Below are 72,089 nucleotides of genomic sequence, written 5' to 3'. Positions count from 1 at the left end.
AACAGAGGAAGCTAATGATAATGATCATGAAACTTCGAACGAGGAAACTACTGAACCTCGCAGATCGACAAGGGAACGTGCCACTCCTGATTGGTATGATCCTTGTCTAAATGTCATGATTGTAGATAACAATGATGAGGACCCTGCGACGTATGAAGAAGCGATGATGAGCCCAGATTCCAACAAATGGCAAGAAGCCATGAAATCCGAAATGGGATCCATGTATGATAACAAAGTATGGACTTTGGTAGACTTACCTGATAGCCGAAAGGCTGTCGAGAATAAATGGATCTTCAAGAGAAAAACAGATGCTGATGGTAATATTACTGTCTATAAAGCTCGACTTGTCGCAAAGGGTTTCCGACAAATTCAAGGAGTTGACTACGATGAGACTTTCTCACCTGTAGCGAAGCTAAAATCTGTGAGGATTTTGTTAGCAATAGCTGCATTTTTCGATTATGAGATTTGGCAGATGGATGTCAAAACGGCGTTCCTTAATGGAGACATTGAGGAAGAGTTGTATATGGTACAACCCAAAGGTTTTGTCGATCCTAAAAATGCTGACAAAGTATGCAAACTTCAGCGTTCAATCTATGGACTGAAGCAAGCATCAAGAAGTTGGAACCGACGCTTTGATAAGGTGATCAAAGACTTCGGGTTTATACAGTGTCATGGAGAGGCCTGTATTTACAAGAAAGTGAGTGGGAGCTCTGTAGCATTCCTGATATTATATGTAGATGACATATTATTGATCGGGAATGATATAGAACTATTAAGCAGTGTTAAGGGATATTTGAATAATAGTTTTTCAATGAAAGACCTTGGTGAAGCATCATATATATTAGGCATCAAGATTTATAGAGATAGATCAAGACGCCTAATAGGGCTATCACAGAGTACATATCTGGACAAGATTCTAAAGAAGTTTAGAATGGACGAAAGTAAGAAAGGGTTCTTACCTATGTTACCAGGCAAGGTATTGAGTAAAACTCAAGGACCGGCTACGGCAGAAGAAAGAGAAAGGATGAGTAACATCCCCTATGCCTCGGCAGTAGGATCTATCATGTATGCCATGCTATGTACAAGACCGGATATAGCACATGCTGTTAGTTTGACTAGCAGATATCAAAGTGATCCAGGAATGGAACACTGGACAGCGGTCAAGAATATCCTGAAGTACTTGAAAAGAACTAAGGATATGTTTCTTTGTTATGGAGGTGACCAAGAGCTCGTTGTAACAAGTTACACCGATGCAAGTTGGAACACTGATCCTGATGACTCTAAGTCACAATCTGGGTACGTGTTTATATTGAATGGTGCTGCAGTAAGCTGGGCAAGCTCGAAGCAGTGCACGGTGGCGAAGTCTTCAACAGAATCAGAGTACATAGCGGCTTCAGAGGCTTCATCAGAAGCGGTATGGATGAAGAGGTTCATTGTAGAGCTCGGTGTGGTTCCTAGTGCATTGGACCCATTAATCATTTACTGTGATAACATGGGTGCCATCGCCAATGCACAAGAGCCAAGGTCACACAAGAGGCTGAAGCATATCAAGCTGCGTTACCACTCGATTCGCGAGTACATCGAAGATGGAGAAGTAAAGATTTGCAAAGTACACACTGATCTGAATGTAGCAGATCCGTTGACTAAAGCTCTCCCTAGGGCAAAGCATGACCAACACCAGAATGCCATGGGTGTTAGGTATATTACAATGTAATCTAGATTATTGACTCTAGTGCAAGTGGGAGACTGAAGGAGATATGCCCTAGAGGCAATAATAAAGTGGTTATTATTTATATCTTTATGTTTATGATAAATGTTTATATATCATGCTAGAATTGTATTAACCGAAACATTAGTACATGTGTGATATGTAGACAAACAAGAAGTCCCTAGTATGCCTCTTAAACTAGCTTGTTGATTAATGGATGATTAGTTTCATAATCATGAACATTGGATGTTATTAATAACAAGGTTATGTCATTGTGTGAATGATGTAATGGACACACCCAATTAAGCGTAGCATAAGATCTCGTCATTAAGTTATTTGCTATAAGCTTTCGATACATAGTTACCTAGTCCTTATGACCATGAGATCATGTAAATCACTTATACCGGAAAGGTACTTTGATTACACCAAACACCACTGCGTAAATGGGTGGCTATAAAGGTGGGATTAAGTATCCGGAAAGTATGAGTTGAGGCATATGGATCAACAGTGGGATTTGTCCATCCCGATGACGGATAGATATACTCTGGGCCCTCTCGGTGGAATGTCGTCTAATGTCTTGCAAGCATATGAATGAGTTCATAAGAGACCACATACCACGGTACGAGTAAAGAGTACTTGTCAGGAGACGAGGTTGAACAAGGTATAGAGTGATACCGAAGATCAAACCTCGGACAAGTAAAATATCGCGAGACAAAGGGAATTGGTAATGTATGTGAATGGTTCATTCGATCACTAAAGTCATCGTTGAATATGTGGGAGCCATTATGGATCTCCAGATCCCGCTACTGGTTATTGGTCGGAGTGAGTACTCAATCATGTCCACATAGTTCTCGAACCGTAGGGTGACACACTTAAAGTTGGATGTTGAAATGGTAGTACTTGAATTATGGAATGGAGTTCGAATATTTGTTCGGAGTCCCGGATGAGATCCCGGACATCACGAGGAGTTCCGGAATGGTCCGGAGAATAAGATTCATATATAGGATGTCATTTTATGTGAAATAAAATGTCGCGGAAGGTTCTATGGAAGGTTCTAGAAGGTTCTAGAAAAGTCCGGAAGAAACCACCAAGGAAGGTGGAGTCCACAAGGGACTCCACCTCCATGGCCGGCCAGCCCTAGTGGGGGTGGAGTCCCAAGTGGACTCCACCATAGGGGGCCGGCCACCCCCCACATGGGAGGTGGGAATCCCACCTTTGGGTGGGAGTCCTAGTTGGGCTAGGTTTCCCCCCTCCTATGGAAGGTTTTGGTTTCGGGTCTTATTCGAAGACTTGGACACCAACACTTGGGATCCACCTATATAATGAGGGGCCAAGGGAGGGGGCCGGCCACCCCAAGACCATAAGCTGGCCGCCCCCCTTGAGTGGCCGGCCACCCCCTCCCAAACCCTAGCTTTGCTCCTCCACTCCATATTGCCCGCGTAGCTTAGCGAAGCTCCGCCGGACTTCTACACCGCCACCGACACCACGCCGTCGTGCTGTCGGATTCAAGAGGAGCTACTACTTCCGCTGCCCGCTGGAACGGGGAGGTGGACGTCGTCTTCATCAACAACCGAACGTGTGACCGAGTACGGAGGTGCTGCCCGTTCGTGGCGCCGGAACCGATCGTGATCAAGATCTTCTACGCGCTTTTGCAAGCGGCAAGTGATCGTCTACCGCAGCAACAAGAGCCTCCTCTTGTAGGCTTTGGAATCTCTTCAAGGGTGAGACTCGATACCCCCTCGTTGCTACCGTCTTCTAGATTGCATCTTGGCTTGGATTGCGTGTTCGCGGTAGGAAAATTTTTGTTTTCTATGCAACGTTATCCTACACTTGGGTCCAGCTGGCTCCTCCTTCTGGCTTCCTTCGTCATCTTGAAAAATAGGATTTTTGGTATAATTTCCTTCCACAGTTGATCTTCCGAAATATTGCGTTCTGACGGTGCTTTTTCCAGCAGAATCCTGGCTCCGGTGCTTGATCCTCCAATAATGATGAAACATGCAAAATAGATGAAATACCATAAGTATTGTATCCAAATATGAAATATATCAATGAATAACAGCAAATTATGATATAAAATAGTGATGCAAATTGGACGTATCAAGCACGAATCTCATCTCGAGCATGTCACGTAGCCATAGTAGAAAACCAAGAAGTTGTAAACCCTCATTGAGCCTTGCAATGAAAAAGGAGGCCGATTCTAGCAATCAGCCAAAATTATCCTCAACATGCACTTTGTCTGTGTTCAGCATTGATCTAGCAGGCAATGGAAAGCTAGGGTATGGGTTTACATCAGCGGATGAGCTGGAAGAAGTCGACATTGGTCCTGACGGAGCCAGTGTTCAAGTACAGTGCCTTGGCTAACTACAGAGCCGATATCTGCAGTCACCTGACAGATTCGGCTCGGGGGGCACCTAATCGGATGAACATGTGCGATGAACATGTGCGATACATGGGCGGTGGAATATTGGGGGCCGATAGAAAAATCGGCCAGTAAAAAAAACATGTACATGCAAGTCACAGCCGATGCACAGACATCGACTTGAGAAAATATGCGAAGACAACAGTGTACAAGTCAAAGCCGAGGCATAGCCATCGACTCTAGAGGTACAAGTTCAGCAAAACATTTATCAGTTTACACAGAGAGGCTCTACTGAAGAAACGCGTTGAGGGCGTGAAGGGCGTCGGCACGGATACGATCCACCTCGGCGATCTCAGCCTCGTCATCCTCGTCTTTGCCCGTCACCAGTTGACTGCTCAGGGCACGAATTTCAGCCAGATCGGTCTTCAGATCGGCTGTGAGGCCTTTTGCTTCCTCTTGAGAGCGGGCAATGAGGGTTTCCTTGTCTTGAATAAGCTGCTTGGTCACCCTGACCCTCTCTTCAAGGTTCTCCAGTTCCTTACGCAGGGCCTCGAGTTCGGCACTATTGGCAGAAGTGTCAGTTTTGGCGTCTAAAGCAGCATTTTTCTCGTTGAGCCGTTGACACTTGTCTGCAATATCGGCTCTCAGCGGAAGCTGGGCGTGACGAAGGGTAATTTTTTGGCGAGCCGACTGCACCCTTGACCTGAAGACCGACAGAGTCACAACTGGCCAAAGCTTCACCTGCAGTGTCACCGGGAGATGGGGTTGGATGTCTTCGAGGATGCCCTTGACTGCCTCGGGGTTTTCAACCAGGGTCTCAACTGAGGAGGAGAGCAAAGCCTTGAGACGCTGGAGTGGACCATGGACCGTGCTAGGACTTGGCTCTTCACCTGCCTGGGAAGTAGCTGGTTCGATGGATTCAGGATCGAACGCCAGCAAGCTTGAAAGATCACAACCCTGATAGACGAACAAGAGCAGTATTAGTATACAACAAAGGAAAGGGTAGAGCCAAGGGAGTGGAGTGTACCTCTCCCAAAGGAGGAGGAGCAGCCGATGTTGTGATTATCGGCTTTTCCGTGGACTTGGCTAGGTTAGCCACTTGGTCAGACACGCTCGTCGAGGTGGCTAGGTCTAGCGTGGCGGATGGCATCGGTACCTCTTCAACGTCCCCGCTAGAAGTCTCATTAGTCTGCAAAAGAAATGGTGAGCCGATCCAAGTAGCAATGGGACGGCATGAAATATGAACTGGAGAAGTAATTACATTTGAAACCTCCTGGCTGGGCGAGGAAACTCGTGGGTCTTTGCGAGCCCTTTTGACGCATCGACGCTTCACGCGTGACCCTGTTTTGATCGGAGCTTGAGGAGCAACAGGCTCGGGAGTCGACCTTTTCCTAGAAGCTGACGCTGGCGAGTCCGTCTGACTCTGTGTGGTGGATCTCCCGGAGTTGCCCGGGTTCGAGTCCCTTTGGCTGGACTGTGCCTCCCCGCTGGAGTTCTCTTCTGTGGAAGTCTGTAAAAAGAAGTACAAGCATGTTGCAAAAGACTGGGAGGACAGATAAATTTAGTCAAGGCACGAGTCAGCTTACATGCAAGCTTTCTTGGACAGGAGCTTTGCGCTTCAGGGTCTTTCTGGCAGCTACTTTCCTCACAGCCTTCCTCGCCTGGGTTGAGGCTCGGGGGGCAACTGGCCCCGAGGATGCTTTACTCTTGGGAGCCGATTTCGGTGAAATCGGCTGGCTCTGCATTATGACCTTCTTCAGGGGTGGCGAGCTCTGGCAGAAGAGAACCACCGGGGCTGGTGGAAGGAATTTGAAGGGGGAGCCATCGGCTTGCGCGGGCTCTGGGCCATCTTGTTGCTGCCAAGAGATAGAGCCAGGTTTCAGACAATCATCACGAGCCATTGCAAGAAATTTATATGTAATGGTACCTGGTGTGCAGGAACGTCATATTCGGCATCAAGTTGCTTCAGCAACGGTCCTAGAGCTCTTCTGAAGGCGTTGGTCTTCCACATGGACCACCAAGTCTCGAAACCATCGGTAGTGGTGGTGAAACAGAGGTTGTGAGGAATTGGAATGGCCAGAGCGTCAAAGAAGGTATAGCACCTTTCGCCAGTAAGGATGTCAGGCAGTTCAGCTCTGCTTGCCGTCAGGTGGTGGAGAAAGAAGTGTGGGGGCGCTTGCCCGAGACCAAGCTGTCGGGCTACTACCACCGGTTGGTAAGACTCATAACCGGGCTTGATGATCCTGTTAGAAGATAGGGTATCATGACGAAGGATACTGCGACGGTTCTGCTCTGCCACGACATGACCCTTCGAAGGAAAAATAGAGTGGTTTTGAAATTATCATTGCCAAAACCAGGGGGCATGTGTTATCACCAGATTTTGGCCAAATCAGGAGATGGGCCGTAATTGAGATGGGCTTGAAGGATGTACACGTGGAGCGTCTCTGAAGCGGCCTTGCACGAAGATTTTGGGCTGGATTGCCCGTGTATCTGTAAATTATTAGATCGTGTCGATTAGAATTAAAAGATAGAGTTTAGCTCGTACACGTTTAAGTGTACTTCCGACTTAGAAAGTCCCTTGGACTATAAATATGTACCTAGGGTTATTGAGAAAGGAGGACAATCACGTTCACAACAAACACAAACCAGACGCATCGCCACCCCTTATTTCGAGGGTTTCTTCCGGGTAAGCATCATGCTGCCTAGATCGCATCTTGCGATCTAGGCAGTATACGTTTATTCGTCACCTTGTGTTACTCGTGCTGAAGCGTTGTTGATGGCGAGTAACACTATTTATCGTAGATGTTTTGGGGCTTGCATTGATGCTTTTCTTATACATATCTGCTTAGCAATGCCGTCCCTCGATATCTAGCTGCCCTTACACCTATTTAGGTGTAAGGGCAGCACCTTGCTTGTTCGTTACTTAGCAGATCCGATCCGTTATAGTTGTTCCTTGTTCTTCAAGGATTAGTTTAATATCTGCATGATTAGGCCTTATGCTGGGGTTGGACAATCCGGTAGTGCGTGAGGTGTTGTTTTACCGTTTCTACAAGGGATGTTCCGGGAATTGACTTTACGTTGGTTTTTAGGCCTCTTTTAGGAATAGTTTCCATCACCTTCCGTATCTGCTAGGCCCAACTACGCGTAGGATGTTCCGATTATGCGGTGAAAACCCTAAACTGTCGTAGATCGGTTTAGCTTTGTTTTGATCAAGCAGGATCCCCAGGTCATCGTAAATCCAACGCGGACTATGGGCGATCGGCTCTTTGAGCCGATCCACAGGGCAACCTAAGAGCCGATCGGGCTCGTATTTAATGTTTACGTGTCTACCATGCAGGAGACTAATCGAAGCAATCCAACACCTTCCTGATCAGGTATAGGTCAGGTGGCACGCCCTTGCAACCGCCAGGACGTGTGCTGGGACTTTGTGGGACGACGCGAGGCACCAGGGCCCACTTAGCAGTCTTGGGAGTCTCCCGGCTCTTCGTGTTGCTTAACCACTGCTCGCCGGTGGGTTTTGGCAGGCAACACTTGTGGAGTGTTGTCTTACGCGGCAACTGGTCTGGATCTCTTCAATGGACCATGACTTTGCTTTGGAGCGTTCTTGGGGGAACCTCTTTGCTCCTCAATGGTGCGGCGCTCTTCGATCCGGGGCGAGAGGGAAGGGGGCCCTCTTCGGAGCCAGAGAGCGCGAACTAGTCGGATATGTTCATCTCAAAACGATGATGGTGCCTCCTATGGTCCCTCCTCCCCTGTTGTGAACATTCGGGAAGACGATGGCCTCGGCGTCTCAAGCAGAGCTTTTTTTTTCTTATCTTATGTTTGCTTGTTTCTCTGAGTCTTGTAAGCTGTGTAATGCACTCTATATCTGCCGGAAATAGCCTTATTAATTTAAGACATGGCTACGTTCTTATGTTTAAAAACCCACACCTCAAATATGTATCATGGTAAAAAGAAAAAAATGGAGAGTCTTGTCCAATTTCCTCAATCTCCAAAATGAAACGAAATGGATTTAAATTTGATCATGCATGACCAAGCAAACACTTAACTACAGATCATCATCTACAGCAAAAAGAAAACATAAGCAAAGAACACGTTTCTGCATCATCCACTGCTTTATGTGCTCCATGAGCCCCCCTATGCTTTTTTTTTGTTCTCTTTGTTGTTCCAGAGCTCAGAAACGACCTAGATGCAACTCTCATTGTACTTGTTGATCTTTGCCGAGCTGGTTCTTCGTGTCCATCGATGATTGTTATCATTTCTTTGATGATTGCAGTTTGATTTAGCGTATCCAAGTGTTCCATGGCATCCATTCTTTTCATCTGTAGTAGCTAAATCTTCAGTACTTTTCTTCAGATCGACATCCTCTCCCTTTCATGAGTTTCACCACCATTTGTATCATGCATTAGGGGCTATAGGTTCAGCATCACCATCATGCACGTGTTGCCTTAAACAGCTGAAGGTCGATTTTTCTGCATGTGGTCGAGCAGTTGAGCTAACAGAATATGAGAGAGTACTCGTCTCTGTTTTGAGTAGTTGATGCATCATGCATGCGTGAGCTTATGAGTGGCCAAGCTAGTCCTCGGCACTTAATTTAGTGCAGAACCTGTAATATATATTCCCGTGAACAACAGATTTGCAGAGAAATGTAGACCAAGAAGAAATAGCTATAGGAAGCCCTTTATTTTCATGTTTAAATTTTGAGATATTGGAGTACACCAAGAAGAAATACCCTACAGGGGATGTTGATAATTCGCCGGGACTTTCATTGTGGTTTTAGCTCGGCCCGGCCGACGAGGCTGCCTGTGCCTCCGCTGGGTGCGCGTGGCCTCCTAGAAAGGCACAAGCCTCCCATTCCACCGTTGGGGCCAAGCCGCAACGGTAGGAGTCCTGGCGGAGCTCTCCGACCACCTCCTCACCGCCAAGGCCGAGTTCTCCGACCCCGCCGGCGCCCTCTCCGGCTGGCACTCCAGCCAGTCCCTCTGCACATGGCTGCACGTGAACTGCGCCAGTTACTCCACCACCGCCGTCGCCGGGCTCTACATCTACTACTCCATCGCTGGCGTTTTTCCGGCCTCGCTCTGCTTGCTGAGGTCCCTGCTGCGCCTCAACCTGTCTAGCCCCAGCCCACCTGCCTAACCGATCTCCCGGCGCTCTCGGACCTTGACCTCTCCGGGAACGACTTGTCCCCTTCTCCGGCGAGGTCCCGGCGGCCTACGGCGGCGGCTTTGGGTCGCGCGTCGAGCTCAAGCAGGTCCAGGACTCCCTCTCCGGCGAGTTCCCGGCGTTCTTGACCAGCCTCACCACCCTCAAGATGCTCCAACTCGCGTACAACCCTTTCAGGACCGTCGCCATTGCCGGAAAATCTCGGCGATCTCGCCAGCCTCCGTCAGCTATATCTCGGCAGTTGCAACCTGATCTGTTAAATTCCTTCTTCCATCTGAAACCTTGGGAATCTCGGCAACAACCTCCTCTCCGGCGAGATACCCACAGCAAGCGTTGGGAATTTGAGTTCTCCATTCCAAATGGAGGTCTACAGTAACCAGCTCTGCGGGAGGATACCTGAGGGGTTGGGGAGTCTCAAGAAGCTCCGTAATATTGATATCTCCATGAACCTGCTCACCGGCGGGCTACCGGAGGACAGGGGGAGCGTGCAGATGTTCCTTAACCAGATCGAAGGGCCGTTCCCGCCGGAGTTCGGGAAGAACTGTGCGCTGGAATTCTTGGACATGTCGAACAACCGAATGATCGGCCCGATTCAGGCGAGGATCTGGAATCTGACGCAGCTCGTGCTGGTGGGAACCAGTTCGAGGGCGCCATTCCGGCTGAGTTGGGACAATGCCGAGAAATGCCTTTCATGATCTAAGAAGGCCCCCGGCGAAGGGTTTATTTCTTGATTTTTTTCGATAAAAAACGCGGAGATACCAATTATATCCAGGATATGCCAATGTCATGCCCTGCTGGCATAAAGGATGCACACAGCGAAAAAAATATAGAAGAATTATAAAAAAAATCTGGCTATAGTGATCCACTGACACCACCAAAACAATATCCAAAGACTAGCTTTTCCATAAGTGATGCGGAAACAATGTATTAACGCTGTTGTCGCTCGATCATAGATCTTAGGTTTTCACCCGGAAGAAAGTTCTCGCTCTCAAAACAATGCCTTCAACAAGTACAAAGCACAACCAATTAATGACTGACCTTTGATTTTCACCCTGAAAGAGAAGACTCTAAACTTCTCCTGCGGAGTCGCCCCACTTACATGTTGTTGTTTCAAGTCATGAAACACCAAACCAATCCCACATCACCACCAAGACCCGACCACCATTATTAGTCCATAGATCTTGGCTTTTATGACATTCTCCGCCAGTACCATGGAACGAAAACGTGCTCCATGATATTAACACCCAGCAGAGCTTTGAAAGGCTCCCTCTGAAACCAAACGGTCAGATAAAACATGGGTGTGCACGACCGAACCCAACCGATCCAGCAATCGTCAGGCATAATTCACACAATGAATTTCGCTGGCAGGGCCTTCCGAAACACGACAATCGAACCAGGCTGATGAGAACATGCATCCGACAGATCTTCAACTTGGTGTGAGAAAAATCCGAGGACCGCCCCCATTATTCGCAAAACCAGCAGCCCCCTCGCCGCCAGTCAACGACCAACCAGAGCGGAAGACAAGAGAGGGCAGCCCAGCACGGACCGTCGGCATGGCGAACCAACACCAGGAACAACGCACACCTGACTAGGCCCAACCGGCCCAGATCGGATCGAGCAGACCTAGAACTCCACCGTGTGGTCGAGTAACCACCCAGCGGCGCACCACCCCCTCCTCACTGGTGGAGGCGCTCAAGCCCCGGCCAAGCCTGGCCGCGTCGCCCTTTGCCCTCCGCCGACGCCCACCATTCCCCATGAAACGCGGTCGAGAGACACCTCACCTGCCCACCGCCGGTTTGGCCGGATGGGCCCGCCATGACCGCCAGTTTCGGCGGCAACGGCGGCCAGGAGAACGGGACAACCTCCGGAGTCGCCCGGGAGGGAGGCGACTCGGGAGAGGAGGCTTTCCGTCGGTTTCAGAGAGAGACTCTCCAACCAACATTTTTATTGCTTGATTGAAGTTCTGTTTACTGAAGGTAGATTTCGAGTTCTGAATTCAGGACTGCATGCATCTTCCAGTTCTTAACGCGTTAATTTATAAGAGACTTCAAATTCAAATATTAACCAATGCACCGAAAGCATTTCCCGTATCCCAAAGAAACAAGTAAAACTGTCGCAGAAGTGGGAATTGCCACACAATAGGTGCAATTAGTTCAACTCACACAAGCATCCCAGGTCGAAATTCCTTTGAAGTTTGAAATACAAATTCAACACACGCGCAAGGAAGAAGATTTGTGAGACATGGGTAAACAATGCTGAAAATGGAATGTGTGCACGCACGAAATACATGCAATGAAAATGAAATGAGCTGCAAGATACAGTGGCATGCCTAGTGCAATTGCATTAACAGATGCAAGTTAATCTCTCTTCATTCCGGTTAGTATTATACTGGCCATTTGCGTGGTTTTTGGTCAGAATTTAGTCAAAATAAAAAGTGATTATACAACTTTAGAGTACAAGTAATATATAAAAGGTATGCAAAATACTTACAGAGCAATCTGCTAAACATATTATATATAACAGAATAGCCTACCAGTCGCGTGCCCTGTTTAGCTACCAGTCGCGGGCCCCGGCCCGCTAGTGGTACCTCGTTAGTGGTAAGGTCCTACTAGTCGCGTGCGCACCAGGCACGCTGCCAATAAGTTATTAGTCGTGTGCTCTCGTCTGGTCCGCTATGAGTATTATTATTTTTTACAGTTTAAAATAAAGCTGGGACCACGTGATTTTTCACAGAACACCTTAAAAATCAAAAGAAAGCAATCGAATCCATGGCATTGACGAGATCTAGGAGAGGAGCATGGCGTCAGTGGTTGCTGTCATCAAGGAGGAGGTGGTTGCCATCGGCGGGGGAGGAGGTGGTCGCCATCGTTGGGGGAGGAGGTGGTTGCCATTGCCGGAGAGGAGGTGGTCACCTTCGTCGGGGAGGAGGTGGTCGTTGTTGCCGGGGAGGAGGTGGTCATCGTCGTTGGGAGGAGATTGTCGCCGTTGCCAGAGAGGAGATCGTGAAGTGAAAGATGAGGAAGGAAAGAAGGTGGAGAGGGGAAGAGGAGGAGGGGGGAAGGTGGAGAAGTGGAAGATAATGAGGGTGGAGAAGTGGAAGAGAATAAGGGTGGAGGAGTGGAAGAGGAGGAAGGGAGATGTCGTTGCCTAATCGACGGTACCTCGGAGGAGGGATCCTCACGAGGGGGAGAAGAAGTAGGGGCCATAGGGCGGAGTGCACACGGGACGGTGGCACGCGATTTACCCAGCTTCGGAACACCTGCACGATGACAGGGCCTACTGCTGCTTGTCTGGAATTATCTGGGCGCTTTCGCGTTGTTACAATGAGTTGTGGTTGTGCCGCTAGGGCTCCCAGGATCCGGCTTATAAAGGCGCACAGATCTAGGGTATACATGGAGAGTCCTAGCCGGAATACAAGTTGCCTAACTACGGTACAATGTCTTGCCGTGTACGTCAAGGATCCGCCTTCCTCCAAGTACGTGCTGGATCCGGATACTTCATGGGCTGTCACGGATCCGGCCTCCTTCGTAGGTCGGTTGAGATCCGGCTTCCTGTTCCTGGGCTGGACTTCATCCTTCATGATCTACAGCAACTGGGCCGCCCGATGGGCCACATGCCTCACCACCAACTATGGGCCACCCGGGCTTGCCAGATCTAGACCATGCCGTTGATATACCCATAAAGTATACCCACAATAGTAGCCCCCGAAGTTCTCCGAGATTCATCATTCCTCTGACTTCATTCAACTCGGATCCGAAGAGAATCTTGAAGAGCTTCAAAACTTTTACTTGATTCCGGGTTCATTCACTCGAAAATCCTTCATCTTCAGATTGGGTATTGCAACGGAGATTCCGCTTTTCCCGCGTACAACCTCCTTATTTCCCGCGCTAAATTTTCGCAGATGCAAATCTTTAGCCGGAATTTTCGGGAGTGCATGGTTAAGTTACCTCCACGTCGTTTTACCGCATTTGACCTAAGACACGTGTCATCCATCCAACGGTGCGACCGTTCCGTTTCCACCATTGGATCCGAATCCCGAATCTCCGCGAGTGGCTTATAAATACCCCACGGCTCGGTAATTCTTCATTCTTTCACCGCATCTCACCACTTCATCTTCTTCCTCGCGCCGCGCCGCCCGACGGATCTCAACTCCGGCGAACCTTCCTCACGGGAGCTTCACGCGCCGCCGCCTCAAGCCTCTCCTCCAACCAAGATTGCTACGGTTGATCAAGAAATCAACTCCGCCGCCGATTCGTGGTCATCGGAGGCTCAAAACCGCCAGTTTGTCGACCTCTACTTCGCCAGATCTTCGCCGGACCGTCGCGCCATTGCCGGTACGTGCACCGGTCTTGTAGAAGAAGAAGTAGCTGTAGCGTAGATTTTCCGGTTACTTAGCTTAGCTCGCATGGGTGCAGCCGGAAGCATGCCTCATGGTTCTCCTCACTGCACTGGTAGTTCTCCGAGTAGCCCGGATCCCAGTGCCGTGGAACCAATTTGCCCAGATCCCATTGCGTATCTACCACCATATGTTTCCGACGTTAGGCTTGCTCAACCGTTCTCCGCCTCTTCCAGTACTTTGCTAGGCCGGATCCCAACAGCCCAAGAGCTCGAAGAGGAGCTACAAGGCCAAGCTAGAATGGCAGCCAAGGTACAAGAGGTGGAAAACAAGAAAGCTTCCAAGGCCCGGAGCCGTGAGGGGGTGCGGGGTCAATGGTGGCCCTGCGAGACAACTGATGCGGAGCTCCGGGAGCTTCAAAACGAAGGCATGATCTCCGAGCATTGGAGTTTCACGCGCGACTCCGACATTCCCAATCCCGACGCGGACGAACGCGTCATGACAAAGGCGTGGGTCGAGCGCGGATTATCACTCCCTTGCTCGGAGTTCTTCCTCTCCGTCCTCGACACGTACGGGCTCCAGCCCCACAACATCTGCCCCAACTCCTACCTCCTGCTCTCGAACTTCGCAACCCTCTGCGAAGGGCATCTCGGAATCCGACCCGACATCAAGCTATGGCAATTCTTTTTCCGAGTGAAGAAGGAGACGAAGGACAAGGCCATGCTGAACTGCGGGAGCATGACTTTTATGCTCCGACCTGGCCGTATGTATCCTCCTCACGACTCCCACGAATCCGTCCGGTACTGGAACGCCGGATGGTTTTATGTGAAGAACGCGTCAGTTCCGAACGTCCACGATGGACTCCCGCCCTTCAGCAACACGCCTCCGGAAGAATTGGCGAGCTGGAGCTTCATCCCCACGCTTGCCCAAACACCCATACTGGAGAAGGCCGCGCGGAGGATTTCCTGGTTAGTTCATGATGGACTGACCGGAGCCCAGCTCACCCTCAGCTAGTTTTCCCGGAGAATCCAGCCTCTGCGCTACAACGCACGCCTGATGTGTGCTTACACTGGGGCGGACGATCTCCTCCGAGTCACTCGCCACGATCTTCCGGCCGACTCCCTCAAGAGAAGGTTCAAGACGTTGGTGAAAATTCCTAGGGGCCAACAGGTCCCGGAACTGATCAAGGATATTAGCACACACGACAAATGTCCTCCGGTAAGCACTCAATCCCTTGCATTCCTTTATCCTTCCACAATTTTCCAAGTGTTTAACTTGTTCTGCTCACCCTTTTCGCAGCTTGACTCTTTGGCGGAAGAAAACCTTCGCACCATACTCCGAGTTCCCGTCAGCGGTGAATCGGTGGAAGAGGATCCGGAAGACCCTGAGGAGGAAGAAGAACGAGTGCCCCGAAAAGCTGCTCCTCGACCTTCAAAGCGTCCCCGCGCCAAAGTCTCTGGCTCCGACGCCGGAGGCAGCGGCGAGGCTTCCGCCAAGAAACCCAGGGCAACCAAACCACCTCCGCTTGACTCCAGGAAGGCGGAGCGCCAGCGCCTGAAGATGCTTTCTACAGCAGGGAAACCTTCACGTCCCAACATTCCGGGCGCAGCGTAAGCTTCCGAGTAACACGCGTTGTTTATCTTAGTAAGCTGTGTTATGTATATTTTCCTTTTACTTGCTCACAGGAATCCGAACCCTACCACCGCGCGGACCAATGTTCAGGAGCATATCACTAAGTATATGCAGAAGAAATCTCCCGCCGTTGGTCCTTCGACGCCAGTTCCGCCAAGCGCTCCACAAGCCCCCCTGCAGCCTTCTCCTCCTCCCGTGGACCAGTCTCCGACTCCTGCCGCACCCACTCCACCGGAAGTAATTCCGGTTAGCAGCGACAGAGTGAGCGGAGATGGTTCCGGCGGCAAGGGTCCCATCAACGACGAAACTGAAGGACGAAAACAGGGGGATGCAGAAGTTAATTCTTCTGGCAAAGCTGAAGCCACCACAGGCGATATGGTCGTTTTCCCCAAAAACTTTGGAGATCCGGCTGATCTTACTTCCACCCCGAAAGCTTATGCCACGAAGTTTTTTAACAAACTAATGGAGGCGGAGAAGTGGGAGCTGGAGCAAGATTTGCTCAATGCTATGCTGAACAATGCCTGGGGCAAACCGGACGTTGAGACGTCGGAGATCCAGGACGCCAAGAAAAACATTGGCGAATTCTTCGACAAGCTTGTTTGCAAGCAAAAGGTAACTCCCCAGTAGCCCCCAAGTATTTAGGCGGAAACTTTATCAGTTAGCGTCTGAATACTTTTAGAGAACTTAATCTGAAAGGAAAGTTTTAAATGTCGTGGTAGCCCCCAAACATGATGGCGGAAAAAATTTCCAGCGACAAAACCATGATGGCGGAACTCACTCCATTTCTGACTGTGTTTGCAGGAACAAAAAGCCCTGCATTACGAGTTGCACAAAAACATTGCGCTGCAGCGTCGTGTGACCATCAGCCAGGCGGAGAAAATCCAGCACTTTCAGGCGGAGAATGCGGCTCTGAAGAAACAACTTTCAGAAGCTCAAGGTTGGTTTCCGATCATCTGACGATTGTTGGTTATGTCCCGCACTTTCCGACTTTGACGCTTTATAAAACTATGAGCAGGTGCCTCCTCTTCTCTTGCTGCAGCTTCCTCCGAGTTAGAGACTCTACGTGCTGCACACAAGAATCTCGAAGCCAAACTCGCAGTGGCAGAACAGAAACTTTCTGAGAAGAACTCGGAGCTTATTCGGAAAACTGGTGAGTTTGAGCTGAAAAGACAAACTGACAGCGACATCATCCAGAAGCAGCAAAAGGAAATTGGAGGTCTTCGCAAGTATATGGAAACAGCAGAGAGCTGCTGGGACCTGCTCAACTCCGACGTCATGGGTACGTCCTCGAAACTTATACGACAACATATGTGCAACTTGTTGTATTTAACAAAATTTGCATCTTCCAGATCCACTCGGATATGACGAGGAACGTCGGAGCCAGTTCCCGCGCGATGACCTGCTTCAGCTGGCCGGAGAAGACTGCAAGGATCTCATCTCCGCCTCCAGGAAAATCTGCCACAACCTCAACATTAAGAAGAGCCGAGTCTGCGATGTGCGCAAGCTCATCAAGAGGATGGATTTGCTTCCGGAGCTGGTTGTGGACCTGCAATCCTCTTCAGCACGGGGTGCAGCTGCCATGTCCTTGGCTATGTGCTTAGCGCATAATCCGAGCTTAAACCTGGACCTGGTGACTTCTGGCGTTCCTCCGGAGTGCAATGTCAATGCGCTGCTTGACGCGGTTAGCGGCTATGATACACACATTGCTCGGAGGATCCGCCATGATGAATTTTATGAGAAGGTGGTTCTTCCTGCTGACGAACCTCTCGAAGCTGAGCATTTGGAGGATCGCGAAGCGGAAAACAGACCCGCCCAATCCGGAAGCCAGTATACATGGACAAGCTCGAAGGACCAAGGTGGCGCTGCTTCTCCGACTGCAGCTGGAGCGGAAGAGGATGAAGATGTCTCTTTGCCTGCCAAGGACGCAGAGAAATGAACTCCGACTGACGCAGAGGAAGCTGATGCCAACGTGGAAACTTCTCCGGTTAAGGAGAAGTAAAAACTTAGTCCTGCGGAAAAAACAATGCATCATTTTGGCCCCAGCGAGGGTTTGTAATATAACTTTAATTCTTAAGTATCTAGGGACGAAACAATTATGCGTGGGCGGAAAACTTATCCTGCTATCCGTTAGAATTATTTGCATGTTTCGTTTGTTAAAAGCAAGTGCTGGTTTGTTAATTTTCCGGCTTACTCATTTGACCTTCCACGAGCCGGAAAACCTTTGGCCGGAAACGCTCGCCTGCGGTGACGAAGCCCAATGGCGTCCGTCCATAACCGCGGAAACAAGCCCCCAGCCTAGGTGCCGGAAGTCGCTACCAGGAATCCACGAGTTCGCAACGAAAAAAAATTTCCACCAGAAAACTTTATGCTTACGTCCTAAAGGACGATTTTGAAAATCACAACTTTCATACACGCCTAGGCGGAAACATCCAGCTCTGCGGTTTTAGTCGGAAAACATACATGATCTAAAATGAACAAGTAAAGGAGGTAAAAGACTCAAAGAGTGAACCATAAGCTTTATTTCATTGATCATGTATAACTATTACAGAGTTTGTAACTCGGAAAAAATATGCTAAGTGTAGAAAGGACGTAGCTGTGCGATGTTCCAAGGGCGATCTGTCTCGTCGTAGATGTCATCCGGATCCTCACGCTTGCGTTTGCGGTGCCAATTAGCAGGTCTATCCTTCAGCTCGCGGAAATCAACAAGGTAGTACGACCCGTTATGAAGCACTTTGCTAACGACGAAAGGTCCTTCCCATGGAGATTGCAGCTTATGGTCTTTCACCTGTCGAAGGCGGAGGACCAGGTCTCCTGCCATGAAGGAGCAATTCCGAACTCGACGACTGTGATAACGTCGGAGCTTCTGCTGGTAGATGGCGGAGCGCTGGTCAGCTAGATTCCGAGCTTCCTCGATCAGGTCCACAGATAGCTGTCTGGCCTCGTCAGTTGTTTCTTCGTTGTAGGCGGAAACTCGCGGTGAATCGTGGATGATGTCGGAGGGGAGCACGGCTTCGGATCCGCATACCAGGAAAAATGGGGTAAACCCTGTCGATCTGTTAGGGGTAGTTCTTAAACTCCACAAAACAGCTTCCAACTCATCAGCCCAAGCTCCAGCTGCTCGTCGCAGCGGTTCTTCAAGGCGCGGTTTAATTCCTGACAATATTAGGCCATTAGCCCTTTCAACCTGACCGTTGGATTGTGGGTGAGCCACAGAGGCAAGGTCCAGCCGAATCCCTACTGTCTCACAATAATCCCTCAACTCTCCTTGAGCGAAGTTTGTGCCATTATCTGTGATTATGCTGTGTGGGATGCCGAATCTCATCACGAGGCTGCAGACAAATTTTAGTGCCGTAGCACCATCGGCTTTCCTCACTGGCTTTGCCTCGATCCACTTGCTGAATTTGTCAACAGCGACCAGAAGGTATTCAAAACTGCCAGGAGATGATCTTTTTAACTTACCAACCATATCGAGCCCCCAGACCGCAAATGACCAGGTGATAGGAATGGTCTTCAGCTCTTGGGCTGGAGCGTTTGGTTGAGTAGCGTAGTACTGACAACCTCGGCAGGTCTTGACTATTTTGTCAGCATCTTCTTTAGCTGTGAGCCAGTAAAAACCTAGCCGAAAAGCTTTTGCAACGAGTGACCTGGGGGCGGCATGATGCCCGCAGTCCCCTGCATGGATCTCTCTGAGGATTTCAATTCCATCTTGATTGGAGACGCATTTGAGAAATACCCCTGTTGCACCTCGTTTGTAGAGCTGTCCATCAACAATTGTGTAGGATCTTGCTCGTCTGACGATCTGTCGCGCAAAGACCTCGTCCTCTGGCAACTTCTGATCGATGAGGTAGTCCAGGAAAGGCTGTGTCCAAGCCGGAATGATAGCCATCACTTCCCTAGCCGGAGATACTGCCACTTCTGGGTTTTCCGGGTTAGCGCCCTTAACTGAGGGTATCCGTAGGTGCTCCAGGAAAATACCAGGCGGAATTTGCTTCCTACCGGATCCGAGCTTGGATAGCATGTCTGCCGCTGTGTTATCGTCTCTCCTGACGTACTTGACTTCGTATCCGAGGAAGCACTTGGCGATCTTGTCAACTTCGTCTCTGTAGGCCACCATGACAGAATTTCTGGCGCTCCAGGTTCCGGCTACTTGTTGTGCCACCAGGTCGGAATCTCCACAGCATATAATGTGCTTGATCCCGATTTCCTTAGCGATGCGCAGACCATGTAGTAGGGCCTCGTATTCCGCCATGTTGTTTGTAGCTTCGAAGTGGATCTGCAGAACATACTGCAGTTCTTCTCCGGTAGGGGACTTCAGGGTGACTCCGGCTCCTAATCCTTGATGCTGCTTGGATCCATCGAAGTGCATGACCCATGTTTTTGGTTCCGGCTCCAGACTTGCATCCGGAGCTTCTGTCTAATCTGCGACGAAATCTGCCAAGACTTGGGATTTAACCGCAGTCCTAGGCTTGTAAGCGATGTCGAAGGCGGATAATTCGATGCCCCATTTAGCCGTACGTCCTGTTGCGTCAGCGTTGTTGAGAATTGTTGACAGCGGAGCCTTGCTCACAACTGTTACTGGGTGCTCTTGGAAGTAATGTCTCAGCTTCCGGCTGCCTAGGAATACTCCATAAGCTAGCTTCTGAAAGTGAGGGTATCTTTGCTTTGACTCCGTCAGTACCTCGCTAATGTAATAGACAGGTCTTTGGACGTCATATTCATGACCTTCTTCCTTTCGCTCCACCACGATGACGAGGCTGATGACTTTGTTGGTAGCTGCCAGATAAAGGAGCATTGGCTCTGATTCTGCTGGGGCTGCCAAGATAGGTGGGGAGGTCAGTATTTCCTTCAACCCCCGAAGAGCTGCGTCGGCTGCGTCGTCCCAGACGAATTTGTCTGTTTTCTTCAGCAGCTTGTACAAAGGTAGCGCCTTCTCGCCAAGACGGCTAACAAACCTACTGATTGCTGCGACGCAACCAGTTAGTCGTTGCACATCTTTAAGACAAGTTGGCCGTTTGATACACAGGATTGCCTTGATTTTTTCCGGGTTAACCTCAATGCCTCTGTGAGAGACTATGAAGCCAAGGAGTTTTCCGGCTGGCACGCCAAAGACGCACTTCAGCGGGTTCAACATTATCTTGTACCTGCGGAGGTTGTCGAAGGTTTCTGTGAGGTCGCTGATCAAGTCGGATCCTTTCCGGGTCATGACCGCGATGTCGTCGACGTAAGCGTGCACGTTCCGGCCAATTTGGTCCTTCAGGCACCGCTGCATCGTACGTTGGTAGGTGGCACCTGCGTTTTTCAAACCAAAAGGCATAGTAACATAGCAGTAAGTACCAAACGGGGTGATGAATGAAGTCGCCTTTTGGTCGGATTCCTTCATCCGGATCTGATGATACCCGGAATACGCATCAAGAAAACACAGAAGTTCCGCCCCTACCGTCGAATCAATGACTTGGTCAATGCGCGGCAAGGGGAACGGATCCTTCGGGCAATGCTTGTTCAAGCCGGAGTAATCGATGCACATTCTTAGTATTTCAGTGTTCTTTTTGGGTACAAGGACGGGATTTGCGGCCCAATCGGTGTGGATAACTTCTATTACAAAACCTGCCTCTAGTAACTTAGCTAGTTCCATTCCTATGGCGCGGCGCTTCTTATCTCCAAAGCGTCGCATAGCTTGCTTCACCGGCTTAGCCCCCGGATTTATGTTGAGGTAGTGCTCGGCGAGTTCCCTAGGTACTCCGGACATGTCAGAAGGTTGCCATGCGAAGATATCCATGTTAGCGCGGAGGAACTCGACGAGCGCGTCTTCCTATTTGGGGTCCATGTTGGCTCTGACTGAAACCTGCTTGGAAGGGTCGCCTTTGATGAGGTCGTGCTTCTTGGTTTCTATCGCGGCCTTGAAGGAGGTTTTCTGTTCGGAGATCTGCTTCTTGGTGGTCTACATCTCAGTCGGATCCACCGCGGCTCTGTAGCCTTTCAGCTCCTCTCCAGATATCACAGACTCTGCGAAGGCGGCTTCGCCTAACTCGCACTCATGAGCCTTTTTGTAGTCTCCGGATACGGTGATCATACCCTTAGGACCCGGAATCTTGAGCTTGTTGTAGATGTAGCATGCTCTTGCGTGGAACTTGTGGTAGGTGGGCCTGCCGAAGATGACGTGGTAGGAGCTCTTGAAGGGCACAACTTCAAACGTGATCTTCTCTTCGCGGAAATTGTGAACATCGCCAAAAGCCACGGGAAGTGTGATGCTGCCGAGGGAATTCGCCTTCTTACCCGGAACCACGCCATGAAACTCAGTGTTGCTGTGTTTGAGCTGTTCCTTGGTGAGGTTCATCCGCTCTAGAGTCTCCAGGTACATGATGTTCAAGCTGGCTCCACCATCCATGAGGCACTGGGAGAAGTCATACCCATCTATGCGGGGACTTACAACCAAGGCGTAGCATTCTTTTGGCACAATGGCAGGGTGATCCTCCCTATCAAATGTGCACGGGATTTCCGACCACCTGACATACTGCGGCATAGCCGGAAATGTGGCGTTCAGGATCCGGGTAGCTGACTTGGCAGCGCGGACTGTTGGGGTTCCGAGAAAAGTGTGGTAAGCCCCCACGCTCTTTTTCTCGAACGGGTTGGATTTACCTGCGGATCCTACCTTGGGATCCGGCGAGTTATCATCCTCATCCATCGCCTCGGAACTATCTTCCTCTTTGTCCTTGTTCTTGCCCTTGCCTCCCTTGCCGCGTGGGCGGTGCTTCCGGGCTCGCTTGTATCCTGCCTCCGGGTCGTTCTTTAGATCATTGACCCACTTGCAGTTGCGGTTGGTGTGAGTGGACTTCCCTGTAACCGGATCCAGGTGGGCCAGGCAGGGCATGTCTCTGTACTCCTCGTAGGTTTGCGGGGCGCGGGATCCGCCAGCTGTGACCTCAGTGGCATGCTGCTGACCCCTGCCGGCTCCGCCTCCACGGCCGCGTCCTCTTCCGCCTCCTGAACCTCCGCGTTGAAACGCCATGGCGACCATCTCGGATCCGCCACTCTTCTGGTCATCAGGGTTCTTGCGCTTATGGCTGCTGCTGTTGCCGTTATCACGGTTCTTCTTTTGTTGATGTAGGGGGATTGCTGTAGCTGCGAGATCACCGCCTGCATCATCATCGGCGGCAGTATGATCACTGGCAATGGAGATCATTTCATCCAAAGTCAGCTTGTTTGAGTTAGCCAAACGAGTGAGCGTATGCCTCAGCAATCCTCCCCTCTGCAGTCCACCAATGAAGGCGTACATGGCGGTGGTGTGGTCGACGTTTTCGCACTCGTTCCTGCATGCCAACCATCGTGTGAGGTAGTTTCTTGAGGTTTCTCCCTTCTTCTGGATGCAGGCTTGCAGGTCGCTTGCCGTGGCAGGTCTTTTGTAGGTGCCTCTGAAGTGTTTCTCGAAAGCGGTCTTCAGGTCGAACCAGCAAAAGATGGAGTTCTTCTCGAGGTCACTGAGCCAGATCCGGGCTGGACCTACAAGGTACAACTGGAGCATGCGGCAGGCGATGTTAGGGGTTCCTCCGGCAAAGGTTACTGCATTATAGTAATCCTCAATCCAGGTATCCGGCCTTTCGGTGCCATCATAATGCTTCAGGTTTCCGGGTAGCTTGAGGTTCATCCTTGGCTTTGGTTCCTCTCGAATCATCCTGCCAAAGCACTTCGGACCAATGTAGTCGGTTCTGTATTCGTTGAGGTGTTCCCGCGCGTCGCGCGGGCCGTGGCGAGGGGATTGTGAGCGAGAGCGAGATCTCCGGCCGTCGCCTCCGCCTCCACCTCCGCCGCCACCGCTAGGTGGTGGTGAGGGAGACCTGCGAGGTGGTCGGTCCGATTTCTTGCTTCCGCCTTCCGATTCTCCTCGGCCTTCCCGGTGCTGGCTCCGGCTTCTGTGGCTGCCTTGGCCATGGCGCTGGCTGCCCTGGTCGTTCCGGCTCCGGCGAGGCTCCGGGTCGCGGCTCCGGCGAGGCTCTGGGTCGCGTTCCTCATTCCGACTCCTCCTGGGCTCGGGCTCACGATCGTTGTTCTGGTTCCGGCGAGGTTCCGGCGAGCGCTCCCTGTTTCTGTTTCTTGGCAGCACGTTGTCGCGGATAACAATCCCACCATGCCCTGGGGGCCTGGTGTTTCCGGCGGGACTACGGCGGCGAGGGGGTCGCAGGTAACCATTAGGCAGAGGAGAAGGGTTGCGATATTTATCTCGTCCAGAGTACATTGCATCCTTTCCCTTTCTTGGATCTGACGAAGGCGTCTTTGACGGAACGGGGATCGGATTTGGGTGTTCCCTGGTTTTTCTTCTGCGCTCCGAGGATCCGGTGTGTGATTCATCGTCGGGATGTCGATAGGCGCGAGCGTCCTTCTGCGCGGTAGATACACAGTTATCCGGATTGGATTCTAACCTGCGCGAGGTATCCGCCTTGCTTTGCTGCTGCATTGCTGAAGCGACAAGTTTGCGAAGGTAGTTGATATCAACCTCTTCGTCCTTCTTCTTCAATAGCTCCGCAGCTTTTAGCATGTTGTCCTTTGGGGTTTCCAGCGGCTGCTGCTCTGCGGGCGTGGCGAAGTTGATTCTGCGAGGCGGAATTGCTCCTCTAACGATTCGATCAGCCTCCGCCTGCGCATAAGTCATCTTTACTTCCCACTCTTGCCTCATGCTCTTGACATGCTCGAGTGTGTCAGCAATCTCGCGATCCTGTCTGTCGAAGTGGTCCATCAAACTTGCAGCTTCTGCCCTTTCATCCCTTAATGCGGCTGCGGTACTGGCGAGCTTCTTGGCTGTGGCCAGCATTTCCTTTCTAGTGGCCTCTAGAGCCTCCGGATCTGCGGCGTCGCCCGAGGTTATAGGTTTGTTAAGAACTGCTCGTGCAACCATCTCTTCAGGTGACAGGAGTTCCTCCGAGGAAGAATCCCTGCGGGGTCGCTCCCGTGACATTGGAGATCCTTGGCGGGATGGCTGAGGGTCAGATTGGTTGGTTGCCTCTTCTGATCCAGGTTGTCCCAGCGCTGCTACGGTTGCGAGAACCTGCTTAGGCTGGGCGGAGTCGACTTCAGGCTGATCACCGAAACCGTACTCCCCTAGCTTGCGGTTAAACTCGTCAGTATCCATGGAGGGGGTATCTCCGGAAATTGGGCTCAGATTGCCCAAAATCGACTCTTCAACCGGAGTTTCGCTTTCTCTGACAGGCTCAGCCTGATCCGGATCCGCGTCGTTTTCTGGTGCCTCTACCTGCTCAGGACCAGCTCCGTCTTCTTGAGGGGCGGTTCCGGCGGTATGGGCCAAGAAGTGTACGAAGTGGCACCTCTGCTTTTCTAACACCTGTGAGACCCAGGCGGATCTGCATTGGTCTTCCACCGTTGTTTCCTGCTCAGGGGCGGATTGGGTGGGCTTTGAAATTTCCAGATCCGAGGCGGAATCTTCCTTGGGAAGCTCCTGCATCTCAGATCGGATCTTCGCGACAGCGTCCAGCTCTGCGGCGGTCGCGTCTGCGTTACTTACCAGTGGGTTTCCGTCGGAATCGACGGTTTCCCCGATGAAGATGTGTATGCCGCCAACTGGGACGATAGAGAGCTTGACGGGGTTTGTCCTAGCCGGAATCCAACACTCATCCGGAGGGACGATCGGCAGATTTCCGGCGTAGAGGACGCGCCCCACAGCAATGGTGTCGTCGTAGCTTCCCATGGCGGAACCCTCCCGGTTCCGGCCTCCAGACGCCACAGGCCCCACGGTGGGCGCCAACTGTCGTTGCCTAATCGACGGTACCTCGGAGGAGGGATCCTCACGAGGGGAGAAGAAGTAGGGGCCATAGGGCGGAGTGCACACGGGACGGTGGTACGCGATTTACCCAGCTTCGGAACACCTGTACGATGACAGGGCCTACTGCTGCTTGTCTGGAATTATCTGGGCGCTTTCGCGTTGTTACAATGAGTTGTGGTTGTGCCGCTAGGGCTCCCAGGATCCGGCTTATAAAGGCGCACAGATCTAGGGTTTACATGGAGAGTCCTAGCCGGAATACAAGTTGCCTAACTACGGTACAATGTCTTGCCGTGTACGTCAAGGATCCGCCTTCCTCCAAGTACGTGCTGGATCCGGATACTTCATGGGCTGTCACGGATCCGGCCTCCTTCGTAGGTCGGTTGAGATCCGGCTTCCTGTTCCTGGGCTGGACTTCATCCTTCATGATCTACAGCAACTGGGCCGCCCGATGGGCCACATGCCTCACCACCAACTATGGGCCACCCGGGCTTGCCGGATCTAGGCCATGCCGTTGATATACCCATAAAGTATACCCACAACGGGAGAAGGTGGAGAAGTGGAAGAGGAAGACAGGAGAAGGTGGAGAAGTGGAAGAGGTTGAGGGAAAGAGGACGGAGTAGTGGGAAAGTGATTTTTTTTTAAAACATTTCAGATCTAAAATATTTTTTCATTGAAATTTAAAAGATGAAAAACTATGTTTTCCTTTTCGATTTTAGGGGAATCTAAAAAATCGCTAAATGGCCGAAGGCGGTTGAAATCGTATGTAAAATTTTGCATAGATATATTTTCATATAAATTTCTTTTTTATCGAAGTTCGAATGCAACCAGAAAAGCTGTTTTTACCAAAACATGAGCCCATTCACTACAACACAACATAGCTTTGGTAACATAATCATGTAACACATGGTAAAATATGTTACATGCAAAATTGCAGTAACACATAATTTGTGTGCCAACGATAGAGTGTAACACAAACTATATAAGTACCAAATTTGTGTTACAGACATATCGACACGGTAACATATAAGTATGTGTGTCAGGCAATGTGATACAACTACATTGACATAGTAACAAAATATATGTGTGGGCGGGAGTGTGTTACAAATATTAGTGCGAGTAACACAAAATCATAAATAAACAAAAAAATTACAAGCAAATCCAAAACTTGCCACCGGAGAAACCGAAACGGGTCTGCAGGAAAAGAGCTCCATGGCGAGACCCCCAACAAGGTAACGACAAACCACATCGTCGTCATCGCGACCAAAGTCGAGGTTTTTCATCTGAAGCCCTAACGCGAAGAAGGTACCCACAACGGTGCCCCCCAAGAGGGTAACAGTACCCTCAGGCATCACCGCCGGTGGTTTCAAAACGCGAAGCTCTCGCTCGGGAAAACCTTCACACACGCCCGCGATCGGACCACCCTCTGCCCGCGAGCCTGGCCTTCAACGCGTGATCTGGGTGATTTTAGGGAAAGAATCTTTGAGACATTTGGAGTGTTAGTTTTTTATGAGCAACGGGTTGACCACCATCATGTTGCTTTTGGTGTTCTCATCTTAATTTGCACATTATTAGGAGAGACTTCGACCGATTCTATATATTGTTTTAATCTAGATGTTCTCTTTCTTATAATCGTCTCAATTCAAATATAAAGTGATTTTTACTTTATAATTGCGTTCAATTCAAATTATTTTTCTCTACATATCGTGAGTTTCGTGGACACCGCGTCCTCACCCCTCTTCTGCTTTCCTTTGCCATTTGATCCTCCAACCTCCTCTAAAAGGGGATCTTGATTTTATTTTTTATTTTTAGGGGTGGCTATTCTACTTGCTTGACCAATAGATCTAAGTTTATTTTCACCAAAAACAAAATCTTATTCCGATGTCAATCTTGTTATTTTGGTTGAGAGGATGGATCAGTAGATGGGAAATTTTAAGAATTCCCGCTAATATACAATTTTCCCTCCATTAATAACACCTCCTATATATTGATCCTCTAATTAGTCTCTTCTCGAAATCACCTCCCCTAGAAAAACTCATCTACGCAAACCTGAGTCGCCCGGCGGCTGCCACCAGCGCGCCGCCCCCATCCCCCTTCCCACCGCTGAGCCGCCCTCGCCCCTTCCCACTGCTGCGCCGAACTCTACCTCCAAGATGCCCACCACCGCACCACCTTCCCAATCGTACCGGGAACTCCTTTCCCCTCTTCCTGGTTTCACCTGCCGGCTCGATCTGTTCCGCTCGATCGCCAAGGCCTGACCACCCTCCTAGAAACTACTAGCACGTTTGGCTCGCTGTTCCCATCAACTGCAGGCATTTGTTTAGGCCCACACATCCCGTCTAGTACAGGCATTTGTTCATGCCCCTGCACCACAAGGTAATTCGCTAGATCCGAGTGGTTCCTCTATTTGATGTTTGGGGTTGATTTGAAACTAAATTTGATCATTGCATGGTCGTTCACCCACAACACCGTTTGCCCGAAAGAAGTCCACATACCCCCCCTAAGTTTCAGGTTCCGGGTGCTAACCCCCCCTAACTTTGATCTGGATCATTTAACCCCCCCAACTATCCAAAACCAGGTAAATTACCCCCCTGCTGCTAGTTGGCTGTTTTGGAGGCGGATTTGTTCCATGTGTACGGTGGTTTTGGTCCACGTGGCCACGGTCGAGCCGCACCTGGTCGGAAGCTGGGCGAGCCACACCAGGTCGAGCTGCACAAGATCGCTTCCTCCTCCGTTCATTGACTGCCGAGACCACATCCCCCATCCTCCGGCCGAGCCAAATCCGGCGGCCTCCTCCTACCACCCCAACCTAATCCGGCGGCCTCCTCTTACCACACCACCCCGCCATTGGTTGACCCACCGCACCGATGGAGATTGAGCGGAGGTGGTACCTGTAGCCAGCGACGAAAGAAAAGCAGGAGATTGAGGAAGCGGCGACGGCGTTGATGAATTTGGTGGGGGTGGGGCAGCAGGAGATGTATCCGCCTCGGTCAATGATCGATCTGCACCGGCTGGGGGTGGAGTGCAGGCGTGAAGGAAGCGAACTCGTGATTCAGTGGGACTCTGATTTCAGAGTGTAGGAGTTGCTGGAGTTGCATAGTTCCACCATGGCGTACTACAGGGCTCGCGCAGGAGCGGCCTGGTCCTCCTCAGAACATATAGGTTAAGCTCTGCCGCCGTCCAGGATGTAGAGGCGCCGCTCCGCCATGGAAAGCTCACAGCGTCGCGACGCGGCAAAGCTGGAGAACGGAGTGTTGAAGTAAAGCTGTTGATGTTGGAGTTCAGACTGACACGATTGTACAGTTCCTAATGGCATCGTGGGCTTACTCACTAATGGCATGATCTGTGTGCCTCGCCTGTATATGTATGTAACCTGTTGAGATGAATGAAGTGTGTGAGTGATAATATTCAGTTCGGAGACGAGGCTGCGACGGAGAGCTCGTCTATAGCCGTCGTCAGGAACGAGGAAGAGAGCAGCCGACGGCGCGGCGCGATGTCTCTCCTCACGCGCGGTAGGTGGTGATGCGTAATGAACAGGGCTGCCCAGCCAGTCCAAAACAAGAGTCTGACGTGGAGCAAATCCGCCTCCAAAACAGCCAACTAGCAGCAGGGGTGTAATTTGCCCGGTTTTGGATAGTTGGGGGGGTTAAATGATCCAGATCAAAGTTAGGGGGGGTTAGCGTCTAGAACCTGAAACTTAGGGGGGGTATTTGGACTTCTTTCCCGTTTGCCCCTCAGTTACAGGTCACCCCATCAGCAGCGATCTGGATCCACGACGCGGAGCCCCTTGCTGGTTCGGTCCTCACAGAAACGTACATTAATCTGGTCGTGTTACAAGGAAAGTTTGTTTCTTCCTCTTAGAATCAGCTGTTAGGTTCCTTGAGAAAAGTCTGGGCGGGCAAAAAAGAATAAACACTTTTGTGCTAGTTTAGTTGGACAGTTTGATGTAAATGGCTGATCTGATGTCTCTGCAGTCCTGCAGTGACCATCGACTGCATTGCGTGATATTAACTCTGCAACATATACATTGGAATAGCATGCACTCACATGTTTCTATTTTGTAGGATTGTTTGGTTCTGCGACCCAAATCGCACAGGGCACACCCACAACATGTTATGATTTATTTCCATGTCCCAGACTATGAACTTTTACTAGGTGAGGTTAATTCTCCTTTCCCCTTTCCCCATTCTCCTTTCCCCTTGGATGTTTGATAACTGAAAAGATATGCTCCTATCCATCTAGAAAAACTTGTCTGTACTTTTATCTGAATTTAATCTGAAATTTGTGGATATTAAATGATAGAGGTTTGTTGCTAAGACAGATGAAATACACGCACACACTAGAGAGAAATACTCTCATGATGGACACAAAGAGCTGAAGCAAACTTTCTGTTTCTCTCTTATTTTGCTAGTACATGTAGAGGAGACTACTACATGTAGAGCTGAAGCAAACCTTCGACTAGTTGGAGTCCTGCATACTAGCATAAACACTATCCTGACTTGCAGCAGTTTATCACCTGATGCAGCTTATCTTGACTTGCTGCTACTTGTTCACACACACTAGTTCCTTAGCATTACATGCACGTACCAGTAGCACATTCATGAGCTGTACCCAACAGGTTTGTTTAATCTAACAAGAGGGGTTCTTGAAATACGCTGATCCCAGCGAATGCCTTCCTATACCTGAGAGTATGGAGGTGTTGGAGAGACCTGCATCCCTTGTGCTAGTTAGAATTGCAGTTCTTTGGGAGTACCTAGGGTTACTCTAATTGAGTTGTACCTAATAGCTAATTTCATATTGAATTAGCCATGCCACAAGACCATGTTATTTAGTAGCTAATATCTGTGTGCTTTTGAGTTTTGAAATTGTAGCTTTCTTTGAGAGGTGTGCTTATTAGATTATGTACTCTTGTTGATTCAAATTTGATGGGTTCAAAGCATTGAGCTGACAAGTTAGTGACTACACATATTTATTTACGGAGATGTTCATGATTTATTGTGTGTTTCTTCTTTGTAGAGTATACAACCACTTCCCCTTTTGTACATACAATTTCACTTAATTAATATAAATACATTTTCCATTGTAGAATTGGTAGTAGGCATTACAACATTGGCGCTGTCAACTAAAGGTGTACCTTTTCTGCTAAATTTGGAGAGTTGCATGGTTTCAGAAGAGATGCATTTTCCATTATTCTGTTTGGAGTATCCATTCATCTATTCAGTTGGAAGATTGTGGTGGTTAGATGAAATGGGATTTTCAAATATTGGCTTTGTGGTGATATAATTAGATTCTTGACATTATTGTGGGATATTTCTTGTCATCCTTTCATTTATCATTATGTGAAAACACAATGAGCTGCAACAACATGGTAGATGCAGTAGCCTGTTGCAATAATATTGAGTACTGAGATATTAAAATATCCCAAGGAGCAAATGTTTTGCCTGGTTTCTGTTATAAATACTTGTGGTCTGTCTTTCGGTTATTATTGCATCTTTGTAGATAAGAAAACTCGAGGTCAGATGGTTGAATCTTTTGTAAGACTAGGCTGATGTCAACGTGTGCTTCTATTCTTGTAGACAGTGTTGGGCCTCCAAGAGCAGAGGTTTGTAGAACAGCAGCAAGTTTCCCTTAAGTGAATCACCCAAGGTTTATCGAACTCAGGGAGGTAGAGGTCAAAGATATTCCTATCAAGCAACCCTGCAATTACGATACAAGAAGTCTCTTGTGTCCCCAACACACCCAATACACTTGTCAGATGTATAGGTGCACTAGTTCGGCGAAGAGATATTAAAACGCAGGTGGTATAGATGAATATGAGTGGTAATAACAATCTGAAATAAATATGGCAGCAAGTAAACATGCAGTAGAACAGTAAGTAAGCGGTGTTTGCAGTATTGAAAACAAGGCCTAGGGATCCTACTTTCACTAGTGGACACTTTCAACTTTGCAATCATAATTGAATATAAATAAGCACTTCATTATGCTATCCCGAATTACTATCTGGCGGGATAACGAACACTAATTAATCGTGTAGGGCTGCAAAGCAAACCTTAAAGATGTATTCCCAAATACAAATGAACACCCCACGCTGTCACTTTGAGCATTCATAGGAGGTACTAACACACCACAATTTCATAGAGACATCCAACTCAAATCATAACCCAGTGAACAAGTATTCTGTGAAATATAGCCTAAGAGACCCACACGGTGCACACACTGTCACCTTTACACACGTGGGACAAGGAGTCTCCGGAGATCACATAAGTAAAATCCACTTGAATAACATAAGATATCTAGATTGCAAAGCTCACGATCACATAGATGAACACATAAGTATTACTCTCAAACACTCTCTTGTTGGATGACAAACACCATTCATTGTGTAGGGCTACAAGAGCTCCCTCAGGCCGGAGTTAACAAGCTCCACAACATACGGAATTCGTATTTAAGTAACCTCTAGAGCATAATAGACAAGAGTAACATCTACACATTCATATAGATCACATCATGGGAGAGAGAGGTGAACCACATAGCTACCGGTAGAGCCCTTAGCCTCGAGGGAGAACTACTCCCTCCTCATCATAGGAGACAGCGATGGCGATGAAGATGGCGGTGGTGTCGATGGAGATGCCTTCCGGGGGCAATTCCCCGTCCCGGCGGCGCGCCGGAACAGAGACTTATGTCCCCCGAACTTGACTTCGCGATGGCGGCGGCTCTGGAACGTTTCTCGTATCGTGGCTTATTCTTTTAGGGTTTTCGAGGCGGAGACTTTATATAGGCGAAAGGGCGATGTTGGTGGAGTCCTGGTGGTCCCACACCATAGGGGGCGCCCCCCCTTGGCCGCGCCGCCTTGTGGGGTGGGGCCCCCTGGCTCCCCTCTGGTGCCTCTTCAGTGCTCTGGAAGCTTCCGGGAAAAATAAGATACTGGGCGTTGATTTCGTCCAATTCAGAGAATATTTCCTTTGTATGTTTCTGAAACCAAAAACAGCAGAAAACAGGAACTGGCACTTCGGCATCTTGTTAATAGGTTAGTTCCGGAAAATGCATCAAAACGATATAAAGTGTGTACAAAACATGTAGGTATTGTCATAAATCTAGCATGGAACATCAGAAATTATAGATACGTTGGAGACGTATCAGCATCCCCAAGCTTAGTTCCTACTCGCCCTCGAGTAGGTAAACGATAACAAAGATAATTTCTGAAGTGACATGCTACCAACACAATCTTGATCCAATAATGATGTAAGGCATATGGGCTGAGATCAAATCATTCAAAGCAAATGTCTATATTGATATAAGAGATGATAATGCAGGAGTTAAACAAGCTAGAAGTTTTCATGAACTATTGCTTTAAAGACATGAAACCGTACAAAGTTCATTAAAGATGTTTTAAGTATCCAGCGTAGAAGTTCTATCCTTCATTCCAAGCATCAAGTAAATTTTCACAACAAAGAAGGATTTAGTCAAGTAAAAATAAACATGAACGTCATGAATCAACTGTTTCGAAGTCTACTCAACCGGTGAGCGCAAGCATTTAGTATTGGCACCAGGATGTTATCGCAAAAAAACGTTAATGGGGGTTTGGAAGGCCAATGAAAGAAAGTCTCACAAAGCTATAAGTGATTATTAGACAAGAGGAAGTCTTATAATCGAAGCTATGTAAGGAGTAGTGATTGCCATGCAACGGATGCACATAGAGCTATATGTGTATGAAAGCTCTCCAATGGAACTAGTGGGGGTGCATCCAACTTGGTTGCTCACGAAGACCTAGAGCAGTTTTGAGGAAGCTCATCATTGGAATATACAACCCAAGTTCTATAGTGTAAATTCCCCACATAGTTATACTAGTAAAACATGAAAACTCTCTCATATGGAGTGTAGGTGCAAAACATGAGCACAAATGATGACTATGAATACTGCAGGTGCTAAAACATGAGCACAAGTGTGGATAAAAGATAGTAATGTTGCCCCCTTTTTCTTTATTCTTTTTTTCTTTTTCTTTTTCTTTTTCTTTTCTATTTTTTCTTTCTTTTCTTTTTCTGTTTCTCTTTTTAATGGCCTCCATAGCTCTTTTCACTTTTAGGGGCAACATCCTAATATGACAACACACTTTTTGGTACAAATAACTCATAATGAATAAAACATGATGTATAAAACCATATGCCTCTGCCAGTGTAGCAGGATGTGCAATGATCTAGCGTAACATGGGTAAACCACACATCAGCTGTATAGAATCATGCAAAGCAATATATAAATAATAAATGACACAAGTCATGTAATGTAAAATGGAAGTTGCATGACAATATATCTCGGAACAGCTATGGAAATGTTGTGGTAGGTAGGTATGGTGGCTGTTTTGAGGAAGATGTATGGGCTTATGTGTAGAAGAACAAGAGAAAATCCTCCCACGGGTTTGGATGTACTGGCAAAGTATGCACAACTCTCAATGTGAGCAGAAGGCAATTCACAGCACCGAAGAGGCTAGCAAATTTGGATGGTGGAAGTGCCAAAAACCGTAGCTTAACATTAGTCAAAAAGAACTCACAAGCTTATTGCAAACGACTAGCAGGTTCAACATTAAGAGCATGATTAAATTTCACTCCAAGGAGGGCCGTTCACGGAGGCACAAGTACCCCGCTAGCTCCCTCGACCTTCAGCACAACTTAGTTATTACGATGAACTTTCAGACATGGAAATCTATCAAGTCCAACTACACCTTCAACAATTTTATAGAGTTTGTAGTACGGTACAAGCTTAAAGACAACAATCCACTACTAATTTTAACTTAATTAACCAGCAAGCTTTACCATCTAACTACCTCAAAATGTTTGCAAAGAATCAAGTTATCAAAGCTCAATGATCTACAAGATTATGCAAGTGTTTTATTATACCACTACCACATGGAACATTTTCTGAACCAACCAAATAGCAATAAGTGAAGCGATCAACTTTCGCCATTGCACATTAAAAGTAAAAGCGAAGAACACTAGTGTTCATATGAAAAAGAGGAGCGTGTCTCTCTCCCACACAAGCATGAATTTATTCAGAGAATGAAAATAACAAAACGAAAATAAAAGCACACAGACGCTCCAAGTAAAGCACATAAGATGTGACGGAATAAAAATATAGTTTCACTAGAGGTGACCTGATAAGTTGTCGATGAAGAAGGGGATGCCTTGGGCATCCCCAAGCTTAGATGCTTGAGTCTTCTTGAAATATGCAGGGATGAACCACGGGGGCATACCCAAGCTTAGACTTTTCACTCTTCTTGATCATAGTATATCATCCTCCTCTCTTGACCATTGAAAACTTCCTCCACACCAAACTCAAAACAAACTCATTAGAGGGTTAGTGCATAATCAAAAATTCACATTTTCAGAGGTAACACAATCATTCTTAACACTTCTGGACATTGCCCAAAGCTACTGGAAGTTAATGGAACAAAGAAATCCATTCAACATAGCGAAAGAGGCAATGCGAAATAAAAGGCAGAATCTGTCAAAACAGAACAGTCCGTAAAGACGAATTTTTCTGGGGCACTAAACTTGCTCAGATGAAAAATCTCAAATTGAATGAAAGTTGCGTACATATCTGAGGATCACGCACGTAAATTGGCAGAATTTTCTGAGTTACCTACAGACGGGGCTGCTCAATTTCGTGACAGTAAGAAATCTGTTTCTGCGCAGTAATCCAAATCTAGTATCAACCCTACTATCAAAGACTTTACTTGGTACAACAATGCAATAAAATAAAGATAAGGAGAGGTTGCTACAGTAGTACAACTTCCAAGACACAACAAATAGTAGCAAAATAAAACATGGGTTATCTCCCAAGAAGTGCTTTCTTTATATCCATTAAGATGGGCTCAGTAATTTTAATGATGCTCTTGCGAGAAATAAGAGTTGAAGCAAAAGAGAGCATCAAGAAGCAAATTCAAAACACATTTAAGCCTAACCCACTTCCTATGAAAAGGAATCTTATACATAAATTAATTCATGAAGAACAAAGTGACAAGCATAAGGAGATAAAACACGAGTAACTTCAAAATTCTCAACATAAAGAGGGGAAACTTAATATTATTAAGATGCATATAACCATGTTTCCCTCTCTCATAATAACTTTCAGTAGCATCATGAACAAACTCAACAATATAACTATCACATGAAACATTCTTATCATGAGCCACATGCATAAAATTATTACTCTCCACATAAGCATAATCAATTTTATTAGTAATAGTGGGAGTAAAACTACCATAACCATCATTGTAATCATCATAAATTGCAGGCATGGTATAATCATAATAACCTTTATCCTCCATAGTAGGTGGCACCAAAATACCACTATCATTATAATCATCATAAATAGGAGGTAAAGTATCATCAAAGAAAATTTTCTCCTCAATGCTTGGGGACTAAAAAGATCATTTTCATCAACACCGACCTCCCCAAGCTTAAATTCTTCCATAGCATTAGCAACAATGGTGTTCAAAGCATTCATACTAATAACATTCCCATTAGCATGCATATAAAGTTCCATGGGTTTTTTAATTCTCTCTTCAAACACATCATGTCCTAATTCAAGATAAAGTTCATATAGATCTATCATTTTGTTGTTGTTTTCCATTAAGCCTTACTAGTGAAAACAAGAAATAAAAAGATATGATTGCAGGATCTAAAGGAAATAGCTTCGAGCACTCACACACCGGCAACAGTGCTAGGAAATAGCTTAGTAGTCGGAGGATGTGAATACCTTTTACCTTACCTCCCCGGCAACGGCGCCAGAAAATAGCTTGATGTCTACGCGTGCTTCTATTCTTGTAGACAGTGTTGGGTCTCCAAGAGCAGAGGTTTGTAGAACAGTAGCAAGTTTCCCTTAAGTGAATCACCCAAGGTTTATCGAACTCAGGGAGGTAGAGGTCAAAGATATTTCTCTCAAGCAACCCTGCAATTACGATACAAGAAGTCTCTTGTGTCCCCAACACACCCAATACACTTGTCAGATGTATAGGTGCACTAGTTCGGCGAAGAGATATTAAAACGCAAGTGGTATAGATGAATATGAGTGCTAATAACAATCTGAAATAAATATGGCAGCAAGTAAACATGCAGTAGAACAGTAAGTAAGCGGTGTTTGCAGTATTGGAAACAAGGCCTAGGGATCCTACTTTCACTAATGGACACTCTCAACTTTGCAATCATAATTGAATATAAATAAGCACTTCATTATGCTATTCCGAATTACTCTCTGGCGGGATAACGAACACTAATTCACCGTGTAGGGCTGCAAAGCAAACCTTAAAGATGTATTCCCAAGTACTAATGAACACCCCACGCTATCACTTTGAGCATTCATAGGAGGTACTAACACACCACAATTTCATAGAGACATCCAACTCAAATCATAACCCAGTGAACAAGTATTCTGTGAAATATAGCCTAAGAGACCCACACGGTGCACACACTGTCACCTTTACACACGTGGGACAAGGAGTCTCCGGAGATCACATAAGTAAAATCCACTTGAATAACATAAGACATCTAGATTGCAAAGCTCACGATCACATAGATGAACACATAAGTATTACTCTCAAACACTCTCTTGTTGGATGACAAACACCATTCATTGTGTAGGGCTACAAGAGCTCCCTCAAGCCGGAGTTAACAAGCTCCACAACATACGGAATTCGTATTTAAGTAACCTCTAGAGCATAATAGACAAGAGTAACATCTACACATTCATATAGACCACATCATGGGAGAGAGAGGTGAACCACATAGCTACCGGTAGAGCCCTTAGCCTCGAGGGAGAACTACTCACTCCTCATCATAGGAGACAGCGATGGCGATGAAGATGGCGGTGGTGTCGATGGAGATGCCTTCCGGGGGCAATTCCCCGTCCCGGCGGCGCGCCGGAACAGAGACTTCTGTCCTCCGAACTTGACTTCGCGATGGCGGCGGCTCTGGAACTTTTCTCGTATCGTGGCTTATTCTTTTAGGGTTTTCGAGGCGGAGACTTTATATAGGTGAAAGGGCAATGTCGGTGGAGTTCTGGTGGTCCCACACCATAGGGGGCGCGCCCCCCCTTGGCCGCGCCGCCTTGTGGGGTGGGGCCCCCTGGCTCCCCTCTGGTGCCTCTTCGGTGCTCTGGAAGCTTCCGGGAAAATAAGATACTGGGCGTTGATTTCATCCAATTCCGAGAATATTTCCTTTGTATGATTTCTGAAACCAAAAACAACAGAAAACAGGAACTGGCACTTCGGCATCTTGTTAATAGGTTAGTTCCGGAAAATGCATCAAAACGATATAAAGTGTGAACAAAACATGTAGGTATTGTCATAAAACTAGCATTGTACATCAGAAATTATAGATACTTTGGAGACGTATCATAGGCCAGCAGGGGACTAAAAAGTAACGCTCGTAAAAAATAAGGCGTACTTCTTCACTCAAGGTAAGGCCATTTTTTTTGAGTTTAACCGCACGCTTTATTGATCAAGTAATCATAATGTCATTACAAATAGTCTGCCGAATCAAGTCCGGAGACACACCACGCCAAACAGAACTAGGGACAGAAGCACACGATCTAGCTAAGAGATGGGCAGCCACATTGGAGTCACGATAAACATGTTGAAACTCACATGAAAAAAAGGACACGGCCACCTTCTTTATATCAGCCACCACCGGTCCAAAGAGGGAGCGATCCGTCGTCTTTGAGAGCAGACGCTGAATCACCGACGCACAATCAGATCCAATGATGATCTTGGAGAAGCCCTCCTCCCGTGCAAAGACAATGGCGTGGAGAATGGCACGCGCCTCCGCCAGCTCCGGGCTGGTGACCTCCTCGAAAAGCTGCTGACAAGCTGCCAGACATAGTCCCCTGTGGTTTCGGATCACCACCCCAGCTCCCATGCACCGGGAGGGGGCAAAAACCGCCGCGTCCACGTTAACCAGCACCGTTCCTTCCGGCGGTGGTACCCATTTGTGAGATGAAGACGAGGGTACACACCTGTGATCAGAAACTGGCTTGTACAGGTGAACAAAGATCATGTTCAGATAGGATTTAATCTTCGACACGATGGAGTTTGGATGAATCAGCACATCATCCTCACGGGTCTTGTTCCTGGCGTCCCAAATGTGCCACATGGTCACCATGACCGTGGTGGCTTCAGTCTTGGAGCAGCGACCAAGGAAACTCAGAGCCCAGGTTCTTGGAGAGAGGAAAGAGCTGCGTAGTAGTTGGACTGGGAACTCAGCTTTAACCTGGGTCCAGACTTCATTGGCAAACTGACAAAACAACAGGGCATGCTCAATCGTCTCATGTTGGTTACAGAAAATGCAAGAAGTTCTCGCTGGAATCTGCCTTTTCTGTAATTGATGGCCACACGGTAGGCAGTCGTGGGCAAATCTCCATAAGGTGATCTTCATCTTCCCCGGAGCCTTAGTTGCCCAAAGCGTTTTCCACTGTTTAGCATCACCCTCCAGGCTAGATGAAGAAGAACCTCCATTGGATCGGCTATGCTCAACAGCAAATTTATCTGCCCTCATCAGATTGTACGCCGAACGCACAGTATATGTGCCAAACCGAGCATGGGGCCATGACGCAAAATCATCATCACCATGTCGGCTAATAGGGATCTGAAGTATACTAGCTGCCAAATTTGCAGGAAAAATGACCTTGACTAGTTATGTATCCCATGTCTTGGAACCATCACGGATCAATGTATCCACAGTTTGATCAGGCGGAATAGGAACCAGTGTACGCACTGACTGCGGAATATATCCCGGGATCCAATTATCAGACATAATCTTGGTAGACTTGCCATTGCCTATGCCCCACCGTACTCCTTTCTTCAGCAATTCTCGTCCAAAAAGAATACTGCGCCAGGTGAAAGATGATGTCCGTGGGCGAGGAGCATCCCAAAAGTCGCAGTTAGGAAAATATCTTGCTTTGAGTACCCGGGCTGAAAGGGAGGATTGATCTGTCAAGAGACGCCAACATTGTCGTCCCAGCATTGCTTGGTTGAAGACTACCAAGTCTCGAAAGCCCATACCACCAAGATCCTTTGGTGTTGACAACCACTCCCAGGAACGCCAGTGGAGTTTCCTTCTTCCATCTATGATCCCCCACCAGAAGTTCGCAATTGATCTTCTCATAGAGACACAGCTGGACACTGGCAACTGGAAACAACTCATAATAAAGGTAGGGATGGACTGAATAATCGATTTTAAGAACGTCTCCTTCCCAGCCCTCGAGAGTGGGCGATCAGAAGCCCCACTCATGCGTTGCCACATACGGTTATGCAAGAACTGGAAAGTACTCACCGGGGATCGTCCCACCGCCGTGGGCATCCCGAGATACTTCTCTTATAGAGCTGCATTATGTACTCCAAGTTTCTGCATAACATCGTTTTTGATCACTGCCGAACAGCGAGGACCAAAGAAAATTGAGGACTTGTCCAAATTAATCTTTTGGCCAGAACCTTCGCAGAATGTATGCAAAGTTTGCTGCAAGGCTTCAACACTTCTCTCATCCGCACGAGCAAAGAAAATGCTGTCATCTGCAAGCAGTAGGTGGGTGATTGGGGGGCCAAGTCGACTGTTACGTAAACCTTGTAGAACACCTTGGGCCTCCCTTTGTTGCAGCAGACAGGATAAACCTTCCGTACAGAGGAGAAAAAGATAGGGACTTATAGGATCCCCTTGACGAATACCCCTCGTTGGGACGACAGGCTGAGTTAGATCGACATTCACTCTAACAGCATACCGAGCCGTGGTGACACACCGCATGACAGTGTTGATCCACCTCTGAGAGAAGCCAAGTTTCTGAAGACACCCGGATAGATAGTCTCATTCGACACGGTCATACGCCTTCATCATATCGACTTTCAGTGCAAAGAAAGGCCTCTTCGCATGTTGCTGCTGAATTGTGTGTAGACACTCATGAGCTATCAAAGCATTGTCAGTAAGTAAACGCCCTGGCACAAAAGCACTTTGATTCTCAGAAATAACCATCGGCAAAAGCAGCTTCAACCGGTTTGCCAACACCTTCGAAGCAATTTTATAGAGCACATTGCATAGGCTAATTGGGCGAAAGTTCTTCAGGTGCTGAGGATTGGTGATCTTCGGGATGAGCACAACAAATGAATCGCAAAACCCCTCCGGCAATTGTCCTCCATCGAGGAAAGTTCTCACAGCCCGGCAAATATCCTCATGAAAGAAATCCCAGTGTGTCTGGTAAAAAAGCGCTGGAAATCCATCCGGCCATGGCGCCTTGGTAGGACCCATCTGGAAAAGAGCATGCTTGATTTCTTCATCGGAGTAAGGTTTAGTTAAGTCTGCATTCATCTCATCAGTAACCTTCACCGGAATCGAATCAAGAATTGCATCACTGGAGAAGATAGGTTCAGACGAAAAAAGATGAGCATAAAACTCCTGAACCATACCTTTAATCCCTGCTTGATCTTCACACCGTGCCCCATTATCTCTGACCAAGGCCGTAATTCGGTTGGTCTTTTTGCGGGCTGTAGCACGGGCATGAAAGAAGGCCGTATTACGGTCACCTTCACGCAGCCACTCCACACGGGAACGCTGACGTGCCATAACCTCCTCTCTTTCGAAGAGCTCGCACAGATCCTTTTCCACCACCTGAATTTCAGCGGTAGAACCCTCATGAAGACGCATATTTTTCAGTTTGCGCTCGAGCTTCTGAATCTTGTTGCGAATAGCACCGAACGACTCACGGCTCCAGTCCTTGAGCGAGGCCGCGACGTTCTGTAGCTTGGACCAGGTCCCCACAAGGGAGCGGTCACCGTGGTCAGTACTAAACCAGGCCTTCTCCATTGTCTCCTTATAATCCGGAGCACGTAGCCAAGCTGCTTCAAAGCGGAAGCCCCTGTTGACAGCCGCAACCGGGGCAGCATCACTGAGCTTGGAGAGACTAATAGAGATGGCAAGATGATCGGATGTGGTAGTCACAATGTTTTCAACCCGATATTCGTCGAACATGGTCATGAACTCACCATTAGCCACTGCCCGATCAAGGCGAACTTTAACATGATTCTCGGCACTCTGTCTATTGTTCCATGTGAACTTAGGCCCCGTAAAACCGAGATCAACTAGCTCGCAGGTATCAAGACAATCACGGAAAAGGGTCATTTGATTTCCTGATCTCTCACGAACACCACAATGCTCGTCTTGGCTCATAACCTCATTGAAGTCCCCGCAACATATCCACGACCCCTTCCATTCCGCTCGGAGGCGGCACAACATGTCCCAGAATTCATGCCTCTGTTCTCTTCGTGCCTCCCCATAAACAAAGGTTGCTCTCCACGGTAAACACCCTCTTGACGTGATCATAACATCAATACAATGAGAGTTAAAGCCCTTCAGTGATACTGTGAAGTCAGACAACCAAAAAAGCGCGAGACCTCCACTGAGGCCCACAGAACTGACAGCAAAACTGCCTGAGTAGCTTAAAGACCACATGAAATTTTGAGCTCTAGTGTCCTTCATCTTCGTCTCCGATAAGAAGAGGAAGGAGGGTCGATATGTCCGCACTAACCAGCGGAGCTCGCCAACCACCGAGTCAGACCCCAATCCTCGGCAGTTCCAGCAAAGAAGTCTCATTGCGTCTGGCGGGACTGCGCTGCAGTCGCCGCCTGATCCGCCGATCCAGAGGATGTCGCATTGGCATCCGTCTTGTGTTTTTTGTTGGAGTCTGAATCTGAAGCTACAGCTTCCTCCGTTCCCAACAGAGCTAGGGGCAAATTGCCCGTGTCCTTGATAACCAGGGTATCAGAAACAATCGGTGGCACCGCAGTTTTGACAACATAGACCTTACGTTTCTGCCCACCTCTTCGTGCACCATCAACATTACTTGGAGCAGCTGACTTGTTAGGGATGTTCTGCGTTTCTGCTCTTGGTTTGCGTGCTCTGGGCTTCTTTGGTTTGACCGGCGAGGTGACCTCGCCATTACCAGCCTGCCCATTCGGTTTAGCAGGATCCTGAGCCTGCTTGTTGGGGCCGTAACGGCCATTGCCGGGTTTGGAGTTCTGATCACTCGATGTGGAAACCTGACCCGAGTTTGTTCCCATTTTGTTCTTGCGATCATCTGGTACACAGAGCCGTGGACCGTGATAGGGCAGAAGACCATCTGCATCACGCTTAGTGGGGATTGGACACGCCAGATTGGAGTGACCAATTAAACCACAGGAGAAGCAGAAGGTTGGCAGACGCTCATACATCACCGCATACACATCAGTAATCTGCCTTTTTGGGAGAAAGTTGAGACACAACGCATCAGAGGTTCAGCGACCTTGATGGTAACACGGAAGCGCAAATATTCTCCCCAAGCCCTACCTTTTTCATCCACATCCATCTTCTTCACTGCACCCACGCATTCTGCTAGGCTCTTACCTCTCTGGTCATTCATCAAACTAAAAGGAAGATTGAGAATACGAGCCCAGATGGTGAGTTCCTCGAAACGGATGTCAGCCGGCTTGATTGACAGATCAAACTCATTGAGAATGACCGCCTGTCTTCCAACATTCCACGGCGATCCATCCAGAATACGGACCTTGTCCTTCTCGCAGCCGAATTCCGCCATGAACATGTTCGCGCCCAGCGGATGAAACTCGAGTCCTTGGGGGTTCCCCCATGCAGGACGTAGCGCAGATCGGATCGTCGAGATGTGTAGTGTGTTTGGGGCAAGAACCTTCCCCACCAGAGCCCATTGTGGGCAGCCAAGATCATCGTCGTCCTCAAGGATAACCGCCTTGGATTCTTGAGACGTCAGCTTCAGCCGCTGCAACATGTCTGCCACGTCGGCAGGCTTGCCCTTCTTAGGAGCGGCCGATGCCGGCACCTCTGTGTCGTGGCGAGTCTCAGATTGGATCTCCAGGGGCCGGCCACCAGATGGCAAACCGGAGTTACTTCCCTCAGCCGCAACGCTCTTGTCCGCTATCGTGTCCAGCCAGTCGAGGGTCCCAACAGGGGAAGGACGGCAGGCGGGCGAGACTGGAGCGGGGGAACGTGGGGATGGGGGCGATGGAGATCGCCGCCACCAAAAGTCGTCGAGAAAACCCTAGATCGCCTCAATCGCAGGAGGAGAGGAAACCCTAGGAGAGACCGACAGTAATTTTTAAGGTAAGGCCATGTTGGGTTGGCATTAAAACAGAGTTCATTTTTCTGATGATAACTAGTGTTTATAATCCTTAATCCTACTTAATAGTAATGTTTTTTACTCCAAGATTCATGATTGGATAACAATATTAATGGATAGGCATCAAGAAATATTTCAAGAACTTATAGAATTGTTGATCTGCACACTATCAACTATCACCAAGTTATTTTATTTTGTGGTTTTAGTACCTGGCATCACCAAACCGAACATACAAAATGCAGTGTCACATAAACTGATGTTGACTTATATATTTATAATATAAAGTTAGGAACCTTCATATATGCCACACTTACATTTGTGTTGTGTAACATTTTAAAACGTGTAGTAGTCTGGTAGATATTCTAAATTTCGCATGCATCTAAAACATGTTTGTGTATCCGTGCAACTAAGGCAGATTGTATTGAGTTTGGTGCCAAATTTTTACTTGTGGGCATAGATGAATCTATTTTGTATAATTAGAACTTTGTAAGATAAGTATGCGACCGAGACAAGTAATGATGCTTCTAGCGAAGGATTCTTAATTGATTGGCGTTCAGCTTTTGTAAGTCAATTATATTATCCACTTCTAGAATCATATTACGCATACTTAATCATATAACTATAAGGTCTAATTTTTTCTTTTACAGATTCAAAAGAAGGATGCCTGAGTTGTAGGTGGATACTCCTGCGGGTTCCAGAAGCAAATAATTTTGAAGATTTTTCTGAGCGATACTTAAGGATTTTGAAGATTTTTCTTAGCAATAATTAAGGTTTACATTGACAGATTGAAAAATGTAATATCATTTGAAGATATTTTCTTTGGTTGGATTGATGCAAATCATATGGTGTAATATTCAGCACAATTGTGTTATCTATAATTGGTATGAATGTTATGGTTTTGCATGAATAATATTTGTAATAAATATCTTGCTGTATTTAGTCTCTAGATGTGTCATGCTTCAATCTCTTTGTCGTTTTAATGCTGTCGAGCATCATTATAAATTAATTAATTGAGTTTGTGCAATCATTTTATTAAATAAATATATATTAATTTGGTACCTAAAATTGTATCTAATTTAATAATAAAAAACTAATTATGTACTGTTACCAATGGTGTTACTATAGTTACAAACTACGTTACTAGGATAGTTGACAAGTATAAATTATAGTGTTACAGTGTGTGGATATTGTGTTACTAATTGCATCTAGAATCTAAAAAGGTGTTACTAATTATGTTACTACATTCACAAAATTATGTTACAACAACTATTTTACGTTTACGAAAGTATGTTACTGCTGGTGTTACTATAACTACAAAACAATGTTACAGCCGCAGTTAGTAACACCTAATGTGCATGTTACTACATTGTAACTTGTAACACAAATTTAAGCATCTGGTAACAATTAATATGTGTGGCTGCAGACACCACTTAGTAACACGGCCTAATGGAACACATTGCAAAATCTGTTACTATTTGTCCTAGTAACACTGTTTTGGACATGTAGTAACACAAGACTGTGTTAACAAAGGTATGTCCTGTTGTAGTGATTTTGCATAATATATTAAAATTCATGTTTGTTAATTTTGTTTAAAATAGGATGACATAAAAATGACCATCTCAAAGGATTTTATTTTTTAAATTTACTATCATTTTATTTTATTTTATTTTTAAAATTAAAAAGGCGATATCGATCAACTGGATGGTGCAAATCCTGGGAACTAGTAGTAGGTTGTCCAAAATAGGCACGCTAGTAGTAGGGTGCTCAAAATAGGGCACGCTACTACTAAGGAATAAGGCACGCGAACATGACTAGTATTTTGGCTGATTCGCGCTCGTCAGCAATATATTGGAAGCGGGCGGGCAAAAACGCACGCGACCGGCATGGACATAGGTCGCGTGTCCCCATTAGCGCGCGCTACTGGTACTTTCTGGACCCGAGTACTGCCAGGCCCCACCTAGTAGTTCTCGTGCGCTACTCTCCACTACGCTACCAATATGCGCATAGCAGTCACGTGCGTGTTTTCGGCTCGCGACTACTAATACCAGTCGCGTGCGTTTAGACTGGTGCACTATCTATAGCGTTTTTCCTACTATTGTAGGATCCATAAATGGTTGCTTCAATCAGCTCTTTGCAAAAAATTGACAGCTCCAGAATGGTATGAGGAAGATGCATCACTGTGCTCTCAGAACAGAAGATAATTTGTAGTTATCCACACCTCAAATATGTATCACTGTAAAATGGAAAAAAAACGAAGAGTCTTATCCAAACTCCCGAATCTCTGAAGGGAAACGAAATGGATCTAAAAAGTGCCTAGACAACTTTAGAGTACAAGTAAAATGAAAAGGTAAGCAAATACTTGAAGAACTATCTGCTAAACATATTCTGTATACAATGTCAGTTGCAGGATCCAAAAATGGTTGCTTCAGTCAGCTCTTTGCGAAAAATTGACAGCTCCAGAATTGTATAAGAGTGAGATGCATCCGTGTGCTCTCAGAATATGTATCACTGTAAAAAGGAAAAAAGATGAAGAGTCTTGTCCAATCTCCCTAATCTCTAAAAGGAAACGAAATGGATCTAAATTTGGTCATGCACGACCAAGCAAACACTTCACCACAGATCATCTACTTTAGCAGAAAAACCATATTCAAAAAACCACCTTCCAAGAAAAACCATCTTCGAAGAACACGTTTCTGCAGCTTCCCGTGCTTTATGTGCTCCACGACTTCCCCTATGCTGCCTTTTTTGTTCTCTTTGTTGTTCCAGAGTTCAGAAATGACATAGCTTCAACTCTCACTGCACTCGTTCTCGTTGAGCCGTTGATCTCCAGCAGCTCCGTGGTGGTCACAGCCTGGTACCTCTTGGCCGAGCTGGTCCTTCGTGTTCATCGATATTTCTTTGATGATCGCAGTTTGATTTAGCTCATCCAAGTGTTCCATGGCATCCATTATTTCCATCTAGTTGCTTACTCAGTTTTTAATTAAGTGCTTTTCTTCAGATCGACACCTTCTCCCTCTATGAGTTTCACCACCTCCAGATTGCCTCTAAGCTGCTGTATGTTTAGCTCCAGCTTTCTGCTTTAACACCAGAGACTTTGTTCAAAGCAGCTTCGTTCTCTTTATGGAAGATATTTCACATGTCATAGTAGACATGATCATGTTGGCAATGCAAAAGAGTGTAGCATCCCGTGCAGCTACTATAGGAGACTTTCCAATTAGTGCAATTCCATGAGGGTACATTCATTTCTAGTGTTGATGTGGTGCAGTGTTGCACTTGCACTCAAGTTCCGTGGCTCTCTGAAGATTTGTGTCATGCATTAAGGGCTATAGGTTCAGCATCACGATCATGCATGTGTTGCCTTAATCAGCTGAAGGTTGATTTTTCTGCATGTGGTCGAGCAGTTGAGCTAACAGAAGATGAGAGAGTACTCGGTAGTTGATGCATCATGCATGCGTGAGCTATGAGGGGCCAAGCTAGTCCTCCGCACTTATATATATATTCCCGTGAACAATAGCCAAATGTAGACCGAGCTAGCTATAGGAAGCCTTTTATTTTCATGTTCAAATTTTAAGATATTGGAGTACACCAAAAAGAAATACACCACACGGCATGTTGGTACTTTGTAGTTCGCCGGTACTCCCTCCCCATACCGTCGCCTCCTCCGATGCCGACCACCTCCTCGCCGCCAAGGCCGAAATCTCCAACCCCACCGGCGCCCTCTCCAGCTGGGACTCCAGCCAGTCTCTATGCGCATGGCCGCGTGACCTACGCCAGTTACTTCCACCACCACCGTCGCCGGGCTCTACATCTACTACTCCATAGCCGGCGTTTTTTCGGCCTCCCTCTGCTCGCTTAGGTCCCTGCAGCGCCTCAACCTCGCTGGGAACGACCTTGTCGGCCCCTGCCCGCCTGCCTAGCCGATCGATCTCTCGGCGCTCTCGGTGTTCGACCTCTCCAGGAATGACATCAATCCATGCCTCCCTGATGCGCGAGTGTGTGGCGTGTGCAAACATGGGTCACAAGATCTGCCTGACCAGCATGTTGGTCTGCTTTGGTGTCACTACTAGAAGGAAAGGGGCGAGGCAGCCCGATTGTTTGTTACACCTCAAAACACAATTGCCGGAAGCAGCTCTTTTCTCTCTAGAATGTTCGCCCTTGGTGCGCTGACCATGCATGGGCTTTATGTTTTTTCTATTGGCTAGCACATACACGTACTTAGATTATAAGAAGATTTTTAGTTACAAACGAGGATTCTTTGGAAACAATATGAGTTGGTCTTATGAACGTGGCACATTCAAATAACGATATTCGAAGTTGTATATCAGATAAACTGATGTAGCCTATCAATGTGGTAAGTGTCTTGGCAACTCGAACCCCTTGCTCTATGGAGGTTCAGGTCTGTGGCTTCCAATTTTGGAATGCCATTCAAAAGCTCAACTGGGGCAATCATAAGGTTCCCAACGGGAAGTGAACATTTTTCTGGCTAAACTAATGGTTGGGGAATGCACCGCTTAGGGCTTGCTTTCCACTCATGTTTAGCTGCTGCGCTGGCCTATTTATCTCGGTTCTTGGGACCCGTGTTCAAGATACGGAAGAAGGTGAATGGCGCATCTGTTTCCGGAGACAATTTGGCCTCAACGAGACAGTGGAGTGGGACAACCTATAGGAAGATTCAAGCTCACCCGGAGGGCCCCAATGAGAAACGAGTGTCTTGGGCCTTGGAGGCCTCAGGTGAATACTCCACGAGATCTGTCTACCTCATTTTTTGCATGGGAGCGCGGTCACACACTTCTGGGAGGTGTGGTGCACTACATACCCACCCAAGATCAAGGTTTTCTTGTGGTAGTTGATTAGGGGCAGACTGCCATCTTGTGACCAGGTGGCGAAGAGACATGGCCCCTCTACAGGTGCATGCTCACTTTGTCATGAGCTCGAGGATTGCACACATATCTTCTTTGCATGCCAAGTTGCTCACTTGGCCTGGGCGGGAGTGGGGGAAGTCCTTCATTGCGATTCAAACCTAATGGGGGTTGGTGGTTCCATCGCACTTGCCCATGGGCTCTCGGGCTCCCGTCGTAGCATAGTTAGGTTCACCTTCGTAGCCTTATTCTGGATTTTGTCGATATGTTGCCAACCAAATTAAGTGGTCTCAAATGGAGCCTTCAGCCTGGTACATCGTTGGTAATCAATCGTAGTGCAAAAAACAGCCCCAACCACAGGTTATGGTCATGCATCAGCTGGCAGGCCAAAACCCATAAACAGGAAAAACTTATGCGAGCAACCGAACTCAGACCTAAGTCTTAATCAAAGACCAACCTTCCTCGAGAATGGATCGGAAACGGAAGCAACCTAGACAATGAAGAGGGGCATAATTGCCACAACGGCTATTGCTCTTGGGTCTGATATCCTTGTGCTCTCATTGGTTTCTGTGATGCTAGAGAGTGAGAGAGTGAAGTGTGTATGCAATATTTATACGAGCAACCATGCCTAACACCATGAACGTAAGAAGGGATACTACTTCGATTTCACATCCCCAGTAGATTATAGCATGTTGATCTGCTGTCCTAGGAGTGTTAACCTTGTTGCACCATGTATTAGCGTTAATTTCCATTTGGTCTTTCCATCGACTCCACATAAGCGCAAGTACTGATTTTTTTTTACCGGAGCCAAAGGTTTTGCCTCATCTCATTAAAAAGAGAAATTGTAAATTGTTCAACAAATAAAAAGAAAAACAAGCGACATGGGAATTATTCTACTAGTAAAATGGCACTCCAATGCTTTTCCCCGGTGATATCCCAATTTGTAGAGTTGAACTTTATTTTCCCATGATGGCACGAGGGCTCTTGAAGTCTATTGGGAACACTATAACTTTGCGTCAAGTTTCCTAAGAAGTTAGCATAATGAGGGAGCCCGTGGCCTTCCTCTCGGCACCAGAGTTTGCCAAAATGCAACACCACTAATATTTGGCAGAGTTTCAAGCACCCCAAGTGATTTTAGATATTGAATGAAGCCCAAGCCACCCATTTATGACCCCGAACTCTAAAAAAAGGGCATCCGAAGAGAAGTTAAGCCAACGACTCCGTTCATTGTTGCAAAGCTTACAAGTACCAGAATTCGGCCATCCCTTCGTTATTTTGTACCCAATACATCATCCAAACTAGATTTTGGATTATAAACCATGCAGAAAATTTATTCTTTGGCGGAGCCCAACACTTCCAAACCAAGCATCGCAAATCCAACTTGATTAGACCGGAAAATTGCATTTTGTAGGGGGTGGGGGTGGATTAGGCACCATCGTCGGTGAATTTCCAATGAATTTCATTGTTGATGCCATGTTCAAATTGAATAGCGGTCAACTTGAACTGAAGCTTCAGAGGCTCCAATTGTTGGATTAGAGATTAACTAATGCCATGTTTATTTTCCTAATCCAAGCATTGTCATTGTGAGCTTTGGAAACCGTAGAGCTATTCTGCTAGGATATAGAAAATATCCTTGGTGACATGTCCTTTGGTTTGATACCTAGCAGTCGTGAGTCTAGAAGCTCATTGTCTCGCAGTCATGCAATGTGATGTTAACTGCCACACATAAAACATAGCTACAAGGGCAGCAACCTAAGATAACCGAAACCATATCTGGATCAGTCCAAGCTAACCAAAGCCATGGGAACTGGAGGGTGCGCGAGAACTTATCGATGTCGAGTATGCCAAGGACTCGAAGGGTAGTGGGGCGGAAACTAATATTCCATTTTACTTTAAATTTTCCTCTTGAAACTTTCTTCGTAGCCACTCAAAGGAACGCTCGTTGATATTGAAATTTAACGATGTAGTCGCAAGAGCCTTAAGGAAGAATGATAGGCATAAGTGAGCAGATGGCTTGAGAAATGATGACCTCCTTGACAATCATCTTGCGCCCAGTCATAGTAACTCCTTTGGGGGACACGTTATTAGTTTTTCCAGCAATCTTGTCCTCGAGATAGTTCACGATTTGTATTATGCATGATGCGTGCTAGTTCACGATCCGAAGGTCTTTATCCGAATAATCTAAATTTATCTGAAACATCGAAGCTAATGGAGCATATTTAGTAGCTATTGAGTTTCCGAGTTCGTCTGTTAGTATTATCCTAGGCCTTGTGTTCGCCTAATTGCATCCACATGTGGTTAAGTGTTTTATTACACTCATTTTATCAATTCTTTTTGGTTGTGTGGTTTATCGACCTATTTAATAATATGCGTATTGCAACAAAAATAGAAGTGGTTGAGCAAACAATTAGTTTGCCGCAGATTGAACTGTAACACCACCTATTTTAACAAAATCAAAATTGATTACAAAAACATGTGTTTGCAGCATTTTAAAAACCACATAGAAATCATCAAAGAATCCAAGTAAACACACAAGTTTTAGCAAACCTTGCAACATCTGACTCTGCTTTGCCAATAAAATTCATATGATATTGTTACATTTTGAAATAACTTAAAATCACGGCGAAAACAAAAACTTGTGGCGAACTTTCAGGTAAACTTTATAACATCTCGCGTGTGCTTCACTGTAAATTTTACACTCATTTGCTACAAAATTATTGAACTTACACAACATCGAAAAAATCACCAAAAATAACTTGTGTGTGTCATCGTCCATGGCAGCCCGATCTCTTCCATTCGGCATCGTCAGCCAGGAAACCAGCTTGTCGCGATAAGTCCAACGACCATGCACCCATTCCAACCATGGCCATTTTGAATTTGACTTGCAGAGCATCCATGAAAAGGAAGCGAGAAATTAGCGGGAGCAGCAGCCATGAGCAACTCGCGCCACTAGAAATATAAGATGGGAAGATGAGATGTGGGAGGAGAAGATTACAAGTGGATAGGCCTGATCATTCGTAGTGGGTCGCGTGGCGCGCGATGAGAGAGCTCTCGATCGGGTGACTGATCACAAGCATTTCACTACACTATCACCAAACAATTATACTGTAATATATTGTTAATACAACCTGAGCGACATTAGGGCATCTCCAACGCGGCGACCCATCCCGCGCCCGCGCGTCTGGATGGGTCGAGCTGGACAAAAAACCGGCCCAGCGCGGCGACGCACCGCAAATTCGGATGACCGCGGCGTCCGGAACGACGCAAACCCGGCCCAAATCTGGGCCGGATTTGCGTGGCCGCGGATGGCACGCGGCGTCCTCGCGTGTCCGCCTGGTCCGCGTGGCTGGCCCAGCTGTTAGTGCCCCAGTCCTATTAAATGTGGACTGGGGGAGGGGGACTGTCCCTATCCAGTCCCCACTCTCCACTCCGGCCACACGCACGCGCGGGCTAGAGCTTCCCGCCGCCATGGCCCCGAAGCGCGAGTTCGAGCCAGCCGCCAACGACCACGAGGCCGGCAGCAGCCGGCAAGTCGCGCCGCCGGCGTTCGCAATGGGGCCACCGGCGCCTCCCAGACGCGACCGGATCTACGTCACCGTAGCGGTGGCGCAGATGTTCTGGGACGCCGGCGTCCCAATGCCGTGGGGGGACGTGCACCTCCCCCACGGCTGGCACCTGAGCCCAGATCGGGTTCCGGTGCCGCCCATCCCGGGCTCCGGCCGCGCCCGCTACGCCGAGATCCGGAGGCGCTGCGCTCAGCTGCCGGTGGACCTCCAGCAGGACCCCGCGTACGGCGACGCAAGTCCCAACTCGGACTTGTGGTTCGAGGTGGAGCACGATGCGCGCCAGCGCACGTGTTTCACATCGGCGACGGCGCGGCCTCGCGCGCAGCCGCGCGCACTGCTAGGCGGGCTGGCCGTCGCCCCGGCGGCCTCTACATCAACGAGCCCGCGCCCCAGCCCCAGCCGCAGCCGCAGCCCCAGGAGGAGGAGGACGACCCGGAGCTGCAGGCGGCGCTCGCGGCGTCTCGCGAGCAGCGGGACCTCGACGAGCTAGCCAAATGGCCGCACCTCGCCGAGGCGCTGCGCACCTCCGCGGCTGGAGGAGGCGGCCGGGGAAGGCCCGGGAGGACGCCCGAGGCGGAGGCGTGGTCCTTCCCTGGAGATGGCGCGCCGGCAGGAGGAGGCCACGCGCCGGGCGGCGCTCCGGGAGGAGGAGGAGCGCCGGGCCGCGCTCTGGCGGAGGAGGAGCGCCGGGCCACGCTCCGGCTAGAGGCGGAGCTGCGAGCCGCAACGGAGGAGCAGCTCCGGAAGGAGTCCGCGTGGAGGGCACGGCTGCGCAGGCCGGCGAGCCCTCCGGACCCGCACTCCGCACAGGAAAGAGCGCGGCGCGATGGTCGCCCTGGCCGGAGTCCCCGGCGCCCTCCGGCGTTTCGAGCCGGGCGCGTCGCCGCCGGGGGGCGTCGTCCTCATCGACGGCGACGACGACGAGTACTACTGGGAGTAGTACTGCTGCCGGCGGCCACCGTGCGAGCAAACCCTGGCTAGGGTTTGCTTTTTTTTTTTAGTTTAAAGCCCATATAGGGCTTTCTTTTGTGTAAAAATTGCCCAAAATAGGGCTAAGTTTAATTAACCACTAGTTTAATGTTAATTTTGGTTGTTTTCCTTTTTATTTTTATTTTCATTTTTGTTTTTTTTAATTACATATGCGGTGCGTCCACGCGTTGGGCGCAGCGTGCGATCCAAACGGACACGCGGACGCGGGCCGCTGTCCGGGTGTCCGTTCGGCCACCCAAACGGCCCAAAACGGACGGCCCAGCGCGTCCGTTTGGATCGCTCGGTTGGAGATACCCTTACAACACCATACGTCCATAAGTATTTTACTAGCAAAAAATGTCCGTGCGTTGCACCGGGAAAAAAATATATGTATATATACCTTATTGTCGGAACACGATTGCACCAGCAATAATTATCACCGGCCGGGTGGAATAGAAAAAGTGTGAGACAGACAACGAGGTTGTACACCACTTAGATACTCTTTGCGCTGCTAGCATCCGCCTCACCGATGACTTTTGGATCGCCATGGTTATCCCTTCTTGGTCACTACATGACGGAAAAGAAGCAGTACAAATTAATATATATTTTAAAAAAATGTCATTGAGAATATTGTGTAAGTTCGAGATAATCACAAACACTGAATTGACAAACATTTTTTGTGCCACTCCACATTCCATAACTCAAACCAACTACTGTTCTCAAATTATGCAGGTTAAATAAAATTCTCTTTAAAAGAACCGTGTGAAGAGTTGTAAACCTGAAAACCAAAAGATGGTGTTATATCTATGCGCAATTATTTTTTATTCCTAATTTTTATCTCCTCCAGTTACAGCCAAATAAGTCGGGGCACAATCTATCTGCAAAATGAACAAAGTCATGGGCATAATAGGAAGACAGACATAACCCCATGATCTTACAAAATATTGGTATTGAACGACATGCTGTTTTATTTTTTCACGAAAATCTTTGCTTATTGTATCATTCCACTTTATATGCAAAGAGTAAATAAAAACCCTTCTCTGGTATGGTACAGATGATCCCTAATTTTCTTTCCCTCTCCTAGCAGTATCCTCACCGATGGAATCATGAAAATCAGGGGATGACTTCTTGAGGTGGAGACGCTGGAGAAAAGGATGAAGTTTGGTTTTTCAGTGAATGCATAGGACCAAGTGGTATGCTACATCAATTACACTGCTATAAGCACCCCAGAATGATATGATATACCTATTTCATATTTCAGTACGAGGGCAGGGACTGCTCAACCTAAAATTTTGGCTCGAAGTCGATAGACCCACTTAATCAAACTTACTCAATTTTTAAATTTCATCTATACACTTCATTGTTGTTTTGTTTCTTAATCAACTATTTTGAATTATATTTTGAAATATACTACTTCCTCGGTCTTATTACTAACGGTGGAAGAATATTTTTATTTGGATTATTCTCATATCTTCTTTTCAATCCCCACACCACTGAACCACTCCACTATATAATGATGATGTCCCTCCTTCTCTCCTCCTCCACCATAGCCATGACCTTAATTGCTGGCTGTCCCCCTCTACTGTCGCCCTCTCCGGTGCTTGGAGTTGTTTCAAAAACATCTAAGTTGATTTTATATCAGATTCAGCAATTCCATAGTGTTAAACTCCTTTAATGTTTTGACTGACATTCCACTGCGGCCTGCACCTATTTCACAAAATAAACAACGACAACTTCACACAATAAAATCATGTAAAGTATTCTACGGAAGTGTCTATCATCAATAAATCATAACTAACTTTTGCACTGCCAACTTAGTCCAGTTTCAGCATATCCCAAAATTTCCTAGCAAAAATAGTAGCAGTTGACGTACCTCAGCAATCCAATTATATGACGCAATGCTCCTGAGTTTTGAATCCAATGAAAGCAACCAGAGCAATACACAAAGGAGAACTCGTGGAGCTGAAAGATGGGAAGACCGACACTAAAGAACTGATTAAATATTGTTGGAAGATACTATCTCCCTCTCAAAGCACTTTATGTTGCTGTCGTCGTTAGATACTGTCAGAGAACTCGGCGGACGGACCTGGAAGATATTGTCAAAGCTCGAACATACAGTCGTTCTTGGAAGACACTGTTAAATAACTCAGGGAATGATGGCATATATAATACGGAGCTAGATAGCACGAGGCTTATCTGGTAAGTGGATGGATCTGCTTCGTTTCAGTTTTTGAAACTTTAGTATGAACTGATTCTGTAGATCGAGTTAGATTCTCTCAAGCTGCTTGGTTTGATTTCGAGAATTTCCCCGTTGACCTCCGTGTTGTTCCTACAGTTAATTGGTACCGTGAAGCAAGCCAATGTTCGCGTGGATGTGCTCGCAGTTCCTGGCTGGAAAGAGCGCCGATGTTGCTCCCGTCCAGCGCCTCCCCCATCGATTGCTGCCGGAAAATAGGAGTAAGCGGTGAATCCAGATCAAGGAGCAACTCATCTTCCGCATGCACTCCTCATCCCCTACCACCATCCTCCACGCTCTTCCCCAATCGCCTCCAATCGGAGCACCTCGTGAGCAGCGGAACACCTCGTGACGGCGTGCGTGCGGAGGGGCAGGGGCCGATGCGTGGGTTCCCTCCGGCGGCGGCGAGCGGAAAGAGCCAGGAGGGCGTCGCCATGCCGCTGACCGGCCGTTGGCGATGGCCGCCGTTGCCGCCTCGCTGTGTTGTTCGTGTTTGCGAGAAGCTGGGCAGGAGTTCGGATTGGCCGTCGTCCTTGTCGCAACTTAAGGGCGCCCAGCCGCAGTGGTCGGAGGACCGGGATGCAGGCAGAAGGTCTGCGCGCCATGTCTCAGATCTGTCTATTTGGGGTCAATTTCTTTGTGTAGTGAAGGATTCAGGTCAATGGAGATGGGGGATGAATCCTCTGCAGGCTCCTCGAGGATCCGCTTGTACGCCATTGAGGCGAGGATGGACAGATAGACGAGGTCGGGCGCGTGCATAAGTAGAGGTGGTTTGCGGTGGCGGAGGAGAAAGGAGATTGGGTCGGGCACGGGAAGGTGAGGGACGATTAGGTTTCATCGAGCGCGGCCGAACGAACCGGTAGGTGGCAGCAGTATTATGCGTTTCGGTGGGAGGGCAAAACGGTCTCCAAAAAAAGTGTTGACGAAAACTTTTTGGTAGAAATCTAGCTTCTTTATTATTAAAGTACTAGCAAAAGTGCCCGTGCGTTGCACCGGGTCCGGGTAAGAAAGTACGTAAATAAACCATTTGTGTTGATAATTCTCCTCTTTAGCACCATTGTCGATGATGGTCTTATTTTCTCCTATTTATAATAATAGTAGATTGCAAAGTATCTCACTATACCAACTTGTAATACCACAATCCGGTGATGTTGGTGGGCAACATTCTTAAATTTTGTTAAAGATAAATTCAAATGAATTGTTTACAAATAATATTCTGCCAACGGTTTCAAAATTTTGTAGTATCTATCCCCGCAGTCATTGATCCGGTTTCCCCCATGTTGCGCGTCAAGGCGGGCGACCCTCGGGACTGCTACCGCATGCAGCATGTCTGGTCGTGCCACGGCGGATTGAGCAACTCTAATCGCAGCGTCCTCCTCTTTTGCTCTTACACTTCTTCTTCGGTTTCCGGTTATGTTACGGCGTGTTGTCAACATAGACGAATATCTCCCACGTGACGTACCAGGACGTTGTGCTGGGCTTATTAGATGATCGACCATACAATATATATAGTTTTTGTGCATTGCAATGGGAGAGAAAGAATAAACATTTCGATAGAAATATATGGAAATTAAATTTTTCTCCAAAGTTGATCGACCCGTGTAACCCACTGTAGTTAACATTTCCGTTGTAATGTTTAATTTTTATTTCATATGCTCTTTTTATTTACTTAATCAACTATTTTAGACATGTGTCTTATTTTAAGTGTAATATAATATTATATTTTTATACTCTCGTCTCTTCCTCTTACTCCCTCCATTTTTATTTACTTCGCATTCTAGTTTTATTCAAAATTAAATTTTATTATGTTTGATAAAAAAAATATAGGAAAAAATTGCAGAAATAATTGTGTCGTAATCCGTCCGGCATGAACACATTAATGTTGCGTCCCATTATAGGCCGGCGCAAGGCAGAAACAAACTTTCCGGCATAAACATCCATTTTTATGCAATTATTTTAAACCAGAGAAAATATTTAACTTTTGTAGTATTATATCAGATTTACCGGTCAGAAGGTGTGATTTGTCTCATTAAGTACTGAGTTCAGATTCATGTAAAAATTGTGAAACGTGAAAAATAAGGCATTATAAATCTTGTGTAGGATGTGACCAGATTGAATAGTGGGCGAGTCGTTCGTTTTTAGCTTGCTCACTCAACTCAGGGAGTCGTGGCGTCTTTTACTTGCTCACATCCTATCCCCCCACCACCAGGATAGGACGCGAGGCGGCTAGGAGCTGGAGGCCGGCGCACACGTTCAACGCAGCCCGCCGAGCGCCTTCCCCCACCTTCCTCGCTGCGATTCCTCCCTTCGCTCCTCTCTTCCTGCCAGGGGCTCTTCCCCGCACGCGTTGCGCCAGCAATTTCGGATGGAAAATGATTCTCTTCCCCCGGAGGCTGCGCTCGCTCGCAACCTCCGGGTGCGTGGCCCTCCGATGCTTCCAATCGCGTGGACATCCTTCTCCTTGGGCCCACCGATGACTGCCCGCAAAAAAAATCAACACAAGGCCATCGCTCGCCTCCTCGTTCCTATCCCCTCGTCCTCGCTTCCAGAGAAATCGAGAGCCCCTCAGCCGCTCCCCACCTCCCCCTCCGTTCCACACCATGAGCATCCTGGCTCCGGTGGCCACCAATCCCCATCACCCTCCACTCCGGCGGTGGCAGCCCATCACCTCCCCTACGCCTACCTTTCTCCTTCAGTCCATGGATCTCTGCCTCAAGCTCGAATTTGCAGGTCCGCGCTTCCCATCTCCAGTCCTCGCTCGCAGCAGCCGCCGCTGCTACAAAAGCCGGCCACCGCTGCTACAACAGATGGCCAGACCTGCTACAAGCCGTAGCCAAGGCGCCGCTCGCTGCTGCAAGTTGCCGGGGCGACCTACTGCCGACGGTACCAGGCGTTTGCTACTTTGGGCATCTGGAATTGCTACTTTTCGCCGTCCGGCGCTGCTACAAGTCGCCGGGGCGCTTGCTGCAAGTCGCCGGGGGTGCCTGCTGCCGATGGTTTCGGGGCGTTGCTACTTTGGGTGTCCGAATTTGCTACTTTCCGCGTCCGGCGCTGCTGCCATGGGCGACCGGCACTGCTGCCTGGGATGGCCGGCGCTACTGCAAGTCGCCGGTGCGCGTGTTGTTGACGGTTTCGAGTGTTGCTACTTTCGAAGTCCAGATTTGCTACTTTCGGCACCCGACGCTGCTACCATGGGCTACCGTCGCTGATGGCCGGCGCTGCTGCTAACCTTTGGGTGGCATTGCTACAAGCGGCAAACGGTGTTGCTGCCGGCGGTAGGCAGCACTGCTGGCAGCCTCGCCCGGCGATGCTGCATGGATTACGGTTGTGCTGCTGGCCGGCGGTCGGCCTGGTAGATGGTGCTGCTGGCAGTGGTAGGCGACACAACGAGCCGATGATGCTGCGGGACTTGCTGCGAAGCTCCCGTCGCTGCTGCAAGCCGGATGCAGAGGTTCGTCACCGGCGGCGGTTGTAGCACGGCGGACCTTCGTAATCGGCGTGAGTTCCGCGTAGGAGGCTTCTGCGAGGGAGCGGTGCAGACGTGCTGCAGAGGGAGATGGGATTTTTTTGCGAGTTGGTTTGAAGGGAAGGGAGATTATTCCGTCGTTAATTGAGTGCTCCCAGGGACACGTGTCAGTCCTCTCCACCCGGGGGATCGGGGCTTTGATCCCCCGGGGGACGCCCAGCTCTGTCCATTTCGGATCTCCTGGCGCCAACCAGTCGCTTCTTGCCCGACTCAATTATGCCTCTCCGCCTCTCTTTCCCCATTCCTCAAGATCTGAGATCAGCTTGCCTGCAATTCCTCAATTCCATCACGGTTTCACTTCTATATATTGTTTAGAAGTTTTTTCCTCTTTGAAGGACCATTCTGCAGGTTGATATTTTGGGACAGCTCGCTGATAATCCAGGAAATTTGTGAGCATATAAACAGGCAAAAGTCGGCATTAGCGAGCGAGGTGGGACTAAAATATCAATGCATCATCTAGATTTTCTGTATCTTACTGGTCGGCGCACGAGATGTCTAGGCCCATGGGCCAATTTACTGGTACGACCAGTTTCGTGGTACCATCGACGGAGAAAGAGAATTCGTGGGAGGAAACGTGGGCACCGACGGCGCGGCGCGGGCGGCAAATCCTATACACCGACCAGGTCGGTGCCTACCAGGCACCGCACACCCTGGTCGGGTATTGGGCTGGCCCATTTTCACCTTTTTTCTTTTTTCGTTTTCTGTTTCTGTTTCTGTTTTATCTTTTTCTTTTCTTTTTCTGTTTTCTGTTTTCTTTTCTGTTTTCTTTTTTCTTTTCTGTTTATTTTTATTTTTGTTCAAAATCGAGAAAAACCAAATTTGAAAAGTTCAAAATTGAAAATAGTTCAAATTTGAAAAACGTTCAAATTTGAAAAGTGTTTAAAACGAAAAATGTTCAAAGCTAAAAAATTGTTCGTATCCAAAAAATGTTCATAATCGAAAAATGTTCAAAATTTAAAATATGTTCATTTTAATGTTCAAATTTTGGGAAAAATCGAATTTTTTAAAAAATGTTCAAATTTTGAAAATTGTTCAAATCCAAAAATTGTTCATATAAAAAAATAAAAAACTAGAAATTAATATTTTTCAATTTTTCGAAAATATACAAATTTTGGAAATTTTTGTTTTTGAAAATATTTCACATTGGCATTTTAAATTTTTAAAAAGAAAAGAAATGAAACAGCAGAAAAGGAGAAAAACAGAAGAAAAAAAACGAAAACAAACATCACTGGGCCGGCCCAACAGGCACCCTGGGGGGTGCGGTGCCTGGTCCGCACCGACCAGGGTGGTGTATAGCACCTCCCGGCGCGGGCGCGGGCGTTCATTCGGGTTGCTCGCCCCTGCAGACGCCGCGCGGGCGGGTGTTGCTTTGTTCGGTTGCGGGATTGGGAGAAGAAAGAGAACGAACGAACGAAGCGGTACGTGGCACTGTGTGTAATATGGGATTTGGTGGGAGGGCAAAACGGTCCAAAATATTGTTGGACGAAAATTTTGGCAGAAACCTTAGCTCCTTTATTATTAGGTATAAATATAGACTAGGACAATGCTCGCGCGTTGCTGCGGATGAACGAAATATGTTCACTTCAAAAATAGAAAACAAAAAAGAATTATTTATCAATATGCCAGAATAAACTAAACTGCATCACTTCTGCGTAAATTATAAAGTATGTAAGATAACCGCATATAAAGAAAAACAAACCTAAAGATATAAGGTAGACCCATGAGCTGGACCAGGATTACTTTAGATGAAGCTCCAATCACAAAAATTAGTTGGATCACATGGACACAGTGCCACCGACCTTTGGCCGCAACTCCTCTTACCCCATCTTGATGAAAATTTCTTAGGCTGCATAACTCCGAAAATTGATTTTCCCACATATATTCACCGCAACTCCTCTTACCCCATCTTGAAGAAAAAGTTCGTAGGTGACAGAACTCCGAAAATTGATCTTTCATCGTACCATCCACCGGTATTACAAATACAAGGCAAAAGAACTTGTACAACAAAGAAAATTCACGAATAGGGGGGCCTGATCCGAGGTGGAGGTGGGTATTGAGAGGGACTCCTTCCAAGATGGTCGCAGGCGCAGGCTAATTTTGATCACGATCGGCAAGCAATATACACGCCGGGCGTCTTTGCTGGCTTCACTGCGTGAGCACCTGCCATCCCGTGGGCAGACACAGTATTAAGATTCGAACAGCTTGCAGTTCTTCCGTCATCCGTCTTCTTCCCTTTCAATTGTGCATCATGCAAGGCCAACAATCCCTCCTTTCTCAATGTGCAGGACATGCAACCTTAATCCTTCTTTTCTTTTAATTTCATAACCGGCAGCGTGCAGGTCTACCTTGTATGTAGAGGATCTAGACGTGGCTCTTTCCCATTGTATTGCTGCTTGTTTCTACGGAACTGTGGAACGTATATGAACAGGTAGAATGCAGTACAAAGGAGCGGGGTGGGACTATTTTAGTCAATGCGTCCACTCAAGTGCACCGTATCTCCCGTGGCCAACAATACCTGTCTCGCAGCCCATAAGAGAAGATTGTTTCCATTCGTGCAGTTGCGTGTCTATACATGAAAATACCAGGCCGTCCGGCCCACACGACGTTCAGACGTTCCGGTCCACACGTTCTGATCCATGTTCGAAGACGAAGCTGCCACATTTCTTCTTCCTTGCAACGCGAGAAAAGGGATCAACAAGTGCGCCAGCGTCCTAGCCATGGAGGTCTGAGCTCGGGCGTGACGCGGCTGACGCTGGCGCTGGCGGCAGGGTCCTGTACGACGGAGGTCTTCGAGGGCCTTCCTGGCGGCGGGAGACGCGCAGGAGGTGCGCTGGCGGCGGCGGGAGACGCGGGCAGAACGATTGCTCGCGGCGGCGGCCAGGCCAGAGGGGCGCATAGGTGTTTCTCGCGGCGGGGACCTGGCTGGAGGCTGGCCGACCGCGGGAGGCGCGCGTAGCGGCGAGGCGGAACGCGCGGGGCCGCGGGATGTGCGGGCGGAGGAAGTTGCGCATGTCTCGCGGCAGTGCGGCGTGCAGATGCGTAGCGACGCTGCTGCACGGGATGCGGGCCGTCGGAGCGGCGCCTCTGCACGCTCGATGGCGTCGCGCGCGGCCTGGAGCGTCCGCCCTTGCAGACGCCGACGGCGCCAGCGTTTGTTCGTTTGGTTGCTTCGAAGAAAAAAAGAGAACGAACCGGTATATGGCAGCAGTAGTAGTATTAAGGGATTTGGTGGAAGGGCAAAACGGTCCCAAAAAAAGCGTTGACGAAAATTTTGGCAGAAATTTTGGTTAGACGGACCAAACCAAGGAAACGTTAGCTCCTTTATTATTAGGTATAGATATGTTTCTAAAATATTTATATCTATATATGTTTATATAATATTGACATTTTAAGACGTGCATCCATGCTTACTAGTAAGTCACGAAGTCATAAGTACTTTGGAGTGGGCATCTTTGCAGGCAAGGTCGGCAACGGCGCCTCGCACTGCAGCATGCTCTTCGCCATCCTGATGGAGGGTCGCAGGCTGCAGTCCGGGTGGGCGCACGCCAGCCCAACCACCATGACGCGCTCCACTTGGCCATGGTCGAAGTTGTCGCTGAGCCGCTCGTCGGCAGCCTCAAGAACGGCGCGCCGTCCGTACATGTCCCAGACCTCCACGAGGCGCGGGTTCGAAGATTTGAACCACTCTTGGTACTACGGACATTGACGTACAACCGAGCATCGAAGACAAATTTCTGCATGAAAGTTTGGTTGCAGTATACCATGCATGACATGCCCGGGTACGCCGTAACATGCGGATGGTGTATAGCTGGTAAGTGGCTATGCTCAGTGTGCAGGCACCGGCTTGAGTTCCTTTGGCTACAGAAGGGTCGCAAGTATGTTGCGTTTGACACGAATCGACAGTTTCTCAAAAGGAGGCATCCATTTAGACAAGACAAAAAGTACTTCAAAAAGGGTAAAGTTGTGCATGAAAAAAAAGATGTGCCGAAGTTTGATGGTACACTTGTGGAAGCCAAGCTACGTGCTCTCGTGCCTCCGAAGAAGCCAACTGGCCATCAATTTGAGGGATATGGTGTAACGTACAACTGGACTCACGAGACGACCTTAACGAAGCTCGAGTATTACAAGCACCTCGAACTTCCCCATAACATCGATGTGATGCACACCGTAAAGAATGTCGCGGAGTCCGTCTTTCACACATGCATGAACATTCCCGGGAAGTCAAAGGATAATGTCAAGGCTAGAGTCGATGTTGAGATCCTCTGTGATAGGGAAAAATTACACATGAAGCGTCCTATTGGCCGTCAAAAGAATTGGTTCAAGCCGCATGCCAACTTCTGCCTTGATTCCATCCAAAAGAAGGAGGCATTCAGGTGGCTCAAATACGTCGTGATGTTCCCTGATGGTTATTGTTCGAATATGAGTAAGGGAGTTAATCTTTCGACGGGAAAAGTCACCGGGCTCAAGAGTCACGACTATCATATATGCATTCAGCGGCTCATGTCGGTGATGCTTCGAGGGTATATCCCCGAGAAAGTCTGGTGAGTGTTTGTCCAGTTGAGGCATTTCTTCCGCACGCTCTGTGCTAAGCAGATATGTCCCAAGGTTATTGCAAAGCTACAAGATACAGTGCCGGAGTTGCTATGCAATTCGGAGATGATCTTTCCGTCAGACTTTTTTACTCTGATGACACATCTCATTGTGCACCTCGCCAACGAGGCACTCTTGGATGGCCCGGTGCAGTTTCGTTGGCAGTTCTGTATTGAGAGAGAGTTTAAATATATTCGAAAGATAACTGGAAACAAGGCCAAGATTGAAGCATGCATAGCTGAGGCAATATGCCTTCTGGAGATGGCAGATGCCGCGACAACGTACTATCCCGATGATGTTCCCACTCAGCATAACCCGGTCACTCGTTACAATGTCGACGTGCCCGAGAATGATCGCAAGCTACAACTGTTCCAATTCCCTGGTGGCAAGGCTGGTAAAGGAACAAAATATAAATTGGAGAACGAAGAGAAGGATTGCATAATGCTATATGTGCTTATGAACATTAAGGAAGTGGTCCCATTCGTAAGTCAAAATGGTAAACAAATTACTTTGCAGCTAGTAACCTCGTCTCGGTCTAATTCTTATTTTCTCCTTTCAGCGAATTCACGGATGAAATGTGGCCGTATGATGAATTTCCCCAACCCTCGGAGATGGACACTCTACTGAAAGAGGATGCTCCCGGAATTAATAAAAACTTCGTGTCATGGTTCATGGAAAAAGTAATTTCTAATCTGTCCTCTTACCTTGCAACATGTGACTTGTCCCTCTTATTCCACGTAACTAATGCACACAACAAATTTGAAATGTTCTTATAGGGCCATGAGAGAAACGTTGATATGATAGATGAGTTGAAATGTGTTTCCCAAGGTTGTAGCCGTGAGGTGACCAAGTATGAGAAGTATGATGTGAATGGGTTTCGCTTCCATACAGAGACGCACCAGAAGGGTCGGGCGAATCCAAAAACGATAAATACTGGGGTCTACACCAAACGAGCCAATAACTTTGATTACTACGGAAGGTTACAGAGTGTATACGAGCTGACATTCAATCGTACGAACGTGCAACTCAATATCGTCGTGTTCAAGTGTCATTGGTTTGACCCAATAGGTGGACAGAGAAGTGATAAGTCCATTGGGTTAGTTGAAGTTAGGCCTTCCACCACCTATAGCGGAGCCGATGTCTTTGTTGTGGCTCACCAAGTGATACGTCTCCGACGTATCGATAATTTCTTATGTTTCATGCCACATTATTGATGATATCTACATGTTTTATGCACACTTTATGTCATATTCGTGCATTTTCTGGAACTAACCTATTAACAAGATGCCGAAGTGCCGATTCTTTGTTTTACTGCTGTTTTTGGTTTCAGAAATCCTAGTAAAGAAATATTCTCGGAATTAGACGAAATCAACGCCCAGGTTCCTATTTTGCCCGGAAGCATCCAGAACACACGAGAACCGCCAGAGAGGGGGCACAGGCCCACCAAACCCTAGGCCGGCGCGGCCAAGGGGGGGGCCGCGCCCCCCTATAGTGTCGGCGCCCCTTCGACCTTCTGACGCCGCCTCTTCGCCTATATAAAGCCCCTCGACCTAAAACCTCGAGACGAAAAAGCCACGGTACGAGAAACCATCCAGAGCCGCCGCCATCGCGAAGCCAAGATCTGGGGGACAGGAGTCTCTGTTCCGGCACGCCGCCGGGACGGGGAAGTGCCCCCGGAAGGCTTCTTCATCGACACCACCGCCATCTTCATCACCGCTGCTGTCTCCCATGAGGAGGGAGTAGTTCTCCATCGAGGCTTGGGGCTGTACCGGTAGCTATGTGGTTCATCTCTCTCCCTATGTACTTCAATACAATGATCTCATGAGCTGCCTTACATGATTGAGATCCATATGATGATGCTTGTAATCTAGATGTCGTTATGCTAGTCAAGTGAATTTTACTTATGTGATCTCCGGAGACTCCTTGTCCCACGTGTGTAAAGGTGACAGTGTGTGCACCGTGTGGGTCTCTTAGGCTATATTTCACAGAATACTTATTCACTGTTATGAATGGCATAGTGAAGTGCTTATTTATATCTCTTTATGATTGCAATGTGTTTTGTATCACAATTTATCTATGTGCTACTCTAGTGATGTTATTAAAGTAGTTTTATTCCTCCTGCATGGTGTAATGGTGACAGTGTGTGCATCCGTGTTAGTACTTGGCGTAGGCTATGATTATGATCTCTTGTAGATTATGAAGTTAACTATTGCTATGATGGTATTGATGTGATCTATTCCTCCTACATAGTGTGAAGGTGACAGTGTGCATGCTATGTTAGTACTTGGTTTAGTCGTATTGATCTTTCATGCACTCTAAGGTTATTTAAATATGAACATTGAATTGTGGAGCTTGTTAACTCCGGCATTGAGGGTTCGTGTAATCCTACGCAATGTGTTCATCATCCAACAAGAGAGTGTAGAGTATGCATTTATCTATTCTGTTATGTGATCAATGTTGAGAGTGTCCACTAGTGAAAGTATGATCCCTAGGCCTTGTTCCTAAATACTGCTATCGCTGCTTGTTTACTGTTTACTGTGTTACTACTGCTGCGTTACTACTGCTTGTTTACTGTCCTGGGCAAAGCACTTTTCTGGTGCCGTTGCTACTGCTACTATTTATTCATACCACCTATATTTCACTATCTCTTCGCCGAACTAGTGCACCTATTAGGTGTGTTGGGGACACAAGAGACTTCTTGCTTTGTGGTTGCAGGGTTGCATGAGAGGGATATCTTTGACCTCTTCCTCCCTGAGTTCGATAAACCTTGGGTGATCCACTTAAGGGAAACTTGCTGCTGTTCTACAAACCTCTGCTCTTGGAGGCCCAACACTGTCTACAGGAAAAGGAGGGGGCGTAGACATCACCAAGCCAAGAAAGTTTATTATTTGCCCTACCCATGCCAGAAAGCAGAACTCAAGGGTTGGGAAGTCGTCTTCCAGGTATCGCCACATGGTAACCTACCGATTCCCTCTGAGGATGATTACAACAACATTGACCCTGTGACATATGAGGGGATTTTCTATCAAGAGGAACAGGACTTCGGGGAATATATTTTAGAACCGTTTGTTGAAGAGGACCTCGGGAACGATGCAGAAACTCGTGATGAGTCAGTGGTGGATCTAAAGGACATATCTATGCTCGAGAAGTTACTTGAGGCGAATGACAATTATGATGAGCCTCCACCCATCGACCCTTCAACTTTGTACTCAAAAGATAGTGATAGTGATAGTGAGAAAGAGAAAGAGAAAGAGTATGAGAGTGAGAGTGATGATGGCTGGTGAGGGTCTTTTGTTCTTAGTATTTATTTGTCAACATGCTTCTTAATTGCATTGTGTCTTTTATTCTTAGTATCTTCATTTTATTTGTCAACATGTTTCTTAATTGCATTCTGCATTTTATTCTTAGTATCTTCATTTTATTACGTCTTTGTGCTTAACTGTTTTCTTTTTCTCAATGCAGGTGACTGAACAATATGAGCAGCGGCAAGGAAGACTCGACGAGCTTGCTTAGGATGATGGCGCAGGTAAAGAGGAATATTCCTAGAGCTCCTAGACGGAGTGATCGACCCACGGTGCCCAATCCGCGTTACGCCGATGGTATCGATGGACGAGGACGAGGAGGACGAGGTGGAGGACGAGGTGGCGGCGGGGTACACATGGACTTTGACGAGCCACCCTCCACTTCTGGCAACGTGGCTCCTGAGTTGTTCCTAGAGGGTCCGTCTAGTGCGGAGGTGGAGATGGAGACGAAGTCTACACACGAGTCGGACTCTAGGGCTGAGTTGGAGGTGATGGAGGGTGGGGGTGCGCCGAAGCCCTTGAAGATTCGTGGAGAAGCGAAAGTCCCCGAGGCGAGGAGGGAGCCTAAGACCCATGATGAGAAGGCCCTTATCATTCCTTCAGGCAATGAGTAAGTGTACTACTTTAGAACTTTCGAACATGTATTTTCATCTTGCTCATAATAAACAATTTGACATGTGTACTAATGTGTGATTTATTTGCAGCAACTGGACATGGGAGGCCAAGCCCCCCCTGCCTGAAAGGACACGGATGTCGCCTAGATGGGGGTGAATAGGCGATTTAAAACTTTTACGAGATGGGCTTAACAAATGCGGAATAAAACTAGCGTTTACTTTGTCAAGCCCAAAGCCTATATACTATGGTTCACCTATGTGCACCAACAACTTATTCTAAGCAAAGGTTCACCTATGTGCACCAACAACTTATGCTAAGCAAGACAAGCAACTTATGTGATAGCAAGATATATATAACTTCAAGCACGATGGCTATCACAAGGTAAAGTGCAAAAGTAAAGAGCTCGGGTATAGAGATAACCGAGGCACGCGGGAGACGATGATTTATCCCGGAGTTCACACTCTTGCGAGTGCTAATCTCCGGTGGAGAGGTGCGGTGGCTTAGTGCTCCCGAACGCCACAAGAGGCTCACCTTGAGGTGTGGTTGCTCGATGCACACCAACGCCACAAAGGCCTCACCCCAAGATGCGGTACTCACACCACACACCGAGTGCCACGAAGGCGCCTCACCTAAATCTCCGGTGACCCTCGCCACAAGGGCCTAGGTCACGGTTCCACTAAGGGATTTCCTTCGTGGCGGAAACCGGGCCTTACACAAAGCTTGAGGCACGCATCCAGAACTTAATTGGAGGCTCCCAAGAAATCGCCATAAAGGCCTCAAATCCGTCTAGGGTTTCAAGAACCCAAGAGTAACAACTTTCTTGCTTTCACTTCCACGAATCACCGTGGAGAACTCAAACCGATGCACCAAATGCAATGGCAAGAACACCACAAAGATGCTCAAGTCCTTCTCTCTCAAATTCCAACAAAACTACAAAAGCTATTGGGGGAATAAGAGAGGAAGAACTAATAGGAGGAGGAACACCAAATTTCTCCAAGATCTAGATCTAGTGGATTCCCCTCACAAAGAGAGGGATTTGATTGGTGAAGATGTAGATCTAGATCTCCTCTATCTTTCTCTCAAATAGATGCAAGATTCATTGGAGGGAGAGGGAGATAGCAAGCTCAAAGAAGGTCAACAATGGAGGCAAAAACGAGCTCTAACGGATGGGAAACTTTGGGGAAGAAGACCCCCTTAAATAGGGCAAGAGAAATCTGCCCGTTATGCACAAAACTCGTCAAAACCGGAACTTCCGGTCATTTGGGGCGGAACTTCCGCCCCCCGGAAGTACCGGCCAACTTCCGGGTGAAGTAGGGCGTCCCCGGAATGCTCCCGGTATGATTTCTGCGTGCAGAATCAGCATTTCCGGAAGTTCGCCGGAAGTATGGCGGAAGTTCCGGTCAACTTCCGGCCAAAAAACTGCTTCACGAAAACTTCAAGAACTTTTGCATCCGGACTCCGATTTTGATGATCTTGGGCTCGTTTCGAAGCTAGTAAAAAGCTCTACAAGATCATGCAGGGAACCATCATAGTACAGTAAGGTAGGATAGAAATAAATGAATAAAGGTTTGACCTATCTAAAAAAGACATACCGGTAAAACCTCCAACCTTGAAAATGCAACAAGTTGCCCGTGCAAAAATCATTCTTGATGAACTAAAGCTTGTCATGAGAATAAGAACAAGCTCTAAAACATCACATGGATAATATCCAAATAACAACCAAGAAAGATGATGCAAGGATGCAAATGTTTGAGCTCTCTCCGAACGATACGATCGAGTTACTCACTCGAGAGCCCTCTTGATAGTATGGCAACTAAACTATAAACCGGTCTCCAACTACACTATGAGACCGGTGAGAAAGAAACCGTATCAAGAGCAAACCTTATACTTGCGCATTTCACTTGAGCTCGATGATGACGATCTTGACCGCAACAAGATGGAACGCCTTTCTTGATTGTGCTTGCTTGACGAAGTCTTGTGGATTGCTCCCCCATAATCCATCATGTGAGAGCTTCTTCTTCGGCGCATCTTCACATATCCATGAACACCATATGGAGAGCATGCTTCAAGCAAATGATCTCTTTGAGATGGCTCACCTTGAACTTGCACTTCATTTCTTCATGGCAAGCTTCAAGCATATGATCTCTTCGAGTTGGCTCATCTTGAACTTGCACTTCATTTCTTCATGTTGATGTCTTGAAGTAACTTGAGGGCTCACTTCATCTTCATCTTCAAGACATACTTGACACTTGATATCCTTCATCAATTTCTTCTTATTGCAACCTAGCTTGAAGCCAACATATGGTTCAAGCATTGCCTTTGGACAACACCTACAAATATAACTCAATGCAAACATTAGTCCATAGGGATTGTCATTAATTACCAAAACCACACATGGGGGCTCCATACACTTTCAATCTCCCCCATTTTGGTAATTGATGACAATCTCTTTGAGTGGGTTTATATAAGGAATTTAAGTAACAAACAAGTTGAATATATAGAGCAAACTCCCCCATAATATATGCATGTGTGAATGATCTTGACTTTCATTACATATATTGGCATTCAAAGCCTAGTGGAGTTTCCTCTAATTATTCAACTATGCAAAGCAACAAGATGCAATGCAATAAAGGCACATGCTTAAGCACAAAGCAATGACATAACCAAATTCCCTTAAACCCTCCAAACATCTCCCCCATTGACACAATTGCCGAAATGGGTGAAAAATTTAGAAGGCAAATATAGTGAGAGTTCCTCCATAGCGTGTGCATTTCTCATAATTTGAGTGGAATCAAATGCACGTATCCAATGACGAATATTCGGAAGAAATCACACTATAGATAGGATCAAAGATTGCAAAAAGATAACAAAGTCAAGAAGCTTCAACAAATGAAGCAAGCAACCAAATGAACCACAAAGAAGATACCAAAAGAAAGATAGATATTATGATAAGATCAAGAATATTGCTCTAAATAATATGAGGAAGCTCTCCAAGGTTTGTGCACAAAACTAGACAATTTGCATTGGAGTATGAAGTGCACAAACATGGAATCATCACTCTCATAATATCATTCAAAACAAAAGATACCAAGTGAATCAAACTCTAATGATCACCACAAAATAGTGCCTTAAATAAAATGAGGAAGCTCCCCAAGGTACATGTATAAATTAAATTGTTGCATTTGAATACAATATGCATAACATGGAATGCTCACTCCCTCATTACCATTTAAAACACAAACATTTGCAATAGATCATAGATAGAAAATTAAGCTTAACACTTGCAACAAACAAATAGTTGAGCAACAAGTAAGAGGCAACATAATAAAAGGCTCAACCAAGAGGATATGTGAAAGGCATGACAAAGCATATTATAGGACTATTACAAGGATGAGAAAATAGCATCATCATAGTCTTCAATGAATTATATTGCTTAGCATGACCAATCAACATGCGGCAAATAAATAACATATCAAATGGAGATGTATCATCTCTTATGTGTATAATATTCACTAAGCGGACAAAATCACTAAGATGTTTATCCACAAAGAAACATGTACACACAAAATAGATACTCAAGAAATATAGTATGATATCCCAAAGTGAAGTCATGCAATATACCAATAAGAATTTTTGCTTAATAGCATCGCCAAAGGCTCAATTTTATCTTATTGTACATTCATGAACTTCAACCACAAACATCTAAAATACATCACAAATATCAACAAGGGATAGAAGATAGTTGGGATGCTTTGAGAAAAGCAACAAGTATCACAAACAAGGATACCAAAGAAATAACTCAATTTGCACTTTCATCGATATTGCACACGTGAGAGCCTTGAGGAATTGATATGCAATAAAATTGCTAGATAGGCATAGTTGGGATGGATGAATCATGAGCCTGATTTAATATACTTCCCAACAAATGCACTCATCTCAAATTACTCACATTCACAATAAAGAGGTTTCATTAAGACTTTTAGCAAGAAGCACAACATTTGCAAATCAAGAGATTCATGCCAAGATGCAACCACATGGTTGGATGCTAGAAAAATATGCATGAGAAGATACTTGTTACCGAGATAGCATTGGTGTAGATGTAGTAGATATGCGTATGTTGACCATCCTAGCTTGCCTCAAATTACCATTGAGTCACCACTTCTTCCTAAGTGTGAGACAAGCATCCAATGTATCTCCTTGTACCTAACACAAAGGTAAGTACAAAATGGTCTCCGAACTAATTGGGTCTGAAGTAGTTAGACACACTACAACATATAGGACAAACTCCACAATACTATGTGCATATAGATATGAAATTGAATTTCATGCACATTTTAGCCAAATTAGGATTTGATGGAGTTTACCCTATATATTGGATCAAAGAAAGTAACACATGCCATAAGATAGACATATATTAAACATGTATGCACAATACTTTCAAGAACCAAAGAAAGATATAATTTGGACAAAACACCAAATAAATCAAGAGACAATGGTTGTCCAAATTATATCATAGAATCAAATCAACACAAGATTGACTCCAAAGAATTATCTCATTATAAGAAGCTAATTAAACCTAAACACAAAGGAATGAGATAACCAACTCCCAAGTGAGCAAGATTCTAACAAATAAACCAAACCCTCGACACTTTTTATGATGGCACAAAGTACCAAAAAGAAAATTTATGTCTCCCAAAACCAAATTCTTGATAATGATCAAGAGATGTTACGTATTATAACAAATATAGGAGAGCTCCCCCAAGATTAGTGCATTATCTAGGATTTTGCATAAGAATACAAAATGCACAAAACTAGGATCATCATGCTACCTATATCTACTAAAAGTGCTAAGAAAGTTTGAATAGACAAATTAGACACATAAGATGCAAGGAAGACACATGGGAGTCAAAGCATAACAAATTTATGGCAATAAATAAGACAATTTAAACACAAGAGCCAATGTAAATATGATCAATAAATTTCTACCTCATAATAGATTGGCAATTGTCCTAGGACAAGAGGTATTAGGAAATATTTCCCGGTGATCGTTTGTAAATATACGTAAGATCATATTTACACCAAATAAAGCATATGGTAAAAGATAAGAGTTAACCATTGATACGTCTCCAACGTATCTATAATTTCTTATGTTCCATGCTAGTTTTATGACAATACCAACATGTTTTAGTCATACTTTATAATGTTTTTATGCATTTTCCGAGACTAACCTATTAACAAGATGTCGCAGTGCCAGTTCCTGTTTTCTGCTGTTTTTGATTTCAGAAAAGTTAGTTTACGAA

The 72,089-nt window shown here is 47.1% G+C and overlaps 1 protein-coding gene and 1 long non-coding RNA gene across 2 annotated transcripts; one reads left to right on the top strand and one right to left on the bottom strand.

The window, feature by feature from the left end:
* Window positions 1-37,477: 37,477 nt before the first annotated feature.
* Window positions 37,478-38,118, bottom strand: LOC139832421 (uncharacterized). Its single transcript, XM_071822179.1, has 2 exons — window positions 37,605-38,118; window positions 37,478-37,488 (listed from the first exon to the last, which is right to left on the bottom strand). The coding sequence occupies exons 1-2, from the start codon at window positions 38,116-38,118 to the stop codon at window positions 37,478-37,480; spliced, it is 525 nt and encodes a 174-aa protein (XP_071678280.1).
* Window positions 38,119-54,588: 16,470 nt separating this feature from the next.
* On the top strand, window positions 54,589-55,448 carry LOC127307619 (uncharacterized). Its single transcript, XR_007855696.1, has 2 exons — window positions 54,589-54,719; window positions 54,856-55,448. It is a non-coding gene; the product is annotated as an uncharacterized lncRNA (long non-coding RNA).
* The last annotated feature ends 16,641 nt before the right edge of the window (window positions 55,449-72,089 follow it).

The sequence above is a fragment of the Lolium perenne genome, chromosome 6 (assembly GCF_019359855.2).
Source record: "Lolium perenne isolate Kyuss_39 chromosome 6, Kyuss_2.0, whole genome shotgun sequence".
Classification (NCBI taxonomy): Eukaryota; Viridiplantae; Streptophyta; class Magnoliopsida; order Poales; family Poaceae; genus Lolium; species Lolium perenne.
Note: the sequence above shows the minus strand (reverse complement) of the source record. Positions and strands in the feature narration are given on the sequence as shown.

Coding starts and splice junctions, on each gene's coding strand:
- LOC139832421 (XM_071822179.1), bottom strand. CDS start 38,118: ATGGTGACCATGTGGCACATTTGGGACGCCAGGAACAAGACCCGTGAG.